We start from the raw sequence: 72,089 nt of genomic DNA, 5'->3' as shown, positions 1-72,089 counted from the left end.
GTTATATAAATATTTTTGAAAGTAGATGGGCTTATGCATTAATCATGTATTTTTCCAAAGTTGTTTTATTTGTTGATGGATAGAATCTTTAGTTCATGTATCCAGTGATGTGGGTCCTTAGTATTGATATAATAAGGTAGCTAAATAGGAGATAACTTTGTGTCTCCCTCACTATATGGAATAACTGTCAGCTGAGCCCTACCTTTTACTTTTATATACAGTAAGCTGATTTTCATTTCGGATTTCATTTTATTATTCACTTTTCTCCATACGCTCTAGGAAGAGGCATCTATGTCTCCAATTCCAGGAGAGGAGCCAATTGGCCTAAGGCAATTATCTTCAGAATACAATCATTGGTTCAGAGATGGGTATGTGACTAAATTGTGTGGGCAAATGAGGTGAAAACATTTGCTTGGAGCTTCTGGAAACGGAGAAAAAATAATGTCTCATTTTCATGCGCCATCTACCTAGACTAACATTCTCTTCCTTCTGGATGTGAACAAGGAAGAATACAGGCTCCAGAATCTGCAGAATGCTGTCTATCACCATGAGGAGATATAACAGTAAGATGAGGTTCAAGCCTAATACCAGCTTTCTATGAAGATTTTACTGTGTCACTGGATTTAGCCACACCTGGAGTCCATTCTCTCTATCTCTGTATTTTTCAGTTAATTCCATTGAGTGTTTAAGCCACTGCATTTTCCGTCACTTGTAATAAAACGTTTTGTGTTAGATTCCATACCAATCATAGTTGTTTGGAGATGGCATCAAATTGCACAATATTGAGAAGGTACTAAGAATTTGTTTTCTTCTCTTTTTTTTTTTTTTTTTCCTTTTTTGAGACGGAGTCTTGCTCTGTCACCCGGGCTCGTGTGCAGTGGTGTGATCTCGGCTTACTGCAACCTCCACCTCCTGGGTTCAAGCAATTCTCCTGCTTCAGCCTCCCAAGTAGTTGGGATTACAGGCACCTGCCACCACACCCGGCTAATTTTTTTTGTATTTTTAATAGAGACAGGGTTTCACTATGTTGGCCAGGCTGGTCTTGAATTCCTGACCTCATGATTGGCCCACTTCGGCCTTCCAAAGTGCTGGGATTACAGGCATGAGCCACCGCACCCAGCCACATTTGTTTTCTTATTCTTGATTTAACAGAAAAGGCAAGCCAAACGAAGAAATGATTGGTGAATTAAAATGTCTGTTGTTGGTTTATTTGGCGGGGAGGGGAAATTATTAGGATTATAGCATAATCCTATCTACTTCCCCAGAAGCAAATAAAGAAAAGTGTCAATCTGGTTAAAGCTTCCACCAGAGAAGCAAATTTTAGCTTTAAAGCAGATAATTATTGTAGAAAAGGAGTACACAAGAGTCAAGAATATCCCAGTTGTTAGTCTTCAATTAACCTACCAAAGGACTTAATAGCGCTTGCTTAGACACAGTGAAAATTCACATTGCTGGTTCTAAAATCTTAATGTGTAAAGGAGGTCACTGAGGAATTTTTTTAAATGGCTGTACTTGATCTTCACCCTCAAATATTTTTATTTAATTGTTTTGGGGCGGAGCCAAGGCATCTGAATTTTTAGCAGCTTTCCCAGATGACTCTGTTGCAGGTGTTCCAGGGACCACTGCTTTAGAGTAATGTAGATGTTAACTTCTTTCATTACACCTGAAGGATTCTAACAGCGTCCCTCAACAGATGCCTCCTTTCCTAGGGCTTGGCTGAACAAAAACATTCCAAGGAGAGCTGAGTTTGCTTCCCCAGGCTTCCTGAAGACTCTAGGCAATAATCAATCATCCAGAAATGGATATGCCAATAAAGAGAAAGAGCAAGGGAGCACATTCTTTTCTGTGGCAAACCTGAACCAGCACTGTTGGCTGTTACAGGAGAGCTTTGTAAGGAGCAAGTCCCCTTTCCCTAAAGCAGAGGGATGTGGCATTGTGTCTCACTGTGCTTGGTTTTCCATTTACTTGTCAAATTGAATTAATTTATGGGAGAAAATGGAGATTGCAAGTTCTGTTACTTAATTGGAGAAAGGAACTAAAATAAATGTGAAATGATGTGTATGCCTAGTACAAAGGTTATAGGAATTACAAAGTTTACTAATTCTAAAGTAGAAATTTGGAACACTAACCTCAAGATAATTTTACACTCTTGGAAAGTGGTCAGTTATACTTTTGCAAAACTGTTTTGATAAAAATATGATGGCAAATTGTGCACGGATCTTTTTCTGAAGAATGGGATTAGCTGTTTATCTTAAAGTGCCAAGATTTATATATTCCACGTTAAAGTAACATCCATGTATCTATATTTATATATTTTTGATTTAGATAATAAAAAAGTAGAATGAAAAGAAAATTACTCATGTTTTCATTATTCATATATACATGCTCATTGCTTTTTATATTTTCTCAGGATTATTTTTAGTATGTATAAGATATTTTCTAGCATAGCACATAGAAGCTATTTTATAGTCAATATTTTAAATAGATTTGTCTATTTCACTCATTTAACGGAATAGTTTTCATTGAAGTCTTTAATAATGACTATGCTTTAATCCTCCAAATGTATGTAATGTATGTCATTAGTCCATCTTCTACAGTTGGATACTGTGAATGTTTCCACTCTAAAATAGGAATAATAATAACAAAACAAAATGCCTATTAATTTTGAGTGCTTACTATTTCCCAAGCACTGTTCCTAAGGTCTTTTTATGCAATACCTGAGAAAAAAATTAATATTTTATATGAAAAAAAATGACGATTTTAAATCATGTTCTATTAGAAGATGAGCCCCAAACAATCATCAAATTTAATTTGGGGATATTTAGTCATGTAACAGAAATGAAACCATCCTACATAAAAGAAATCTGCTGCCAAGTAAAAATTTATTGCTTTGATATTGAACATTAGCATCCATTTGCAGAGGCAAAAAGAGATAATCTTCCAATTTCCCATCTTTACAAAATAAACAGATAATTTTAATAATTACATTTTTATGCAGGTAGGAGACATGGCCTGATTCCCATCTGCCGCCTTCTCTATCATCTAGCTAAGCTTTACATGAAAGATGAAACTAAAAGAGAAAAAATAAGTTTGTATTTCATGACTAGCCTCAAGGTTAGCACAGATAAAAAAGAGAAAAAAGTAGCTGATTTTCCTCTAACTTCTTATCTTCTTTTTTTTTGACTTTAAAGAGGATCAGAAAACAACTAGGGAGGTCTCATGCAAAGAAGATTCTATATGGCTAGTGGAAGCTGGAGACTGGCAGTGAGTAAGAAGGAGCCACGACAGGCCTTACATAGCAGCCCTAGGGATCTTTGAAGATGCAAGAAGATCATGAGAGCCTGCAGCTTACAATAGCTAACAGGGACATGCCTTTCATCTTTGAAGAGTTGTCCCTTACATTTTTCTTGTACCTGGTGCACCTTAGTAGAGTGGTGAGTCTATGGACTGACTCCTCTCTATAAATATGCGATCACAGATTACTATTAGCATCATTGAACAGATGAAACTTCTTCAATACATATTTTATATTGTGGCTAATCTTAGCTATTTTGTGGATAAAAACCCTTATAAAGCAACAAACTCCTGTTAGCAAAAGATCTCCTTTATAAAATCAAAAAATCAGAGAAAATGCTAAATGTAACCAAGAAACTGCTTCAATCTTTTACCTCCCTCTTTATGCAGTAACGTAGAGGCCTTTGGAGCAGAATGATCTTCCTTCTTAAGTGGAATAAACTATATTTGGAGTAGGTTAGGGTTTTATACACTTTTTTTTTTCCTTTTTACTCTTTCTCTAAAACCAGAAATTGCTTTTACATGGTGATTTCTACCTGCCCAAATAGTCCTAAAACCACTACTAAGAAAATACTTACATATATAAAATTGCTACCTTCAGTTTGATCAATTATGGAAGAAAAGCTATCATTTCCATAGCCTTAAAAATGACATTTTCAACTGCCTCACACAGAGTATGCCCCAGGGGGTTCTTGGAGACTCAGAAGCAAAAATTATCCATGTTCATTTTTCAAAATTTTAGAGGTATGAGCCAGATTTTCCTTAAGTCTCTTTACCCAAAATTGCAAAAATAATCTGCTATGACTTTGTACTCATGAAATAATGTTCAGTCACACTCTTGTTTTTTCTGTTCAGAAATACATTTATTTTTAATGTAACACCTATCTTTAGGCATCCCCAAGCATTCCTGTTATAGGGTAAAACTTTAAAAAGAAGGACTGCATATGATTTACTAAATACATGAATTCAGGTGAAATAGCAATACAGGGGAGGAAGAAATACAGGGAAAAATAAGAAATTGGATATAAACTGGATTATATATATATATATATATGTTATCTTTCACGACAGGATTTGATAAGAAGAAATTAGAAAGGGGATATATTACTAAAACATTAGTCAGTAGTGTTTTGCTTTTTTCAATGAATTCATGTATTAATTCTACAATTAAGAAAGAAAAGGCTGGGCGCGATGGCTCACGTCTGTAATCCCAGCACTTTGGGAGGCGGAGGCGGGTGGATACGAGGTCAGGAGGTCAAGACCATCCTGGCCAACATGGTGAAACCCCGCCTCTACTAAAAATGCAAAAATTAGCTGGGCATGGCGGCACATGCCTGTAGTCCCAGCTACTCAGGAAGCTGAGGCAGGAGAATTGCTCGAACGCGGGAGGCAGAGGCTGCAGTGAGCCAAGATCGTGCCACTGCACTCCAGCCTGGCGACAGAGCGAAACACCGTCTCAAAAAAAAAAAAAAAAAAAAAGAAAAAAAAGAAAGAAAAATAAGGATGTTACCACTGGAGTAGAGCTTAGATATCATGTGTTCCTTTGTGTTCCAAACCACTTTAGAAGAAAAACTAGTTCCACAATATGGTACAAGGTTATTAACAACAAACGAGAAAACAAAGCTAAAATTTGTCTTTTTAAATAGATTTGAGAATCAGGGAACTCTACCTACTTTAGGAGCATCAGATTATACTAAACTTCACTGTATTAAAGTATTCTGAGGAATGCTAAAGGAAATAAACAACAAGCATTTAACTTTATCCAAGTACTCGCCAAGCCTTTTTGATCATAGAATGTGGTTTTCATAGAACATCAAATAATATCTTGCGAAACTAATTTTGTGGTTCACAATTTTGTAAACACTGAATTAGAATCCTATCCAGATTAACAGATGTGGAAGTTGACACCCAGGATATTCTCCTTTCTACAACTACAGGAGTATTTAAACAAGTCAATAATATGGCAAAATACTGTAGGTTAAAACTTCAACGTCCCATTAATTAGATAAAATATTATTATATTAAATACTAATCTCACCACATGCCCTGGTTCCAAAGTTCTCTTTTTACTAATATCTCTATTATTTTCAATGTTACGTGGTTGCATATAAAACATCTTATATTAGAGATAAATTATATCTATCATATTTGAGAAGTCCATTTCACAATGCTGATAAAGACATACCCAAGTCTGGGAAGAAAAAGAGGTTTAATTGGGCCAGGCGTGGTGGCTTATGCCTGTAATCCCAGCACTTTAGGAGGCCAAGGTGGGTGGATCATGAGGTCAGGAGATTAAGACCATAGTGGCTAACATGGTGAAACCCCATCTCTACTAAAAATACAAAAAATTAGCCGGGCGTGGTGGTGAGCGCCTGTAGTCCCAGCTACTCGGGAGGCTGAGGCAGGAGAATGGCGAATGGCATGAACCCCGGAGGAGGAGCTTGCAGTGAGTGGAGATCACGCCACTGCACTTGCACTCCAGCCTGGGCGACAGAGAGAGACTCCATCTCTAAATAAATAAATAAATAAATAAATAAATAAATAAATAAAAATAAATAAATAAAAAGAGGTTTAATTTGGACTTACAGTTCTACATGGCTGGGGAGGCCTCGGAATCATGGTGGGAGGCAAAAGGCACTTCTTACATGGCAGCAGCAAGAGAAAATGAGGAAGATGCAAAAGCGGAAACCCCTGATAAACCCATCAGATCTCATGAGACTTATTCACTTCCAAGAGAACAGTATGGGGGAAACGTCCCCCATGATTAAAATTATTTCCCACTGGGTCCCTCCCACAACACGTGGGAATTATGGGAGTACAATTTAAGATGAGTTTTGGGTGGGGACACAGGGCCAAACCATATCTGTTAAGGCATTGGATTTATTTGGAAGAAGTAAAATGTATTAAGTCATTGAATTCTGGGACAACATGGCAGATAAGAACACGGAAAAAGACTAGCATGTGCCCACATCCTTTTAAACATGAGAATGAATGATTCCAGCATAGAGTTCCAAATCAACTAAATAGAGCAGGAAACTTAAATAAAAAAATTGCAATATGATACTTCTAGTTCCCTCAGTTACCAGGCTCATACTCTTCATGTTAATAATAGAATAAGTTAAAATGCTACATCAAACAAAATGAAGAAGTAAATTGAAAACATACCTAAGTGAACAGGTTAAAGTTTAAAAGAAGCTGTGAGATAAAGTTTGAAATTGGTTCACATAACAGAAAGGAGATGTTTCGGTTTATAAAAGAATTAATTGTAGAGAGTCTGTGAGCTTGCCAGCCTCCTGAGTATTGCGGACTTGTGTCTGCTAATGTGGCTGTCATCAGTGTAAATAAGTAAATATTTTAATAATTCCATGTTGTTTCACCTCCTGTCTAGAGGAAATCCCAGGACTGACCACTGCTGTGACTTTTGCAAATTGGCTTAAGTTACCAGATATTACAGCAGTTACTCTCTTCATTATTTTCTCTAGTCCTTGCTATTACCAAATAACTTTGGTCCTTATCAAATAAGCTAGAATCAACTCTCAGAATCATTTTGTCAATCTCCTATTAATAACTCCAATTTCGTTATACAATTATAAAATCTTTGAGACTGATATAATTCAGAATGAAAATCCATCGTTTTCTAGGCACAAGAAAATGAATAACTGTAAGACTTCAAAGATGGAAATTCCCTAACTATCCTTGCTACTGCAGAACATTATAATGTTAAATAAATAATAATAGTTAACATCTGTGTGTGACTTTTCTAGCCACTTTACAAGAATCATTCTCTTTAATGCTCACACAATTCTATGAAATGGATTCTTACTATTATATTATCATAATCATATAAAAAAACACCAAAATACCAAACAAATTATAATTTGCCCAATTTTCATAGTAACAAAAAGTAGTTAGTTTTCAAACTTAAAACAGTTTGGCTGCAGAGCCTACTACACTCATAAACATTATTCTATATGCATTAGCTCTCTGTAACTGCTGTAACAGATTACCACAAACTTGGTAGTTTAAAACAACAGATGCTTAAGCTTTCACAGTTCTGGAGACCAGAAGTTCAAAATAAGTTTCAGTGGACTGAAATCAAGGTGTCAGTAGGGCTACACTTTCTCTGGAGGCCCTAGGGAAGAATGTGTTCTTTGTTGTCTCTTGACAGTTACTCGCATTCCTTGGCTTGTGGCTTCTGGCATTCCTTGGCCTGTGGCAACATTACTGCTATTTCTGCCTGCATGATCACATTAACTTCTGTCCGTGAAACTCCCCTCTCCCTCCCTCCTGTAAGGACACTTGTGATTACATTTAGGATGCACCCAGATAATCTAGGATAATCTATCTATATGAAAATCATTAACCTAATCACAATTGCAAAGACCATTTTCCCATATAAAACAACATTCACAGATTCTAGACGTTAAGATCTTATACCATTGGGGGGGCATTATATGGACTGCCACATGAAACCTTCCCTCTTATATGCCTTCGGTCTATTCAACTTGAGACTTTACTTACGTAAATGGCCATCATATTTTTTCAGTTAGTTAGAAAGAAAGTCAGCATAGAGATTGGTGATGCTATTCTTATTCTGTGCTTGGTAGAAAGCGCACATTGAGTGATAGATTTAATAAAGAAGATTTCAACGAATTTTCCAAAAAGAATAAAAAATATGTGCCTAAATTTTCATCCTTGCAAGGTAAGCCTAGGGCTTCATACCCAAGTAAGTAAGCCTACAAAGCATGGGCTTTGGGCATATGTAAAAATAGCATCCGAACAGCTATGACTTCAGATATCTAGCCAGGCAATACTATATGGGTTTACCCCAAAAAGTAGAAACTAAGGTCACAAAATAAGAGCAAGAGATGCAAACTCTACTTAATTTTGGAAAAGGGATAGCTTTGAAAGGCCATATATATCGTATATATCTTTAAGACACTCGGAAGTGGCTTCTGGGGCCTTTTTTAGTATAAAGGCAGAGTTTGAGGGCAGGATAACAAATGTGGAAAGAAGTAGAACAAGTCGAAAAAACTAGTCTAGAAACTCAATTCATGGTTTCTTTGTTGAGGGTACCAATGTAGGCCCAACTGTTTGAAACAGAAACCTAGGAGTCATACTTGTCATCTTACCCTCTCACTCTCCATAATCTATTCACCCAGGACTGTTGGCCTTAGCTCTTAAACAGCTCTCATATCCATCTATCAGCTACACTACGTTTTCTATGCTATGAGTATCTATTGCCAGGACTATTTTAATAGCCACTTATAGGCATTCAAATTGAGGCATGGTCTATTCTTTATTGATATATTAAAAGTTCAATGTATGTAATGCAGCTTAATAAACTCAAGTGGTCATATTTTTCAGTTTAACAAGAACTCTCTAGTCATACCTTATACATAGAAAAATTTCCATGCTAGATATAAATTACTATCTTAAAAGTAAAATTCAGTAGGAGTTAGATGTGAACATCATGAGAGATGGTACCAACAATATGTGAAAACACATTTTTATGATATTAAGCTAATATTTTCTCTTAGAAAAATTTCCATAAAAAACAAGGATGAGGGAGCTTGTGTCCTTTGTAGAAATTTATTATACGACTTCCTAAATTATATTAAGCTCCTGCAAGAAATGACACATATGGGATGACTTTTTATTTGAAATTTTGTTTCTTATACTAGGGTTCATCAAGCTGTTTCATATTTATTTCTCTGATTAATGATATGTCAAAATTCTAATTCTAGTACAAATTTATGGTGTGTTGGCAATTGGAGAATGAAACAGCAATGTAGACAACAGGCAAAATTGATTTGTATCCATCTTTTTTGAATTCTAGTAAATGTTTTCCAAATGTGCTTTTCTGTTGCAACCAAATTAAATATTATAGTCTTTATTTCTCTCAACTATTAATTATGTTACTTCTGAGAGTTGAGAATTTTTTAGAGCACAATGGTATAGTTGGATGATGATTTAATGTGCCAGTTATTCAGAATTAGAGGTTCTTTTTTTAAGAGCTTCTACTATTATGTTTCCCATTCATCAAGATGCATCATATCTTTAAAAGGTTATGTAGTACAATTGGTTTTATTGAGGTTTTAAAAATGAACATGAATGTTGTGAATTGATAAGAAATGAAATATAACTGGGTAACTATATTGGACATGGATGCAATCAGAAAGGAAGAAAATAAATGAACTACTGGGAAAAAAAACAACAACAAAAAAGAATATGAGACTGGGTGTGGTGGCTCGTGCCTGTAATCTCAATGCTTTTGGAGGCTGAGATGTTAGGATCGCTTGAGGCCAGGAGTTTGAGACCACCCTGGGCAACAAGGTGAGAGTTGATCTCTTCAAAAATATAAAATAATTAGCTGGGCACGGTGGTGAGCACCTGTAGTCCCAACTACTTGGGAGGCTAAGGCAGGGGGATTGCTTGAGCCCAGGAGTTAAAGGTTACAGTGAGCCATGATTATGCTATGGCAGTCCAGCTGGGTGACAGAGTGAGACCCTGTCTAAAAAAAACAAAAAACAACCAAGCAAACAAAGAATATAAGAGAGAAAACGGGAATGAAGAAAGAAAGAAAATGCATGGAAAACACACAGCTCATATATTCAGGAGGCTGGACATTTATTCCACCTGTTTAACATGTAAAGTAATATCAAGAGAGTTCTAAATAAATAAGCACTCACTCACACAGGTAAACACAGCACCATCAAAATGGAGAATAGGACATTAAAATTGCTTGTGTTTTCAATGGTTCTTACCGATCCAGGACATGAATTATTGAGTCAGAAAAGAAAAATAACTATTGGCATTTGTGGTAAAATGCTAACAAAGCCAACTTCTTATTTTTTCATATATCAAATGTTACTAAGAAATAAACCTTAAACTTGTTTGTAAAGATTAATGAGCATATTCTTTCAGACACCACAATTTTTGCCAAAGTTCAAATAGTGCAACAATGTTTAAAAACACACTGTTCATACTTAGGAATCTTACCGCTTTATAAGTAATGAAAGATTGTTACTTCAACAGTATTTATCAAACTAAAATTTCTTGGAGACCTGATGATAATAGGATTTTGAATGTTGACTACAGGGAATGTTTCTTAGTCTATTGCAAATCACTATTGCAACAAGTTGTTCTACCAGGACTAGCTTATACCGTAGTTAATGGGTGACATTAACTGCCATTGGTCAAGAAGAAACTAGAGTCCTGCATGCACAATCAGTATATATCTAGGGATTAGGGCAGAATGAAACGGAATGTGACTCAAACTGAGATTCTTCACTTAAAAGTTTGAGATACCTAGTCTTTTAAACAGGATGAACTTCAGTTATAAATGCAAAGGAGAAAATACAAGTGTTCTTTGTAGCTCAGAAGTATTGCACATATACTTTTTACCATTTCATAATGAAATCATGGGGATTTCTTACTTGAAGTTACTCAGTTTCAATCTCTCTTTGTATACTCTCCATTTTCTTGTGGGGGAATTATCTCCTTATCCCCAGGCTTGGTAAGAAGGTTATTGCTGTTGGTATTTTCCTAGATTGGAATATAAAAATGGCTGAAGTTGGCCAGGCTTGGTGGCTCATGCCTGTAATCCCAGCACTTTGGGAGGCCGAGGTGGGCGGATCACGAGGTCAGGAGATCGAGACCATCCTGGTTAACATGGTGAAACCCCGTCTCCACTAAAAATACAAAAAATTAGCCGGATGTGGTGGTGGGTGCCTGTAGTCCAAGCTACTTGGGAGGCTGAGACAGGAGAATGGCATGAATCTGGGAAGTGAGCGGAGATCACACCACTGCACTCCAGCCTGGGCAACAGAGCAAGACTCCATCTCAAAACATAATAATAATAAAATAAAATAAAATAAAATAAAAATGGCTTAAGTTGTAATTCAAGAGACCATTTACTCATCTCCTGCCCTAAGAGATCTAGGGGGCCAGCTTGTAGCTTAAACACTTTTGATCACTGAGGCTCTGGTGAACCAAAGAGAAAGGAATATATGTAGGTCATTCAACCTTATATGTCATCCAACATCCTGATCACATTGTTTCAGTTACAAAATGATCACTGTGCATCTTTCTTCTTGGTTTCTGACAATTTCCATGTTTTGTCCTCCAGCCTCCTACTAATTGTTTGAGACTCCATAGTACCTCTGATAAATTCATTTTTACTTAGATGCAGATATCATCAGGGAATTCATATTGAAATAAGCAAAATAGAAAACCTCAGAAATGAACTAATTGCCATGTGAATAATTTTTAACATTAGTATATTGAGTTAGCTTTGAATCTTGTTCAGTTTATAAAATAAACAATTCCTCAATAGGATTATCACAGGCTTTTATAATTAAAAGCATGCTCAAAACTTTCTGTTCTAATCTCTCATTTTTTTCTTTCCTTGCCTCTGCAGGAGCAATGACAATGATGTAGGTGTAGAAATGTGAAGTATCTTTAAAAAAGAGTCACAAACTATGGGAAGAATAACACAAATTAGTTACATTTATTTCTGTGTCTTAAAAAAGATACATTAAAAACAATTTATATTATTCTTATTCTTCTGATAGTTTTGATGTATTTTACATAATTGTGGAAGTACAACAGTCCTTGGTACCTTAGGCTCCCAAATCATGAAATCATGTACACATAAACAATTCTAAGTATTGAAATTTTGGAAACAGTCTAAATTCATCTAACAATACTTTTTGAGTAATTAGCATGTAATTGACTCTTTTTTCTTTTAAGACAGATCTCAGTTGCCCAAGCTGGAGTGCAGTGGTGCAATTATGGCTCACTGCAGCCTTGACCTCCCAGCTCCAAGTGATACTCCCACCTCAGCCTCCCAAGTAGCTAGGACTATGGGCATTTTTAAAATTTTTTATTTTCTTGTAGAGACAGCGTTGCCTTTCATTATGTTGCCAGGGCTGTCTAAAACTTCTGGTTTCAAGGGATCCTACATCTTGGCCTCCCAAAGTGCTGTGATTACAGGTGTGAACCACTGCACCTGCAGAGATGGTTGACTCTTTTATACAAAAGGTAAGCAACAAAGAAATAGTCAGTGATTGATGCATCATGTTTCCTGGTGGAATACATTGGAAATTGAGATGCCTTATTAGAAAGTTCTGTATAATATCACTACTAATATATAAATGCTGAGGATAGAATGAACTATAGCAACAAACAATGAATTTTATGGGCCATGCAGAATCTCCTGTATGACACAGTGGAAATTAAAACACAATACTAGTTTACAGTACTCAGGGAAGAGTTGCAGTTTAAGAAAAGGGAAGTGTACAATAAGGAAAATCTTACAGAAGAAAAAGAGAAAGCAGTGGTAGCTATCTGATACCAAAAAGTCCTGCCAGTTCTGCTTCTTTCTTTTTGCAGTTGCCCTTGCCTCCTTGCCAGGTTAACTCTAGAGATCTGTCACCAGGGGTCTTGAAATCTATAGCTTTTTGGTAGGTGGACACATATTTCAAATCCAGATGAGTTGGCCTGAATCCTATTTAATGGGAATATTGAGTCTGCTCCCACTTTGATTTTGGAAAACACTTGGTGTTGACGATGCTGAAGACCATAACCTGGAGAGTAGCAGTGTGAGATCCAAAGATATCAGTGCCCAGAAGCTTGCGAGAGTGACAGCCATCTTCATAAAAACGGCTTGGAATCATATGTCCAACTGAGAAACATCTCTTTTGTTCATTTTCTCTCTCTTTATCTCTCACTCAGCAAGAAAAAAAGCTGCTCTACACTCTTGCCTAATTTAAACACTGGACAAAAAATACAACATCTATTTTGAAATGCACATAGAGATTCAGGATATATTGGAAGGAGAAAAGCTTCCACAAAGCTAAGAGGGTGCATCTGTGATTGGAGGAGTCAGACAGATGCACCTGATGCTAAACCAACTTCTGAGGAGGCTTGGAAAAAGCGACACACTTCCTTTGTCATTGGAAATGAATCATGACTATTCCCTGCTTATGGTGATGGAACACAGTTTCCTATTTTTATTACAGGAAGCATTATCTGGCAAGAAAAGTGAAACAATCCCCACACACTTAAAGAAAATAAGTGGAAAGGAAAAATCACTAATTTAATTTTCATAATGAGTTTTTCCAGACCTTCACTTTGATTATTTTCATCATCACGTCTTTTAAATGAGTTTTTTCTGTTTTTTTCTGAGTTATTGTTTACATTAATGATGTTCTTTTACTTTGATGAAAACAAATGAAAAGGAGGGCATGCACACAAAAGGTGTATTTTCCTTTGAATATTGGCATTAAGCTATTTTAAGTTATGATTTCCAGAATTAAACCAATGAAGATATATTCAAAAAAGTTTGTTCTAATGATTTGGAATGAGATACTACAGAAATAGAAATTCTATGTTATTCTGTCAGTGCCATTCATTAACAGACTGTACAAGTGTGAAGTGTGCATTGTAAAGTGCACAACTCCATGTCATAAAATTATTTTTAGTACCACTGACATCAACTCCATCACTGTCCTTAATGCTCTCTTAAATCTTGTATGTACTTGGTTCTTGATCTTGGCTTAAATTTCCTTGATTTTGGCTTCCCTATTTTTCTTCCTTGAATCATACTCTGACTCATCCTTAGTCTGAATGCTCCAGGAAGCAGCACATGCAATGGAAGCCCTGGCACCCACGACCCTTCCCCTGTGCCAGCCTACTTGATTGGTTCACGTCTCATCCTACCCAACACTTCCCAACCTGTCTAGCCAAACGTGTATGAACGAATAATAAGTCATTTAATATTTTAACATTTCTTCCATATTTGGAACAACAGAAAATTAAAGAAATTCAGTGAGGGCAATTAAAAAGAAATATATAAAATAAATTCTTGTTGGCATAATATTTGCTTTAATACTTTAGATTTCCATATAACTGAAGTGGTTACAAGTACAAAAGACTGTATTTAGATGAATAAAATGAAAGTAGAAATCAATCATCTAAGAAATTATAATTATTAGCATACTCTAGGTAGAATATATTTATTTAATTAACCATTTGATCAGTGTAGTTTTTTTCTAAGTAATCCTTACTATAAGAATAGTATTAGTTTGTCATACCAATTTCAAAATTCCTTTTGGTTCTTTTGCTTATGGTGGTGATAATGTTGCAAAGACTTGATTATTAACTACTTTCTGAATAAAGAGAGTAGAATTCTTTACTGTGACATATCTACAGTTCCGATCCTGCCTTTATTTCTAGACTCATCTACTTCCATGTCTTACATTCATTTTTTAAATTAAGTAAAATAGTTTAGAGTTCCCAAAAGCATGTGCCTTTGCACTTGCCATTTTATCAGCAAGAAAAGCCCCTTCTTTACCATCATGGCCCTGAAGAATTTTTTTTTTTTTTTTTTTGAGTCAGAGTCTCACTCTGTCACCCAGGCTGGAGTGCAGTCGCGTGATCTTGGCTCACTGCAACCTCTGCCTCCCAGGGTCAAGTGATTCTCGTGCCTCAGCCTTCCGAGTAGCTGGAATTACAGGCATATGCCACCACGCCCAGCTAATTTTTGTATTTTTAGTAGAGACAGGTATTTCGCTAGGTTGGCCAGGCTGGTCTCAAACTCCTGGCCTCAAGAGATCTGCCTGTTTTGGCCTTCCAAAGTGCTGGGATTACAGGCGTGAGCCACCACGTCCAGCCGGAAGAACTATTATTAAAATGACTTTCAAGACATAACGCCTTTCGAAGCTTTTCCTGACTAACCCCCAGCAAGCACCTCTGGCACATGATTATCTTCCTCTTTCTGTTCTTAAATTATGCCCCCATATATACCTTTTTCAGTCAAAGAGTATGTGGCACAAAAATGTAAGTGTGGATTTTGCCTCTATCATCTTGTTACTACAGCTAGCTTTTAATTTCTATAAAATCTTACGTGGTTACATGGTTATGACAGTTGTAACAAACTTAAAAAATAATTCATATGAAGCTTGAAAGGGTTCTGTGATGGTTTTTTAAATGTCTAGGAATTATTTGATAATATTCTTTTCAAGACGTGAAGCTTAATTCCTCTCCTGTTGAGTGTGAGCTGGACTTAACAACTTGCTTCTGATAAATAATGTATGGTGAAAATGATAGTGTGTGACTTCCAAGACTAGGTTATATAGATAGGCATTGCAGCCTCCTTCTTGGCTCTCTGTCTTAAATCCCTTGCTCTGAGAGCAGCTAAGTGCCATGCCATGAGAACACTCACAGTCTATAAAAAGACCCATGTGGCAAGGAATGAGGGTGCCTGCTGATAGCCATGTGAATGAGCATTTTGTAAGTGAATTCTCCAGTCCCAATCAAACCCTCAGATAACAACAGGTCCCACTGACATGCTGAATTCAACTTCTTGAGCTAGCCTGAGCTAGTACCACTGAGATGAGTCACTTCTGATTTTCTCAACTCGAGAAACTGTGAGGTAATAAATGTTTGTTGCTTTAGGGCACTAAATTTGGGGGTCAATTTGTTATGTAGTGATATGGTTTGGCTGTGTCTCCACCTAAATCTCATCTTGAATTGTATTTCCCAAATCCCCATGTGTCATGGGAAGGACTTGGTGGGAGGTAATTGACTTCTCACTGCTGCCACCATATGAAGAAGGATGTGTTTGCTTCCCCTTCTGCCATGATTGCAAGTTTCCTGAGGCCTCCCCAGGCCTGTGGAACTATGAGTCAATTAAACGTCTTTTCTTTATAAATTACACAATCTCGGGTATTTCTCCCTAGCAGCATGAGAATGGACGAATACAGTAAATTGGTACCACAGAGAGTGGGATGCTGCTATAAAGACACCCAAAAATGTGAAAGCAACTTTGGAACTGGGTAACAGGCAGAAATTGGGACAGTTTGGAGGGCTCAGAAGACAAGAAGATGTGGGAACGTCTGGAACTTCCTAGACACTTGTTGAATGGTTTTGATGAAAATGTTGATAATGATGTGGGCAATGAAGTCTAGGCTGAGGTGGTGTCTGATAGAGATGATGAAATTATTGGAAACTGGAGCAAAAGTCACCCTATGCATTAGCAAAGAGACTTGTGGCATTTTTCCCCTGCCCTAGAGATCTGGGGAACTTTAAGCTAGAGAGAGATGATTTAGGGTATCTGATGGAAGAAATTTGTCAGTGGCAAAGTGTTCAAGAGGAAGCAGAGCATAAAAGTTCAGAAAAGTTGTAACCTGACCATGATGTAGAAAAGCAAAACTCATTTCCTGAGAAGTCCAAGCCAGCTGCAGAAATTTGCATAAGTAACAAGGAGCCAAATATTAATCACCAAGACAATGGGGAAAATGTCTCTAGGGCATGTCAGAGGCCTTCACAGCAGCCCCTCCCATCACAGGACCAGAGACCTAGGTCTCTGGTTTCATGGGCCAGGTCCAGAGACCCCTTTGCCCTATGCAGCCTCAGGACATGGTGCCCTGTGTCTCAGTCACTTCAGCTCCAGCCATAGTTAAAAGGGCCAATGTACAGCTCAGGCTGTTGCTTCAGACGGTGAAAGTTCCAGGCCTTGGCAGCTTTCATGTAGTGTCGAGCCTGAGGGTGCACAAAAGTCAAGAATTGAGGTTTGGGAACCTCCGCCTAGATTTCAGAGGATGTATGGAAATGCCTGGATATCCAGGCAGAAGTTTGCTGCGGGGATGGAACCCTTATGGAGAACCTCTGCTAGGGAAGTGTGAAAGGGAAATGTGAGGTTGGAGGCCCCACACAGAGTCCCTACTGGGGCACTGCCTAGTGGAACTGTGAGAAGAGGGCCATGGTCCTCTAGACCTCAAAATGGTAATTCCACTGACAGCTTACACCAAGCACCTGGAAAAGCTGCAGACACGCAATGCCAGTCCATGAAAGCAGACAGGGAGGGGGCTGTACCTTGCAAAGCCACAGGGGCAGAGTTACCCAAGGCAATGAGAGCTCACCTCTTGCATCAGCGTGCCCTGGATGTGAGACATGGAGTCAAAGGAGATTATTTTGGAGCTTTAAGGTTTAATGACTGCCCTATTGTATTTTGGACTTGCATGGGGCCTGCAGCCCCTTTGTTTTGGCCAATTTCTCCCATTTGGAATAGAAGTATTTACCCAATGCCTGTATTCTTATTTTACCTAGGAAGTAACACACTTGCTTTTGATTTCACAGGCTCATAAGTGGAAGGGATTTGGCTTATTGCAGATGAAGCTTTGGACTTGGACTTTTGGGTTAATGCTGGAATAAATGAAGACTTTGGGGGACTGTTGGAAAGGCATGATTGTGTTTTGAAATGTGGGGACATGAGTTTTGGGAGGGGCCGAGGGCAGAGTGACATGGTTTGGTTGCGTTCCCACTCAAATCTCATCTTGAATTGTAGTTTTCATAATCCCCACGTGTTGTGGGAGGGACCCAGTGGGAAGTAATTGAATCATGGTGGCGGTTACCTTCAGCCTGCTGTCATGATAGTGAGTGAGTTCTCACGAGGTCTGATGGTCTTACGAGGGGCTTTCCCCACTTTTGCTCTGCACTTCTCCTTACTGCTGTCATATGAAGCAGGATGTGTTTGCTTCCCCTTCCACCATGATTGTACGTTTCCTGAGGCCTCCCCAGCCCTGCACAGTTTAATTAAGTGTGAGTCGACTAAACATCTTTGGTTTATAAATCACCCAGTCCTGAGTATTTCTTCATAGCAGCATGAGAACAGACTAACACATGCAACAATAGATAACTAATAGATGTCCTTTAAATAACACTTAAATAGTGTAGTAGATACCTGTATAGTCCTTTTAGTGATGGGTAAATATAATATTCAGAGCAAGAGAGTTATGAGGCTATACATTCAGAAGAAGGGAGGATTTTGATTATTTAAGGGAGAATATTACTAACAGTTGTATTAAACATTAGAGTAGGCTGACTGAAATATATTGCTGAATCTTCTAAATGCTTCTTAAAATAAAATAGCTATTTTTTTACCTGTATTTGATCTGCCAGTACAACTTTTTAGATCTTATTGCTATATAACATTGAAATTAAGTATTTCCATAACTTCCTGATACGTGAGTTGCAGTTCTGTCATGCTTGTCATATGGCAAATGATTAATGATTGTTTAATTTCACATCATTAAAACTCAGCAGATGAAATGGAAAATATATTTTTTAATGTATTAGGTAAAAATAGGTATGGTGGAATGAATGAAACTGCTAAACATCTACATGAATTTGGAATGTGGTTCTTAATTTTGGCTGCATATTAGAACCACTTGCAAAAATATATAAATATTAATATATGAATTAAACAAGAATGATGCACGGATCCTATTTGCAGAGGATCTACTTGAATATATTGGGTAGGAGTCTGGGCATTTGGATTTAAAATGTTTCAAGATGACTCAAATGTGCCACTACATTTGAAAACCACTGATTTATAACAGCATCATCAACATCTGATTATAACTCTGAAATGGCTCACCAAATTATACACCAGTAGGTCAAAAATATTAGGGTGCATGAGAATCACTTGTAGAACATGTTAAATATACTGTTCAGCATTCTGAGGCATTCCCCAAGAGATTCCCAATTCAGTATATCCAGAATTGGTCCTATGATACTGTAATTAAGAAGCAGCACAGAGGATTTTGATGCATGAGGAACATGTACTCTGAAACACTGACCTACACAGAAAAAGCCAGCAAGCTCATCAAAAAGAGCAATTAAAACCCAACTACAAATGAACGAACATCCCATCATAAAAATGGGCAAAAAGTCTATACAGACACCACACCAAGGAAGATATACAGATGGCAAATAAACATTGCTCAACACAGTGTCACTTGAGAAACACAAATTAAAACAATGAATACCACTATAAACGTATTAGAAATTGCTAAAATCCAAAAAAGGCCTGATAATAACAGGGTACACAGCCACTTTGGAATACAGTTTCATTGTTTTTATAAGCTACACGTAGACTTAACCTACAACACAACAATTACCATCCTATATATTTACCAAACTGATTTGAAAACTTATGTTCAAACAACAATCTTCCTGTGAATGTTGATCATAGCTTTGTTCACAATCACCACCAAAAACTGGAAGCAGCTGAGATGCCCTTCGAAAGTGAATTGATTAACGGTGGTACATTCATACTATTCAGCAACCAAAAGGAACAAACTATTAATCCACACAAAAGCATGAATGAATTTTAAATGCATATTGCTAAGTGAAGGAAGCCAGTGTGAGACAGCTTTGTACTATATGATTCCATTCATACAGTATTCTAAAAAAGGCAAACTAGAGAGGCTGAAAACAGATGGTTGTTTGACAGGGGTTTGGAGGAGTATTGAGAAGGTGAAGCACAGGGGATATTTTAGGGCTATGAAATTATTTTATATGGTACTGTAGTTGAGGATCCTTGACACTATCTATTTGTCATTAGCTATATAGCTATACAGCAGTAAGTTTAATGTATGCAAAAAAACCCCATAAATAATCAACTAGGAGAGCAGGAGACACCAGTATAAACTCTGATTTAGCTTAGTACAGACACTAGTGGATACTGATGAGCGTGTATTAGTGTGTGTATAGATAGGTAGATATTGGTATTCTGATGGATAATAATGATATATATTAATATATATATGAAGAAATATATATATATGTATACATGGGGTACTATACATACATATACTTCCTAGCTTTGTCCATTGAGAAGACCTAGAAACAATGAAATTCTAGTAGCTGCAAACAATTGCCCAGCTCTTTGCTTCTAATCTCATTCTCCAATAAAAGGAATCTGGGATCCTTAAAGAAACAGCTGATTCTAGACCTGAGGAAGAAATGTACAATATGGACCTGATGGATCTATTAGTGCCAGAAAGTAATTAAATGATAGAACAAAGAAATAAAAATTCACTATGAGGATATGTCAAAGGGACAGAGGAACCACTGAAATAGCTTCCAATGGCAAAGCTGCAACAAAATAGTAGCATAGTAGTAGATTATAATCCTAAATGTAAAGTAAATATTCACGAGTCTATACTGATACAAAAAACAATCACCGAATCAATTAATACACAGAGAAGAAAAGACACATCTCAGGTATAGAAGATTTTCAAACAATTTATGTAGATATTTCCCACTCACAAAATTTGAGTGTAACTGTCTGCCCCTTAAGTGTGGGCTACAGTTAGTGAGTTACTCTCAAGGAGTACAGTAAAGAAAAAAATTAAAAATGAAGTGTACTATGGAGAATACCTTTGCCAGGTGGGCAAGGTTAGCATCATCAGTGATTGAAAAGTCATGCTGATAGAATACATGCTACTCTGTATATATAATCTGTTGTATTGAGAAGGGCACTCTACCTCTGCGTTCTTGCTTCCAATAACCCATAATCCCAGTCCAGCCATGAGGGAAATACCAGCCAAGCTCAAATTAAGGAACAGTTTACATAATACCTGAGAAAGACTCTAAAACTATCAAGGTCCTCAAAACAAACAAACAAACAATAACAACAACAACAACAACAACAACAACAAACAGAAAGAAAAGTATGGAAAACTGTCACAGCCAAAAGCAGCCTAAGGAGACATGATGACTAAATGTGACCTGGATGCGATCCTGGAGTAGAAAAGGGACAGTAACTATTGTCCTAATAGTTACTAGGACAATAAAGTATGGAGTATAGTTAACATTCATATATTATTATTTGTCCGTTAATTGTAACAAATATACCACAGTGGTATATTAACAAAAGAAGAAATTATGCAGGGTATTTGAAAACTCTCTGGCTGTTTTTGCAAATTTTTTGTAACTCTATAATTTAAAAGAAATGTAGAAGGAAATAATAACTTTATTTTTTAAAATGAGCTCAATTCCCCTTGTTTATGGTATATAGTAAAATGTTGTCCCTGTAAATTACAGTAAAGGGTGTAGCCTTAATTAATCTCTCTCCCTAGACTTGAGGGCTTAGCTTGGCCTAACTTTTTATTGAAAAACAATGAATGAGTATGTTCACTCTGGCAGCAGTTTTTCAAGTTCACACAGCTCTAACAGAAATCTATTAGAGATAAAAAGAAGCTTAAACAGCCTATAGTACTACTTATTGCTTTTGTTTATACACGGTGAAGAGTATTCAGAATGGACCTCATCTCAGGCTTGCACTAATCCTTAAATAATTACAATTCATCTACTCGATGCTGGAAACACCTCATGGAATGTGACTTTGTTCTGCTGGCTTGTCTAATCCGATTCAATTACTTCAGTTCCCTCTCCCAGAGGCTTCACACTCAGAAACTGAGCTCTGTGTGGAAGGGAGGACTTGAGAGGGGTGATGTTCAGTTTCAGTGGAAATAACTGAACATTAGAAAAGAAAATCTTAGTCCTTTCCCAAATATCAATCCATCAATAAACATGAGAAACAGCTTGTAATTCACAAAGCTTCCGGCACCTCTGTTGTGATAAGGGCAGATTGGTCTGGCTGAAGAGATGGGAATAGTTCACTGGCTTGGACCAATTTGAATGGATAGAAATCATAAAAGTCCTTGAAGCTGGAGAAAATGAAGCTCTGAAGCTGGTGGAAGCTTGTCATCTGCATGCAGAAAGTGACAGAGATATTACAGATTTTCCGTACAAAGCAAACTCTTTCAATCACCTGTAAAGAGTTCCCTTGTCAATTAGAACTCTCAGAGAAAGGCCCCCACAACTAAGGCATACCTCCTTCCTCTCCTTGCCAAGAACAGCCAGCCACCTGACCAGAATGAAAACTTTGATTTAAAAAGAGAATAAAATATCAGAATTCAGTGATTGCTCAACAGAAATTCCATTAAAGAAATTGCAATCCAAAGGAACAGAGAGGCAAAGCACATGCTATAACACATGTAAGGGTAGGTTTGGGGTTGTATGATCTCAAGATGAAAAAGATCGAGGTCTTAATTAATCACCCAGCTTCTTGACAGAGGTAAATGCTATAATGAAATAAAAGGGTATTGCCATTCTGCTCTTATGCCCAGTTCCTGACCCTTTGTTATATTATTTTCAATGAATCATGTCTTTTGTCTCAAAATCATCTTCATCATTCCCCTAAACTGCCTACAATTTTACAATTGAAGAATGAATAATGAATCATGGGGATGCATGAGAGATGAATTTAGAGACAACATTCTTTAAATGAAAATGCATATCTTTTTCAGGTTCCTGCCTGTAGTGAAAATGGAAAACAAAATTACACCTTAGAATTAAAAGTATGTTTGCTCTTGATGTTGTTATCTTCCGGGTAGTTGGCAAACTTTCATGGATGCATTTAAAAGCAGTTTAACATTCCAAAATAAATGCTGCTATATGAAAAAATAAAAAACAAAAACCATGAACCTTTTTAATTCAGTAAGCTTCCTTCTCTTCCATGACATTGAGAAATGACAGTAAATAGATTATTGGGATTTAGGGAGTTAGTATAGCACAGATTAAATAGCTCTGTTTTAAAATGTAGAGAAACAAGCATACAAGGTATGACCCTGTTGATTTTCCACCACACTATATACTAAATACTTACCTTCCGTTAGCCTTTGCTATCTGCAAAATGCAAACAACAGTAGTATCCAGTACAGTGCTGTTGAGAACATTAAATGAGATAATATAAAAGTGCTCATTCTCAGAGCCTATCACATAGAAATTACCCACTCATTGTGGTTATGTGAAGGAAAACTATCCTTATGTTATTGGTGAAGGTCTCAGGTGAGTAACACTAAGCAATACAAAAACTCGAACTTAGAATCTAGTAGCTAACACAAATGAAAAGAATATAATTTATTATTTCACTTTGAAAACATATGTTTATTGAGGTACTCTTGTGTGCCAGCCACTGTTCTTGATATTGAGTATAATACTTCAACAAAAACAAGATAGACAAGGCCATGATGCCCAAGGAGCTCACATTCTGGAGTAATATACTGGGTGATATGGTCTGGCTCTGTGTCCCCACCCAAAGATCACCTTGAATTATAATCCAAATTGTAATCCCCAGGTATTGAGGGAGGAATCTGGTGAGAGGTGACTGGATCATGGGGGCAGTTTCCCTCATGCTGTTTTCATGACAGTGAGTGAATTCTCATGACATCTAATGGTTTTATAAATGGCAATTTCCTCTGCTCTCCTCCTCCTGCCTCCTTGTGAAGAAGACGGTTGCTTCCCCTTCACCTTCCGCCATGATGGTAAGTTTCCTGAGGCCTCCCCAGCCATGCGGACCTGTGAGTCAATTAAACCTCTTTTTTCCTTAATAAACTACCCGATTCTCAGGTATTCTTTATAGCAGTGTGAGAACAGACTAACACACTATGTTATTTAACAATTGTTTTTAATTAATTAACCAAAATCATCAAAAGATCCTTGCAAACAGACTATGTCATTATTGTTCTTTTGGTTTTCCCAGGATTTATCTGAGATAATGTTTACAGATATCAATAACCAATTTTACTGTATACTTCAATTAAGTTTGTTTTTATTATCCCAAAATCAGGGGTGGGTAGAAGTTTGATTAAGGGTTTTTAGAGATGGCAAATTGTTTCGATCAGTTGTTTCATTCAGATATCTTTCAACCGATATGTTTAAAGTCTCTTTACTCCAAGTGATTCTCAACAAAACCTGTCCTTTTATGACTACTGGCATGCGGCCTCTTAAAGGGATGAAAACAATAAGGAGTTAGAACACTGCCGAGAAGCTTTTCCCCCAAAATTCCCAGGTGTTCTATTCAAAGAAATAATTTGAATTGCAAACATTTCCACAAAGATTACATTTGACCTCTCTCCCAATATGGAAGCTACTCCAGGGCTAAAGTATTCTTCCGAGGAGTCCAACTTGAACCACAACAGAACTAAGATATTACAAAATAATTTATACGAGGAGGAAAAAGCCCTTCCTTTATGTTTGTGAATAACTTCTTTTAGGAGAGATAAAAAGTCTTCTTCATCCTGGGAGTATTGATACCTGTATTGATATTGATATTTGACCACTGGTTCTTCAAAGGGCTGGTTCTTCAAAGGAAATAAAATCCACAGTAAAATACACTGACTTAAATCTCAACTCTCTGTGACTTTATGTAGCACAGTTAAGGAGAATTAAAATTTTATGTTTTACTTATATTAAATTTGCTATGTTTTATTGCCTAAAATAGACAATCATATTGTTAATTAATAAATTTGTTATAAGCCTTAAAACTTCTTGGTCTATGAGTTTAGTTCAAATAAAACATTCAATTCCTGGCCAGTGTTTGCTAAACCTGGAATGTTGTATATCATGATTTAAGCCACTATAGGTATTTTTTCCTCATTTGCAGATTAGAGCTCAGAAATATAGAAGTGTTTCACATTATACTATCCTGTAGATATTAATAGATTTGCTCTGGAGAAAAACCTGATCATTAGTACCACGGACACTGAAAAAAATGATAAATTTTCATCATTTATGATTAACGCAATTTCTAGATAAAAGTTAGAAATAAAGCAAATATATTAAAATTTCTAAAGGATATCTACCAAAAAAACCTCAGCAAGTATCTTATATAATAATGAAAGGTTAATCCGTCATCTCGAAATCTAATAACAAGACAAGGATATCACTATCTCTTTTTGAATTTAACATTGGTCTGGACTAAAGCATGTAAAGCAAACATGTATAAAGATTGAAATGAATAAAGATTGAAATGAATAAATAAAATCATCACTATTCACAGAAAATAACTCATGACCATTTAATAGCTATCCAGGGGAAATTACACATAAAACAGTACAAATAACAAGAGTTTTCATTGAGGATTCTGGATACATAATCAATATATTTAAAAGCTAGTAGAATTCTTTCCCCCAGCACCAACAATTAGGAAATATTTTTATAATAATAAAGCTCCAAAATAATAATGTACTTATGAGTAAATGGAAGTAAAATGTGCAATTAGATAAATGGAAACACCATTTTCTTAAATGGTATGACTCAAAATCACACAGATGTCCAATTTTATACATCAACCTATAAAATTCACAGCAATTTTACTAAAACTCTCCTCAGATTTTCACAGAGGGTAACATATTTTTCTAAAACACTAGTTTAGAAAATTCCAAAGTAACAAAGACAACTTTGAGGAAGGATAAAGTGTGTAGTCCACATAACTAGATATAACAGCTTACTATATAAGGGGACCATTGTAATTCTAATATTAGGGTAAAATAAATGTACTCAAGCAGACCACATTATAAGTTTCTCATATATTTACATGCAGTGTATTAAACACTTAGTAGATGTTAGAAGTGAGTTTTATGAAGGAGAGAAGAGGGGAACAATGAATACATTAGACATTAATTTGTATTCTTCAACTCTAACCTGAATATCACATTGTTTGTTTGTTTGTTTGTTTGTTTTGAGACATAGTCTTGCTCTCTTGCCCAGGCTGGAGTGCAGTGGCACAATCTCGGCTCACTGCAGTCTTGGCCTCCTGGGTTCAAGCGACTCTCCTACTTCAGCCTCTAGAGCAACGGGTATTACAGGTGTGTACCACCACGTCCGGCTGATTTTTGTATTTTTAGTAGAGATGGAGTTTCACCATGTTGGCCAGGCCAGTCTCGAACTCCTGAACTCAAGTGATCTGTCTGCCTTGGCATCCTAAAGTGTTGAGATTACAGGTGTGAGCCACTGCACCTGACCATCACCTCCTCTTTAAAGCAGTTACATATTTCTCTTACTAGCTTTCAAAACTCTCTTATTTTTTGATACATTTTACCTCCTTCTATTATAGTTTATATACAGTATTTTAATTATCTTCTTGCCTACCTTTTCCCCTTTGTAGACTAAAAGTTTATTCAAGGCAACATCTATGGCATATTAATATTTATATCATCAAATTCCCCAAAATTATCTGTACTCATCAAAGTGACTGATGTAATTTTTTTAATAACAACAAATACAATTGTGTACATAGAGGTCATTCTTCAAGGGAATTAAGCATGATTTTCCCTGCGTTTCTAAGAATGAGAACAATAAAAACATTTCTAGACACAAATAGTTTCCTACATACATTTTTGAATATATAAAGAAATTACATATCTTTCATACATGTTACATACATGTATACACATATGTATTTATTTAATACATTACACCATCATCATGCACGTATATATGTATATTTCTCTACATTTACGTGGATGCGTCGGTAATCTCATGTGACCCAAACTGATGTAAACATTATTTAAAGTGGAGCTTTACTCTAGATTATTCCAAGCTTCATTCGTCCTCCTGTCAGTCAGGAAGCTTCTCCTCACATTTCTACAGTTCTGTCATCTTTGTTCCTCTGCTCTTATTCTCTGTCCTTCTGTCTGCCTTTTAAGCTAACACTCTTAAAAACCTTCTTTTAAATGTTTACTAAAGCTAGCATCAGACCATGTTTCTTCCCTGGTGTTAAATCAACACTTCCCACTACATCTAGTTTTTGACTGCTGAGTTTAACACTGGGAGGAGGTGAGGATTTCTGTGTCTGCCAATTGGCACTGCTTAGGAGGAAATCTGGCATTGGAACTACTGCACATTTAAAGTCGATGTCACCCGGCCACTTTTCACTGGGCATTTCCCCTGCTCTTTTCATGGACTTTTGTTCCTCTGAAAGTTCATATGGCTCTCACAAAGGATAGTAAAATGAATGGTAGGCTTTCCAGAAAATTACATTTTACACAAAATGGAATGTGTTATCTGGGCATGATATATAGCAGAGAATCTGGAGTGAATACCAAGAGAAAAGACTTATGCTTCTACATGTGTGAGTTCCAAACTGTATCGAGATATGCATAAGAACCAAACTATATCTAGACAAGAATAAGGTTTTTAAAAAATAAATTAAAATACTTTGTAAGTTGACAGTTGGAGATTAAGCAAAAGGAATAATGTACCTCCACAAAGTATTATTCTGGGATTTGTCTTTCCAGGTAGGTCAGTGCAGGCTAACACTCTTGTGGTAAGAACCAGGAAGAAAACTGGATAATTTGTAATCATAGGCTTAAATAGATCCGATTGCTGGGGGAAAACAAACAAACAAACAAACAACATGACAAAGACTTGATGCACTAAACATTTTAGAGAAGAAATAGCCCTTACTAGGAAATCTGAAAATTGCTCTTTGACCTTTGCAAATTCTAATTATAAGTTGAAGATAGGTTTGGGCTGGGCATAGCAACTAAACTGGGAGAAAGAAATCCCAGGTAAGTATTGATGATCTGGTGAACTGGCATGACAGGTTGAAATCTAGCAAAGCTCCAAAAGCATGAGTATTTCCTAATTGAACACTGCTGAGTCCTGAGGCAACATGGAAAGTTAGAGGGCTATCCAGAAACATCTGAAGGCAGAAGGAAACCACCACCACCACGATAGTCTTTAGGAGACAAAGTCCTACTAGAAAGAGGAAGTCCTCCTGAGGCTAGAACTCCCTCAAGATTTGCAAAAATATAATTGGTACTGGGTGGGGAGCTAAGGAGCTTGGTTCAAGACTTCTAAAAAAAAAAGAACTGATCACTTCCTATGTTTCAGAGCTGAAGAAACAAAGAACTGTTAATCTTGCAATCAAGAATCTAGGAGGAACATGCCCAAGAAATTGGCGACATACCAGTTGTGAATTAAGGCTTGCTAAAACTGCTACTTAGACCTGACCCACCTGACTGTATTGAGTAACTAGACCTTCACACTGCCTACCTAACAGATGAAAAAATAAACCCTCTTTGAGAGGGGATAAAAATCTTCAGCTTCTACGGTTTTTCCACACAATTTCCTGAATGCAAAAAAAATTACAAGGTATGCAAAGAGGAATGAAAATGTGACCAAAAAGTTTTAAAATGTTAACAAAAACAATAAAGACAGAGATAATTCAGATAGTACATTATACTCATGTGGACTTAAAACACCTATTATAAATATGTTAAACAACACAAGGAACATAATAACAAAATGAGGCCAGGTGTGGTGGCTCATGCCTATAATCCTAGCACGTTAGGAGGCCGAGCCAGGCAGGATCACTTGAGGTCAGGAGTTCGAGACCAGCCTTGCCAACATGGTTAAACCCTTTCTCTATTAAAATACAGAGATTCGCCGGCTGTGGTGGTGTGCACCTGTAATACCGGCTATTCGAGAGGCTGAGGCAAGAGAATCGCTTGAACCAGAGGTTGCAGTGAGCCAAGATTGCACCACTCCAGGCTGGGAGATAAGAGTAAGACTCCACCTCTGCCGGGCACGGTGGCTCACGCCTGTAATCCCAGCACTTTGGGAGGCCGAGGCGGGCGGATCACGAGGTCAGGAGATGGAGACCATCCTGGCTAACACGGTGAAACCCCGTCTCTACTAAAAATGCAAAAAAAATTAGCCAGGCGTGGTGGCGGGCGCCTGTAGTCCCAGCTACTTGGGAGGCTGAGGCAGGAGAATGGCGTGAACCCGGGAGGCGGAGCTTGCAGTGAGCAGAGATAGTGTCACTGCACTCCAGCCTGGGCAACAGAGGGAGACTCTGTCTCAAAAAAAAAAAAAAGAAAAGAAAGAAAAGAAAAGAAAAAAAAAAGACTCCATCTCAAATAAATAAATGAACAAAATTATTAAAAATATCGAGAGAACTGGAATCTATAAAAAAGAATAAAAATGACATTCCAGAATTGAAAACACACAAAAAAATCCCATAGTAAAGTATGACTAGTGACCTCAAGGAAATAAAAAAAAATGCAAACAGGAGCACAGAGAGGGTAAATAAAAGATTGGAAAGAAGAAAAGGGTGTAAAAAACATGTAGAACAAAATGAATTATGTTCAAGATAATGGCTGAGAAATATCTGATAAACTGATAAAAGATGTTAGCCCACACATTCAAGCACAGCAAACTCCGATTAGGACAAATAACTAGATGACCATATTTATGTGTGTCTTAGTAAAATTACTGAAAACCAAAGGCAAAGTGAAATACTAGCAGCTAGAGACAAACACATTTTTTGTTCAAAGAAGCAACAGTAAGACTCCAGGCAAGCTTTTCAACCATAACTGTAAAAGCCAAATGACAATAAATGATAGCAATAAAGAGACAAAAGAAACAAACAAAAGAGTGTGAGTCTAGAGTTCTGTATCATGTTAAATTATCCTTTAGAAGTAAAAGTCATAAAAATACTTTAATATGAAAATAATCTGAGAGAATTTGTCACCAATGAACCTATAAAAAAAATTAAGGGAAGTTCTCCAGATTAATGAAACATGATGTCACACAGATGCACAAAATTACAAGGAGAAAGGAATACCACTGAACCGAGTAAAATTGTAAAAACACTTAAATAATATTAATATTTAAATTAATAATGCTAGCAACCCACTGTGGGGCTAAATTATTCACACCAGTAAAATAACGTGCGAGCATGAACAACAGAAAAAGGGAAACAGGTTCACTTTTGTAAAATTCTTGCATTATGTAGAAATATTGAAAATGTTAATTTAGAATAGAGTATTATAAGTTGAAACTGCATGTGGTAATTTCTGGGGTGATCAGTAACAGAATAACAAAAAATATACAATTACAAGCTAATAGAACATATAAAATGAATATCACTTGATCGATTATAAAAGGAGGCAAGAAAGGAGATAGAAAGGAATGGGAACAAGCTATAAATATATAGGAAATAATTCCAACTATATCAGTCATGACAGTAAATATAAATTTATTCATTAATTATATCAAAAAGCATAAATCATAAGACTGAATTAAAAAAAGACATAATTATACCCTGTTGATAAGAAATATACATGAAATACAATTACACAAGTTCAAAATACTAAGATAGATAAAATTATATCTTGAAAACATTAACCAAAAGAAAGCTGGTATAGTGATACTAATACAGACAAGGTAGACTTTAAAGCAGGTAGAATTTTAAGTCATAAAGAGTGGTATTTTAATATGATAAAAGGTCAGCTGGAAAGGAAGACAAAATAATCTCAAATCTGTGTGTACCTGATAACAATTTTAAAAGAAAAAATGATCATAACTAACAATAAGATAAACAAACCTGTAATTCTATATTAAATTTTAGTGCATCTTTCTAAATAACAGAAAAAGTACTTAAAAATCAGTACTATTGTGAAGAAAATTGAGCATCACATTTTAACAACATGACAATTGGCATGCAGAACAATATACTCAATAACTGCAAAATATGTAAGATTTTCCAGTGTATTTGGGAAATCAAAATAGAGCCAATGCTTGGCCATGCAACACGTCTCAATGAATTCCAAATGTTTGAAATCATACAAGGTATGTTTTCTGACCAGAAAGGAATGATACTAAAATTCACCAAGAAAATGGTAACTAGAAATGTCACAAAAGTTTGGAAAAGATAACACAACACCACTCTAAATAACCATGAGTTAAATTAAAAATCAAATAAAAAGAAAAAGAAAATGTTTTTCTTTAATTTTTAGTTTATGTTCAGGGGTACATGTGCAGGTTTGTTATACAGATAAACTTGAGTCCTGCAGGTTTGTTGTACAGATTATTTCATCACCCAGGTATTAAGCCTAGTACTCCTCAGTTATTTTCACTGACCCTCTCCCTCCTCCCACCCGCTACCCTCCAATAGGCCCCAGTGTGTGTTGTTCCCCTCTATGTGTCACTGTGTTCTCATCATTGAGCTCTCACTTATAAGTGAGAATATGTGGTCTTTGATTTTCTGTTCCTGCATTTTTTTTTTACCAAGGATAATGGCCTCTAGCTCCATCTAGTTCCCTGCAAAAGATATGATCTTGTTCTACGTTATGGCTGCACAGTATTCCATGGTGTATATGTACCACATTTTCTTTATCCAGTCTATCATTGATAGGCATACAGGTTAATTCCATGTCTTTGCTATGTGAATAGTGCTGCAGCGAACATATGCATACATGTCTTTATAACAGAACAATTTATATTGGGTTAGGGTTAGTAATGGGATTACTGGGTCAAATGATATTTCTGTCTTTAGGACTTTGAGGAATTGCCACACTGTCTTCCACAATGGTTGAACTAATTTACACTCCCACCAACAGTGTAAAAGTGTTCTTTTTTCTCCACAACCTCACCAGCATCTGTTATTTTTTGGCTTTTTATTAATAGCCATTCTAACTGGTGTGAGATGGTATCTCATTATGGCTTTTGATTTGCATTTCTCTAATGATCAGTAATGATGAGGCTTTTTTTCATATGATTGTTGGCTGCATGTATGTCTTCTTCTGAAAAGTGTCTGTTCATGTTCTTTGTCAACTTTTTAATGGGATCGTTTGTTTTTTTGTTTCCTGTATATTTAAGTTCCTATAGATGCTGGATATCAGACCTTTGTCAGATGCATAGTTTGCAAAAAATTTCTCCCATTCTGTAGTTGTCTGGTTACTCTGAAATATAACTAAAAGTTTACTTTTATTTTATTATTATTTTTTTGAGATGGTGTCTTGCTCTTGTCACCCAGGCTAGAATGCAGTGGCGCAGTCTTGGCTCACTGCAACCTCCACCTCCCAGGTTCAAGTGATTCTCCTTCCTCGGCCTCCCTAGTAGTTGAGATTACAAGCGCATGCCACCACACTTGACTAGTTTGTGTGTGTGTGTGTGTGTGTGTGTGTGTGTGCGCGCACGCGCGCACGTGTCTTTTTTTGAGATAAGAGTCTCGCTCTGTCGCCCAGATTGGAGTGCAGTGGTGCAATCTCGGCTCACTGCAACCTCCACTTCCTGGGTTCAAGCAATTCTTCTGCCTCAGCCTCCCAAGTAGCTGGGATTACAGGCACCTGCCATAGTGCCAGTTAATTTTTGTATTTTTGTAGAGATGGGTTTTCACCATGTTGGCCAGGCTAGTCTTGAACTCCTGACCTCAGGTGATCCACCTGCCTCATCCTCCCAAAGTGTTGGGATTACACGCATAAGCCACCACACCCAGCCCTAATTTTAGTGTTTTTAGTAGAGACTGAGTTTCACCATGTTGATCATGCTGGTCTTGAACTCCTGACCATCCACCTCGGCCTCCCAAAGTGCTGGGATTACAGGTGTGAGCCACCGTGCCTGATCTAAAAGTTTACTTTTAATTATAACAAAGTTTACTCTGTTAATAGTTTCTTTTGCTGTGAAGCTCTTTAGTTTAATCTGAAGTTTTGCTTTCGTTGCAATTGCTTTTGGCATCTTCATCATGAAATCTTTGCCTGTGCCTGTGTCCTGAATGGTATTACCTAGGTTGTCTTGCAGAGTTTTTGTAGTTTGGGGTTTTACATTTGAGTCTTTAATCCATCTTGAGTTAATTGTTGCATATAGTGTAAGGAAGGGGTCTAGTTTCAAAAACTTCTGTATTTAAGAAAATATTTTTAATCGAAGAATAACGAAAGTACAGCATATCCAACCTGCAGGATGCAGCTAAAAGAGTACTCAGAGGAAAAAATATAACTATAAACACACATATTAGGAAAAGAAATACAGGTTTAAAAATCAATGATCCACGCTTGTAGCTTAGGAAGATGGGAAAAGAAAGGTAAATGAAACCCAAGGGAGGAAGGAAGGAAGGAGAAAGGTAGAAAGCAAAAAAGGAAGAATCAGTTTTTGTAGTATAGGCTACCTATCACTTCATGAAATTCACTCACTGTTTCTTTAGGCTCATGGTTGGAATAAATATTTCAGCCTCCCTAGCAGTTAGGGGTGAATAAATATGAGATTTCTGGCCAATAGAACTGACATGTTCCTCTTACAAGATAAATCGTTTAAAGCCACCAATGCAGAATCTTTAACCCAGCTTAATGTCAACACTCAGGGTTGTATTAGACATCACATGGTATAGATGGCATTACCTCTGCCAGCCTTGTTTTCTGAACTGTGGTTGGAGCAATTCACTCTCTCTATCTCCCACCATGTCCAAGCAGGAGTTTGTAAAAGAAAAAAAAAAATCTGTTGTGTTGATGCACTGAGATTTCAGGTTTATCTTGTTATAGATAGACTCTTACAAGATTAGGGTGCATATTTTTAGCCACAATTCCTGTATAACAGAAAAAATTCACTTAGCACAAAATAGAATTCTATTACATTACCAAATGTTTGAAAAGGGTTCCATGAAGTAAATTCCGAGAGGGATGCAATTATGACCTCTAAATTTGAGCATCTAAATTCATATAAATGTTTTCTGGAGAGAAATAAAATCTTTAGGTTAACAAGGTAATTGGTGAATGAATATTTTAAACTATAAATCCTGCTTGAGTGAAATGTGATTACTCATATCTTTCAGCCAAAAGATGGCTTTAAAATGTTTTATAGAGCCTCAGAGTGATGCCCACGTTAGGATCATTTCCTTGTGGTTGTTATTAAAGTATCACAGAAATCAGTGAAATGCAACATTGTGGCCTGCCAAAGTGAGCTCCTTCCAATCTGTTTCTGTCGGCCTTCAGAAGACAGAGAGGATACACTGGGGACAAAATGATGCAGGTTGGAATAACAAACAAAGTTGTGATATCTTTGTGATAAATACGGACAGCATATGAAACCTGAAGGAGCTGGCAATGTATTCTCTTGTACCAAATTAAACCCATCAGAAATGCTAGGCCTCTTTTAACCTTTTGTTATAACAACAGGTTCCTAAAGATTAAAAAGATGCAAAATGAAAGATGAGTTCATTCATCCAGATCTTAGGATAAGGAAACGAATATTACCTTTTTTTTTTTTTTTTACTTTTAACATGTACACACGTAAATGGCTATGTGCATGCACACACACATACCCACAACTCTAATGGACAAATTAATGATGAGAGAATTTTTCAATAATCTATAGTAAGACTGTATCATTTTGAAATGTTAAATATTATTAAAATCATGGAAAGTGCTATATCTTGCTTCTTTATATCCAATTTATCAACATGTACTGTTATTACTTCCTTCAAAAATACCTCTAGGTTTCATTCTTTTTCCTCTATGTCCAGCACTTCCAGTCCCTAAAATAATTCATGTCTGGACTTCAGCAGATTTCGGATTTCAGAGTCTCTCTGTTTCAATCTAGTCCATTGCCACTGGCAAAGATATCTTTCTAAAATAACTGCTTTCATTATAACATGTCCCTCTTGCAAGACTTATAATGTATAGCTCCTTTGGGGAAATCACTTGGGAAATTGTTCAGAAATGCATTGCTTTTTAATGTCATGTTCAAATCTATGATGATGTTTTACATGCTTGCCAGAGAAATGCCTTAAGACAAGGCTGTGTGATAAGGGGACTTCCATGAGCACAAGAGCCAAGAAGGATGGAGGATGGATGGATGGATGGATGTGTGGATATGTGAGTAGTTCTTTCTTAACTTCAGATTACAGTATTTCATGAGCTTTTAATGCAGATCAACTTTAAATTGAGATCATATGAGATCATGGAGTTAGGTAGAAGGACCCAATATGTCAAGCACCCTAAAAGGGAAGGATGTAAATTTGCAGAATCTTCGCTTTCCAGAAATGGAAATCATCATGGAAAAAAAAAAGAGGTCAGAAAGGCATACTTCTCTTTTTGACCATGAGAATTACCATGTGAACTCAGATAAGAACAGGCACAGAGACTGTCTCATTCCTTCAGCGTAACTGACAGAAACAAACACCCAATGTTACATTAAAAAAAAAAAAAACATTTGAAAGGATTTGATTCCAAAAATCTCATCAACTTTGCATGAAAATGTTTTATGAAAGATTTCAGGATAAAATACTGACTCAGTTCTTTCTCCAAAGATCTTAAAGAACAGAAGAGATATATTTAAATAATTACATAAAATATGTTTCATTTCGTTTAATTGTCCTCGTAGTGAGGGCTAGAGAGCAGAATTTCAGGGTGTGAAGAGAACAAGGGAAAATGCACTTGAAGTATAATTAGGACGTTCTTAGATGCATGATTTAAGCTGGGACATGAAGAATGAGTAGGAGGCTAAATAGGTTGAAATAAATATGTTTCTGTAGGGGAGTGTGTGGTGAGCAAAAATGGCACATGTTTTCCCAGCCCGAGAGAGTCCGTGGCAGGAGCTCAATTGCCCATGATTTGCAGTAGAGGTCATTGGACTCAAAAGAACTCCTTGGCTGTCACTTTGGTTTTGGTTATATCAGATAACAATAGTAATAATTTAAGTGGAATTTGGATGGCTTTCTGCAATTCTGGGGTTTCATCATAATTTGTTTTAGATAATGAGATTTTGACTCATATTAAATCACTGTCACCTCCGAGACCAAGTCAGGGCTAATTAATAAAAAGGCTATGATTTTCAAATCAAGTAATATTCAGAGTTAAATAGACTCTACTACTCTATTTGATAAACAACAGTCTGGCCAGAATGGACTATTGAGAGATTATTTTCTCTAGAACAATTATGAAATTGGCCTAGCATAAGTACACTCATTTAAATAGAGTATGTTTGGTTTATTGAAATGAATCTTTTCAGTAGCAGAAAAAACGCTCTTGAGAATGTTGTTAAGACAATATAACAAGTTAGATTAATATAGATTTGACCAACAAATGATTCTTCTTATTGGCCTTTGGATTTTAATAATATTTAGCCAGAAGCTGTTCTTCAAGTACTGTCATTTGAACTTTTTATAACAAAAGGCAGAAAGGAAGCTTTAATGAGCTCTACCCAAGTTCATAAACATTCAGACTGCAAACCCAGAAAACAAAACCAGCCACCTGTAAATGTTTGACCTATTTTTCAGAAGGGAATTCTTTGAAGAGAGGTAGAGATCTGCAGGGTATAGAAGTGAAGATGGGAAAATATCAAAAGATAAAACATTCCAACTTGCAAATTTAATAAAGTGAGCCTGATTCCAACCCTGTAGGTGGTGTTACTGAGGCGTATGTTCCCAGAACAGTCTGGAAAAAACAGCATTAAAAATCTGTGCTCAATGTGTTAATCTGTTACTTCCCAAATCATGGGCAATGTGTTAAATATTTTTTATTGGATAATCTTAAAGTTTGGAATTTTTAATAAAATTATTAAAAAGAGAGTAAATCAGGCTATATTTCATAGGATCTTGATTCTATCTCTGTTATTTGTGCAATGAGCACTGATACGTGTTAGCAAAGGGAGGAAAAGATCTTGTGATAATGCAAAATAAAATATTCCACTTATGAAGTGCCTGTTATGAACACCTGGCTCGATACTTTAAAATGGCTGCACTCTAAAGGAGGTAGTTCTATCTCCATTTTACAGGTAAGAAAATTGAAGCTCTGAGAAATACGTAACTTGCATAAGATTATATGGCTAGTAAGTTCCAAAGCTGAGATACAAACTAAGGGATTTCTGATCCCAAAGAATAAGCAATTCTCTGGCATGATCTTAATTTACTTTTCCCAAATGTGATTCCTACCTATGAAAATTCAAATTCATATCTGCCTGAATTATGTCATTTAGGAAAAGGGCTTTATGTTTAGTGTGTGCGTGTGTGTGTGTGTGTGTGTGTGTGTGTGTGTGCACGTGCTTCCCCTGTAGACCTAGAAAGCATCAAAAGAGCTGGCAACATCTCCACGATATTCTCAAATTCTTTAGGTTTTTATGTAAATGCATAAAGGAAAAGTGGGGCATGAAATGATGTCTTTGTGATTATTTTTACTGAGGCTCATTTTTAAGGTATTATTTAAAACTTCTCATTTGTTTGAATAGAGAATACTGACACAAGGTTTCAAATTGAAGCGGTGTGAAAGTGAGTATAATGACAGTCTCCCTCCAAACCTTGCCACCAGCCAACAAGTTGTGCTGGTGCAGGCGTCTAATGTTATCCATTACTCAAATACCATGCCAGATCTGTGATCTTTTATACTTATATATGTAAACATATATATACATAGACACATATATATCACATATGTATCAATCTCATATACATCTATTTCCCCTTTATTACCAAAAAGTAAGTCATTATACCTTTGGCCTCTTAGCATCTTGTTCTGTTTTCTCATAGCTTTATATCTAATGGATTATTTCATGTCAATACAAAAGAGCTTCCCTATCTTTTTTATGATTATATATTATCCTTTTATACTTTTATAGTGAACCTTTAAGTTGTTCCCAATTTTTTGCCAAAATAAACTTTAATAAATATATTTTCAGTCATAAGTGTTTTTCATAAGTTGAAGTGGAATTGACAGGTTTAAATATACATGTCTTAATAATTTTGAGATTCCTGGGCAAGATGGCAGAATGAGAACAGCTCCAGGCTGCAGCTCCCAGAGAGACCAAAGCAAAAGGCGGGTGATTTCTGCATTTCCAACTGACGTACCTGGCTCATCTCCTTGGTACTGGTTAGACAGTGGGTGCAGCCCACGCATGGCGAGCTGAAGCAGAGTGGCACATCGCCTCACCCGGAAAGCACAAGGGCTCGTAGCTAGAACCAGAAATACCATTTGACCCAGCAATCCCATTACTAGCTATATTCCCAAAGGATTATAAATCATCTTCTATAAAGATACATGCACATGTATGTTTATTGCAGCACTAATCACAATAGCAAAGAGTTGGAACTATCCCGAATGCCCATCAATGATAGACTGGATAAAGAAAATGTGGCACATATACACCATGGAATACTATGCAAGCATAAAAAGGAATGAGTTCATGTCCTTTTCAGGGACATGGATGAAGCTGGAAACCGTCATTCTCAGCAAACTAACACAGGAACAGAAAACCAAACACCACATGTTCTCACTCATAAGTGGGAGTCGAACAGTGAGAACATATGGGCACAGGGAGGGAAACATCACACACTGGGGCCTGTCAGGGGGTGGGGGGCAAGGGGAGGGATAGCATTAGGAGAAATACCTAATATAGATGACGGGTTGATGGGTGCAGCAACCAACCATGGCACACATACACCTATGTAACAAACCTGCATGTTCTCCACATGTATCCCAGAGCTTAAGTATAATAAAAATTTTTTTGATACATGATTGTCATCTATAGAAGATTTAGAGATTAATACTCTCATAACAATCCAAAAATTTCTGTTTCCTATACACACAACAATACTGAATGTCATCAATGATTTTCATCTTTGTCAATCTGATAGTGGAAAAAATTCTATCGTAATTTAGTCTTAATTTGCCATTGTCTTATAATAATGTTGAGAATGTTTTCACATGTTAAATGACCATTTGTATTTCCTTATCTGTGAATTGGCTTAGAATCGTGTCTTTTCTTTCTTTTTTTTTAATTTGGCTGTTGCCATTTTTAGAAAATATGAAAGTAACTGCTAAAGACTAAATGTTGTGTTCTCCCCCGAATTTATATTTTGTAACCTCATTCCCAGTGTGAGAGGATGAGGAGGTGGGGACCTTGGGAGGTGATTAGTCATGAGGGCAGAGACCTTATCAATGGGATTAGTGCCCATATAAAAGAGGTCAGAGAGAGAGTGAAAAGATGGCCATCTATGAACCAGGAAGTAGGCTCTCGCCAGACACTGAATCTTCTAGCCCTTTATTCTTGCACTTCTCAGCCTCTAAAGCCATGAGAAATAAGTTTCTGTTACTATAAGCCACCCAGTCTGTAATACTCTGTTACAGCAGCCTGCATCAACTAAGACCCTTTGTGATCTCAGTTACAAATGTATATTTCTCCCAGTTCATTTTTATCTTTCTATTTGTTTACAGTGGTTTTTTTGTTTTGTTTTGTTTTGGCCGTTCATACCAGCCAGCCCTTACCTATGCATAGTATCTTGAAGCCCAAAGTAGCTTAGACTGTAAAGTCTTCCAAATGGGATGGGGAGAGACAGTGGCCTAGCTGTGCAATTCTCCACCTTCCACTCCTGTTTCCAGTAATATCTCTATGCTATCCTCTGCAAGTATACATTCCTAAAGCTTCTTGTGTCTCATACTGATAAATCTGTGTACTTCTGAACTCCCTTCTTAAATTTTCTGTCCTAAGTTTTAGTTGTATGCTAAATTATGGACTACACATTCACTGCTTTTCATGATATCATCTGTATCCTAGAAAATATTAATAGACAAATGTATAGCAGAGTAATTAGGATAACATTTGAATATTCTCTGATGTCCAACGATCGAGGTTCAAACGTTGACTCTGACATTTATTAGTTTTTGTGACATTAGGAGAGTTTTTTAAACTTCTTAAGCATATATCTGATTACATTACTCTCTTGCTTAAAACCTTTAATGTATGGTTGCCAGAGTTAACAAATTAAAATGCAGGATAACCAATTAAATTTGAATTTAAGATAAACAATGAATACTTTCCTAGTGTAAGTGTGTTCCATGAAATAGTTGGGATATTCTTATACTAAGAATGTATTCATCGATTATCTGAAATTCAAATTTCACTGGTATTCTGTGTTCTATCTGGCAGCTCTACTTTAATGACTTTTTTTCCACTGTACCATGAATAAAAGACAAACTCTTTACTGTGAGCTATGTGCTTTGAAATACAGCACAACTCTGCTGGCCTCTGCCTATCTCTACCACTTCATCTCATGTCATTCTATCCAACTCATAGTATGTTACCGCCATGCTGACTTTCTCTTAATTCTTCCAAGACACTTTTTTTTTTCTTATCTCAAAGACTTTGCTCATCATTTCCCTGACTCTCCACAAGGCTGCCCCTTTTCATCCTTCAACTCTCCTCTTTGATGTCATCTTCTCAGAGAGGCCATCTTGTCCACTTACCTAAACACATCCCCTTTCCTCCACACCTCCCATATACAAAGTGTGTTTTTCCATATATTAGTATCTTTGTTTTCTGTATTTGCCATAATTCTAGTAGCTACTTAAGGGCACGCACCTTGTCTGGTTCACTCAGCAATACACACCAATCTTCTAGTACATAGGATATACTCCATAAATATTTTAAAATTCGTTAAAAGTAAATTCACAGATACAGAAATACAAATGGTCCTTTAACATGTGAAAACATTCTCAACCTCATGATAAGACAATTCCAAATTAAAGTTAAACTAACATAGATTTTTTTCCCACTATCGGATTGACAAAGATGAAAATAATTGATAACATTCAGTAGTCTTGAGGGTATAGGAAACAGAAATTTATAGACTGCTTTATAATTTGTGATTGAAAAAAATGGTACCTACTTCAAAGCATTATTGGGGATAGTAAATAAAATAAAATAGAATAGAATAGAATAGAATAAAATAAAATAAAATACTGCTCACGAAGTCCATAGTGATATACTTGACACAGAATAAGTGATCAATAAATGATAGTTTTTTTACAACTGTCTGATAATATTCTTGTGGAAGGATAATATATTTGTGGGATATATTCTTGTGATAATTTTTGGAAAACAAACAGATAAACAAAGGAAGGTGTCTCTAAAGAGCCCTTTGGAGGCTGCATACACCCATAAATACTAAAACCATCCCCTTCACAGACATTTTTATAATATACCCTCTGCATCCACATGGACAGCTCTAGATTTTGTGATTAATCTGTTTATATATTCTGCAAGTTTGTTGACCATTTTATTCTTAACAGGACATATACATTTGGCATTAGGAGGTAGCTCATCCTTGTCCATGACTCTTCTTCCTTTCCATTTTTTCTCCTCCATCTCTCTTTCTCTCTATCCCTATTTCTTTTAATCAGTATAATACAGAATCAAGTAACCTCATTGACTAAATATCAATAGTTCCTCAGCTTTTTATTTTTGAAGCTTCCATGTTCTCTCACCTTTCTGTTTCTCCCAAATTTTGCCCTGACAATTATCCTCCTAGATCACTATCGGCTTCAGAAGAGACTGAAATCTTTCACTAGTAAACAAAAATAAAATGAAACAGAGTATTAAAGAGAATGAAGATAGTCTAGCCACCCTGAATAATTTTTTTTCTTTATTGTCACAATCAGTAGAGTACCATTGGGATATTTTAAGTTGCTGAAAAATTTATATTACAATTTGCGATTATTAAGCACATAGAATGTAAGGATTCAGATCTCTTCATCCACAGCTTTAGTCAATAAATCTTTTGCACATTTACTTACTGAGCAATAATTGCAGGGCAAGCACCATGCTAAGCCTGAAGTGGGGCACAAGATCCTCACTTAGTGAGAGACATAAATAAAAAACAATGAAATAAACCTCTTAAGGACATTAGGGACACATACATGAAGTGTTTTCAATATTTGGAATAGGAAAAGATTACTCAGGAGAATCAATCATGTTTGGCAGAGACCACGGATTTTAAGTTATGATACGAAGGATGGCTGATATATGTCTATATGGAATAAAGAGAATAAAATGTTCTTACTACCTGTAGAACACATTTTGTTGTTTGGCATTTCATAACAGGTTTTTTTGTGTGTGTTTTTTTGTTTTGTTTTGTTTTTTGAGACTGAGCCTTGCTCTGTTGCTCAGGCTGGAGTGCAGTGGCACGATCTCAGCTCACTGGCCCGGCCACCTCCCAAGTTCAAGTGATTCTCCTGCCTCAGCCTTCTGAGTAGCTGGGATTACAGGCATGAACCACCATGCCAGGCTATTTTTTTGTGTTTTTAGTAGAGACAGGGTTTCACCATTTTGGCCAGGCAGGTCTTGAACTCCTGACCTCAAGTGATGCGCCCACCTTAGCTTCCCAAAGTGCTAGGATTACAGGCGTGAGCCACCACGCCCGGCCTCATAATAGGCTTTTATTTACTGACTTTAGGCCAGTCTCATCAGACAATCTTGAATTGACCAGCTCTATTTAAGTGATACTACAGTGGCAAATAGTTTCGAAATCTTCCTTGTTTATAATTACAAAAATGTGTTTCTCGTTTTTATTACATGTGCTTTGCAGAGTGGCTACAACTGCATCCCGCATCTTCTGCTCAGAAGTGGTGAGTCATCTCTGCTCACATTCACTGGCCAGAGCAAGTCACATGGTGAAGCTTAATGCTGATGTGATTACCAAGAAAAGCAACATATACTTCAAAACTCCACTATGTATGAGGAATACATTACAGGAAATATAAACAAATTAAATCTTAATTATATAGTCAAGTTTGCTAAACTTTTAGGTTATACTAATGATATTACAATGTATTTATACATCTTTATTTCCTTGGTCTAAATGTTTTAAAGCAACCTAATTAACATTCTCCTTAAATACCTGCATTTTGGAAATTCTCTTTTAAGAGACAGAGAGAATATCACTCTGTCACACAGGCTGGAGTGCAGCGGTGCAATCGTAACTCACTGCAGTCTCGAACTCTTGAGTTCAAGCAATCCTCCTGCCTCAGCCTCCCAAGCAGCTGGGACTACAGATACATGCCACCATGTGCAGCTATTTATTTTTATTATTTTAGAGACAAGGTCTTTCTATGTTGCCCAGACTGGTCTCCGATTCCTGGACTCAAGTGATCCCCCTACCGTGGGCTTCCAAAGTGCAGAGATTATAGGCATGTGGCACTGTGCCCAGCCTGGAAATATTTTTTTGACAGAACATTTTCAGAAACTCATTTTCTAAACTTGCGGAAGCCCAATAGCCCATCTCTAATCTTGCGCAGTATCCAGAAACAACAATGATGAGGAAGTATGAGAGAAGAAATGACAAAAGGATCGATGGGAAATAGGATTGAGTGAATGGGCAACTGGAAGGAAAGGATTTCAAAGATAAAGGCCACATGACATCAAAGTGTAATATAATGAATGGGAGAAACATCGCCTCCATTAGGCTGAGAGCCACATTCAGTTGATGATTTGCAGATTCTCTGCTAAAATTGTTCAAATTTACTAAAATCTCAGCCAACTGATTTGCAATTGAAAATGAGAAATTAGATAATTGAAAGAAATCTCAATTTTAATTTCCATATACAACTTGTGGCATCATAGAGTACCACTCTATTAAAGCAATATTTTACCCCTCTATATGATTTATCTTCATATTTAATTTGCTTTCATGATGCACAAAGCAAGCAAATCTCAACCTGTATGGTGGTGCTCTGTAGGACGATTTTGTCATAGTTGATGGGCTCTCAAGGACATCAGTGGGATTTCTACTGCCCACAGAAAATTCTAAATATTCAAGAGAAGAATCTTATATTCACACCGCACACAAATCAAAACCCCAAATAAAATGGTTTTTAACACAGTGTGAGCTTGACCCCATGGTTCATGAATCAGGTTATGAGTTAAGGAAAACAGTCAGTCAGTCAGTGTAGAAAGGAAGCCCCGATCAACAAGAAAAGAAAGGTCTGTTAGTCCCAGCATCTAAGAGTGCTAAAGTTTAATGTTAAAAGGAAATTCATAAACCACATGAATCATTAATTTTGTTTCATAGTGTGGCTTTCTATGTTATCCATCATCAAGTTATTAGATGCAACAAAAGCTATCCTTTAATGCGCACTTGTAAATGTTATACTTTTTCTACAAATTATCTCATTTAATCTTTACCACAACCCTGCAAGGTGGACATTCATAGTACTATTTTAAAAATAAAAGTAATAAGACTGAGAGATCAATTAAAAAGCGAAACTTCATGCAGAGAGTAATCAATGAAGCCTGGATTATAAGCCAAGATCCAGCTGATTTCAAATATCAAGACCACACAGTGCTGTCCCTTACAGGGAGTAAGACTGATAGATTTAAATTTTGACATTCATTTAAATTAAATTATTCTGCATTTAACATTGTCTGTTTATACCTTAAAAACAGAGATCCTGAAACTAGAAAGACACCAGCAAACCAATGCCCACAGTTTTAGCACCTGATTACATTTAGATATATGTAAATTGTAGATTCTTGCAATAAAAAAATTTTACAAGGAACTTCTTGACTTCATTTTAAAGAAAAGATCTCAAATTGTGCTAGATATTTTTGTTTTCTTTTGTTTCAATATATTTTTTAAAGTGTCAGTCTCCCAAGGGCCAAAGCATATTACAAAGAAGGCAGGGTACAATTTTCATGATGAATGCTGGTTAGCATCTAGAGAGTTTTTTTTTTTTTTTTCAGACATTTGTACATGGTAGATGAATGACAAGAAACGCCAAGTGTGATTTGTTTAAAATTATTATCATTATTGCAGTTGTTAATATCATTCATATTGTATTAAAATTGTTTTTACATTGTAAGGATTGCATTGCTCTGTGTCCTTTGCAAAACATTAATAATAGGGATTTGAGGAGATTATCATACAAAAAAGGGACTAAAAATAGGTGGTTTCTGAACAGTGTTTTTTGCTTTTTTCATGTGACATCAGTCAACTTAAAAGTGAAAATGCAACCTTCAACTATATCCCAATTACTAGCGTGGACTTAGCTTTTTGTTGTTGTTTTGTTGCAATTTTTTATAATGAACAATTTAGTATTATAAGACATAATTTTTAGGTTATTCACCTCTTTTTTAAATCAAAGGCAAAGAAAACAATTGGGCCTTTCTGAAAAGTCCACTGGCTTTTATATTGTAGTTATCTAATTGTATAAGAAAAATACAATGTTAGATAGTGTTATAGATTATTTTCACATACAATAAAAATTATAGGTACACAATTCTTTTAAGAACTAATAGAGGCCGGGCATGGTGGCTCATGCCTGTAATCACAGCACTTTGGGAGGCCAAGGAGGGTGGATCACGAGGTCAGGAGATGGAGACCATCCTGGCCAACATGGTGAAACCCCATCTCTACTGAAAAAAAATATATAGGCTGGGCGCGGTGGCTCACGCCCGTAATCCCAGCACTTTGGGAGGCCTAGGCGGGCGGATCATGAGGTCAGGAGATTGAGACCATTCTGGCTAATATGGTGAAACCCTATCTCTATTAAAAATACAAAAAGAATTAGGCGGGCGTGGTGGCGGTCGTCCGTAGTCCCAGCTACTTGGGAGGCTGAGGCAGGAGAATGGTGTGAACCCGGGAGGCGGAGCTTGCAGTGAGCCGAGAACGTGCCACTGCACTCCAGCCTAGGCGACAGAGAGAGACTCTGTCTCAAAATAAATAAATAAATAAATAAATAAATAAATAAATAAATAAATAAATAATATATATATATGTGTGTGTGTGTGTGTGTGTGTATATATATATACTAACTGGGTGTGGTGGCAGGTGCCTGTAATCCCAGCCACTCGGGAGGCTGAGTGAGGAGAATCAATTGAACCAGGGAATTGATAGTAATTCTGACCGGGTGCAGTGGCTCATGCCTGTAATCCCAGCACTTTGGGAGGCCAAGGCGGGTGGATCACCTGAGGTCAGGAGTTCGAGACCAGCCTGATCAATATGGTGAAACCTCGTCTCTACTAAAAATACAAAAACTACCCAAGTGTGGTAGTGGGTGCCTGTAATCCCAGCTACTCGGGAGGCTGAGGTGTGAGAATCGCTTGAACCTGGGAGGCAGAGGTTGCAGTGAGCCAAGATGGCACCATTGCACTCCAGCCTGGGCAACAAGAGCAAAACTCCATCTAAAAAAAAAAAAAAAAGGAACTAATAGTAATTGAAACAGAAAATGTTAAGCTTAATTAAAGTTCCACATTTAATATAATTAGTCCTATAGTTTATTCTGTTCGCTGTCACAATTTTCTAGTCTCATCAAAAGCTTCTTCTTGGCAACAACTTGCTATATATATATTTACAGTAAGACCTTGCCTAAGGATATTAGCATTCGGCTCCGCATTTATCATGCAGAAGGAAACAGACAAACACAGTCCAGATGATCTATAATGCAAGGAAACAGTAAAGATCTGCATGGTTTAAAACATCTAAAATTTCAGTAATGCCCTTGAACTTCAATCTTTGCACTTAAAATATAATTTTGAGGTAACATACGTGAAAAATGCAGAACAGGAATTAACATATTCAGTCAACATTATTTCAGATTATTTTAACTCTAAATCATAAAGTGCATGGATTATGTATAACAAATTAAAAAATAGACATGGATTTGAATCCTCTCCTCGTTACTAGCAGTGACCTAGGCATTTGCCTAATATGGACAAAAATAGCATTTATCCAGTGGTGTTGAGGGCATGAATCACTGCACTTGATGAGATTGGCCAATGAATGCTAATGCTTCTCCCTTATATCTGCATTTTCCCTCTCTCTGTTCCTAAAACTTGCGTTACCGTTGACTCCTTCCTTGTCCTTTGCTTTACATCCATACCATGCACACCCAAGCTCCCTTCAATGTGTTCACTCTTCTGCTATCCTATGGTCCTCACACCTCTCAAGGAAACCTCCGCACCAGCCTTCTAATCTAACCTGCTTCTTTGTACCAGCTTCTCAGTTAGGCTGTTCTAGACTTTCAAGGATTTCTGTTATCTCATCTCAACCAACTATTCTGACTGGGTTCTTCTAATCTCAGTCATATGCTATGCTCAGAAAAAATATACTAACCTATGCTCCTTGAAAATCTGTTCTATATTCTTTGTCTCAAATACTCTGCTGTTACATCCCTATAAATTTCACTTAAATCAAAGGCCAATGTTGGCTGGGCATGGTGGCTCACGCCTGTAATCCCAATACTTTGGGAGGCCAAGGTGGACAGATCACGAGGTCAGGAGTTTAAGACTACCCTGGCCAACATAATGAAACCCCGCCTCTACTAATAATACAAAAATTAGCCAGGTGTGGTGGAGCATGCCTGTAGTCCTAGCTACTTCGGAGGCTGAAGCAGGGGAATTGCTTGAACCCGGGAGGCGGAGGTTGCAATGCGCCGAGATTGTGCCATTGGCATTCCAGCCTGGGTGACAGAATGAGACTCCTTCTCAAAAAAAAAAAAAAAAAAAAAAGGCCAATGTCACCTCCCATGTAAACAATTTCCAAATCTCCTTAGTTTCAAGTAATCTAATCTTCCTCCAAATTGTCAAATTTCAAAATATTATTTTCCTATTGTAAAATGTGCTGTAGATAGTTTACAAAATATGTAAAAGCATATAATACATTACAATTACGAAAAATTCCACAACTAAAGGTGATTTCTTATGTTTAGACCCGTTACATTATGCCCATAGAGGAACAAAGTTGTACAATGTATGATATATTTTTATACATAGGTTTATCTGATTATTTTAGGATACATTTGTAGAATTAAACTGATACGTCAAAACATTTTAAGAATTCTAAAACTTTTGGTATATATTGTCAAATTGACCTTCAAAATATTATGTAAATTAATAATGCCTCATCCATGTATAGTAATAGCTATTAAAATGTTTCTGTATTTAAACTTTAATCTTTCCCAAATTATTGATTAAAATTGTTTTCCCCAAATTGTTTCAAATTTCATTAATTTTGTTCTCAGTAAGACTAAACAATTTACCCATTTGAATATGTCATGTGCTTTTCTTTACTTATAAATTGCCTTTTTTTGTCAATTTTTTCTTCTTCAATTTGATCTTTTTCTCTTCTTAAGCATCATGCAGTAGTAAAAAAAAAAAAAAACTCATAAAATACATTGCAAGTATTTTCACCGGTTTCACTTTGCTGTTTCATCACATATATGGTATTGGTTTCATGTCTAGAAATTTAAAATTTTCACTCATTTATATACTTAAATCTTTTCATTTATGTTTTCTGCCTTTGAACCTATATTTACAAACATTTCTGATACTTTAAGATTGAATAAATATTTACCTAAATTTTATTCCTTGTTACTTAACAGTTTTATATTCATTTTTTCACAGTTTATTTTATTCTATAATTTATCTTGAACATTTTTTGGCATAGTTTATGCTATGGGCTGAACCATGTCCTCTCAAAATTTGTATGTTGAAGTCCTAACACCCAGTACTTCATAATGTGACTGCATTTCGAGACAGAGCCTTCAAAATAGTAAAATATAATGATGTCATATGGGTAGGCCTTAATCCAGTATGGCTGGTGACCTTATAAAAAGAGATTAGGACACAGACATGTACAGAAGACCGTGTCAGGAACCAGAGAGACAGCATCCATCTGCAAGACAAGGAGACAGACCCTTGGAAGAAACCAACTCTGCCGTTATCTTGGTCTTGGACCTAGTCTCCAGAACTGTGAGGAAACATTTCTGCTGTTTAATCCACCCCGTCCCTGGTATTTCTTATGTTAACCTTGGCAAATTAATATAGTATAAGAGTAAAAACATCTAGTTTTTCTCCCTTACAAATAAATACACAACTGTCCCAACATCCTTAATATACAATCTGTTCTTCATTCGAGAATAAATTCGAGAATAATATTTGAATTTATTGGAGAATAATAAATTCTTTAAATAATGACATCTGTTTATTGATGTGTTAATTGTGGAATAATTTTACCATAGCTAAAAAATATTGCTTAATGCAGTCTCCCTTTTTTATACCTCCATTTTAAAAAGTATTGACTCTTCTGAAGCATTCATATCTGAAATAAATTTTTGAATTAGGCTACCAAGGTCTGAAACATTATACTAATGAGAATTTGTTCATAATTGTCACTATTTTTCAAATTAATTTGGGGAAAATATTGTCTTTATATTACAGACTATGTCAATAATATTGAATTATATGTAATGTTAAAGCCTATCTATCAATTAATAGCCAGGCTGGTCTCAAACTCCTGGGCTCAAGCGATCCTCCCACCTCAGCCTTCCAAAGTGCTGGGATTATAGGTGTGAGCCAACTCACCCAGCCTATCTTTTGAACGTTTTAATAATGTTTGGCATTTTCTTCATGTAAGGCTTGTATGTATTTCTCTGTATGTTTCCCAGTGTTTAATTAAGTTACTAATTTTTTAACCAGCCATCATACTGAAGAGTCCTATTAATTCTCATAATCTTTTCTAAATTTGTATAACAGAAAATTACAATTCTAGGGCTTCCATTACAGTAAAACTAATAATGTCAATAACACAAACACTCTTAGGAAAGTTCTTGGTCAAACATCAAAACAGATATCCACCTCCTTGGCTGCATTCAATTTACTACACAAGTTTCTTTAATAAGGCAGTGAGTACAAGTCTCAAAACTCCACAGGCCAGCCATCAGTCACTTTGTTTAACTAAAACTAAAACTTTAACTAAAACAATTTTATTTTCTTTTGAAGTTGATTTAAGAAAAGTCAGATATGACTCACATTTTTTTCTCCCTCAGTTACTGAGAGTTCTTTTCTTGGATTGTTTTGGTTATTAAAGTACGATTGAAGACCCCTTTTACCCCACCCTAACCCCTACACACACTCATACTCTGTTTTAGTGGGGGCAAACTTGAAAGAGATTCATCCATGGTCATAAATAACTAGATTACTGCTACTGCTTCCCTAGTAGCTGGGATTATAGGCGTGCTCTACAATACCTGGCTAATTTTTGTATTTTTAGTAGGGACAGGGTTTCACCATGTTGGCCAGGCTGAGCTCGAACTATTGACCTCAAGTGGTCAACCCCCCCTCAGCCTCCCAAAGTGCTGGAACGACAGGCTTGAGCCACTGTACCCAGTCTCTCCTCCCTTTTCAAAAGTAAACATTATTCATAATGTTTACCTTTACAAATTCCACAAAGCCGTAATGAATTGCATAGTAGCATGAATAACCATACTGTTTAATTTGGCCCTCTTTATATTAAGTTCACCATTTTCCTTTTTTCTCTCTCTGTGTGTGTGTGTGTGTGTGTGTGTGTGTGTGTGTGTGTGATGGAATTTCACTCTTGTTGCCCAGGCTGGAGTGCAATGGCACAATCTCGGCTCACTGCAGCCTCCGCCTCCTGGGTTCAAGTGTTTCTCCTGTCTCAGCCTCCTGAGTAGCTGGGATTACAGGCACCCACCACCACACCTGCCTAACTTTTAGTATTTTTAGTAGAGACAGGGTTTCGCCATATTGGCCAGGCTGGTCTTGAACTCCCGGCCTCAAGTTATCCTCCCGCCTCGGCCTCCCAAAATGCTGGGATTACAGGTGTGAGCCAACATGCCCGGCCCATTTTCCTTTTCAAGAACCATGTGTGTATGGATGTGGGTGTACAGGGATAGACATCTTATTTCCTCTACTAGACTGAAAGCTCCTCAGGAGCAGAATTGTTTCTGATTTATGTCCTGTTACCAACACCAATAACTTGTACACTCTGGAGACATTCATTGAATGCTTCATGATTGAGCAAAATTTATTATTGTTTTCTGACATTTTTATTTACTCAAAATTTTATTTCTAGTTACTAATTAATGTGTTTTTCACTGTCATTTGTATTTGAAGAAGTATATTTATAAAGTACTCTTGTACTTTATAAATGTCTTGTCATCTATCTTGAGGGAGAGTTGTGTCTTATTGTTAATTCCTCAAACATGAATGTAAAGAATATTATTAGATATTGGGGCAAGGATCTTAATTCCTGCCCCATAAGATTCACTGTTAGTCATCTCAGACATTAAGCAATATTTAAATATACTTTTCTGAGAGTAACACAAAGTTCAAATATTTCTCTTTTCTAATTTTTCTTTAAAATTGTTATATTTGTTTTATAAATTATAAATAACTTTAAATTTTTAATAAACTATATAATCTAAACACATTTGTATGAATAGAATTATAATTTTAAGTACACTACACTTACAACAATTGTATTAAACTGCATAAGACCAGTCCTCAAAAGATAAATCCACATTAAACTGAAGCATCATGAAAAATGCATGGAAAATGCAATAGAAAGAAACATAATTACTCTGGACTAAAATATTTGCATAGCATGAAGAAGAATAAAAATCTATCAAGTGCCTAGATTAGATTACTTTTATTGTGACTTAAATTCTAAGAAAATGATTGCAATTAAGGCCCATTAGCTTAAAATAAGATAAAGGTTAAAAAGGGGCTTGGGCCTTCCCTTTATTCTGTTGGTTAATGTTTGATATTTGACTTTTAAGTAAGTCCCTTGTCCAGATGCATATAAGAAACACAGAATTTTGTCTAGATACAGAGATTCAATCCAGGCTCCATCCCTGAGATTTTGATTCTACAAATTTTGGAAATAATGAATGAATATATATATGTATATATAAATAGATGGAGAATGAGTGAATGAATCAGATGTATGCATGTGTGTGTGTATGTATTATATATTATTCTCAAGTATAGTCAGTTTGGGGCCAATTATTAACAGAAAACAAAATTTTAAATATAGTATTTACAGTGATTTTGGCCATCATAAAAAATTTGAAAATATTTATATTTGTCCCTTCAGAGTTGATGATCATACTGACAAAATAATAACTATCATTTATTGAAAGCTATGTATTAATCATTTTACACCCATGATTCCACCTAATCCCCATACAACTTTACAATGTACTAACTTCTTCTTTTATTTAGTTTTGTATAGTTTGTGACTTTTTGTATTTTGCATGCACAACATAATGAAGCATGTATAACATAGAGAAAACAATAATTTTAAACATGCAGTAAAATGCTAAGGATCTTCTTATACAAGTCTTTTCTGTGGATATATGCATTTATTTCTCATAGGTATATTTCTAGGAATGAAATTGCTGGACCATAGTGAGAGGTGAAGCCAGCTGGGCTTCTGGGGCGGGTGGGGACTTGGAGAACTTTTCTGTCTAGCTAAAGGATTGTAAATGCACCAATCAGTGCTCTGTGTCTAGCTAAAGGTTTGTGAACACACCAATCAGCACTCTGTAAAAATGCACCAATCAGCGCTCTGTGTCTAGTTAATTGGGTGGGGACCTGGAGAACTTTTCTGTTTAGCTAAAGGATTGTAAATGCACCAATCAGCACTCTGTGTCTAGCCAAATGTTTGTAAACACACCAAATCAGCACTCTGTAAAAACGGACCAATCAGCACTCTGTAAAATGGACCAATCAGTGCTCTATAAAATGGACCCAGCAGCAGACATAGGTGGGGCCAAATAAGGGAATAAAACTGGCCACCTGGGCCAGCCATGGCAACCCGCTCGGGTCCCTTTCCAGGCTGTGGAAGCTTTATTCTTCCGCTCTTCACAATAAATTTTGCTTCTGCTTACTCTTTTGGTCCGCGCTACCTTTATGAGCTGTAATACTCACTGCGAAGGTCTGCAGCTTCACTCCTGAAGCCAGCTAGACCACGAACCCACCGGGAGGAACGAACAACTCCGGATGTGCCGGCTTTAAGAGCTGTAACACTGACTGCGAAGATCTGCAGCTTCACTCCTGAAGTCAGCAAGACCATGAACCCACCAGAAGGAAGAAACTCTGGACGTATCTGAACATATGAAGGAACAAACTCTGGACACACCATCTCTAAGAACTGTAACACCGCAAGGGTCTGCGGATTCATTCTTGAAGTCAGCGAGACCAAGAACCCACCAGAAGGAACCAATTCTGGACACAATAGGATTAATATATGCTTAACTTAAAAATAATAAACTTCCAGTTTTTTAAGTGGATTTTTTTTAAACAAATGAAGAAAACAGGAATCACAGAACTAAGTAGCTTGTTTGATGAGTTATGAAAAGGAAGTCTGAATTCACACCCATATCTGTCTGACACCCAAATCCATGTAGTTATACATTTTGTTATTCAAGACTACGTTCCAGGTATGTGGCAAATTTTTCATTAAAGACTAAGTCTGTTGCATCAAAGAGTTCACTGCTATGGTGGGGGAATAAAAGACAACAGCATATTCTTTCACTGATTGAGGTTTTATTAACAAAAATTAACCATGGTCTTTGAGTATCTCTACTTGGCAATCATTACGACATTTTATCCTCAAAACAGCCAAATTTAACATCTCTTGGTTCCTATGGACCCACTTTTTACTCCATCGTTTGTTACAACAACCAGTTTCCTTACGAGGGCCTGTCTGCCACAGTTGTGGGATAGTCTTGCAGCAAACCATTAAGCCATTCTGGTGCATAAGCAAATCTACAAACCTGGCAGTCAACGAGCTGTAGCGACCAGCTTGATAAGAAAGCCTTGGACTGGCTTTCCGTTCTGTTTCCCAGTTCAGCTCAGGTTCCTTAGGATTGCATCACAAAATAAACTATCTGCTTGAAATCTCCTTTCAGAATCTGCTTTTGGGAGGAAGCTAGCTTAGGTGCGACCCTTTGAAGACAGTATTACTGTTATCCTATATTTCTAAGGAAACTGAGGGTTAGAAGTTGAGTAATTACCTCAAGGTAAATAAAAGAACATGGCAGGACCAAATTTCAAGCAAAATCTGTTGACTTCAAAGGGCATATCTTAATCTAAAGCTATTCTACGTTCCGACATGCTTGAGGTCAGTTTAGGGTCTGGGTATGCAAACAAGAATTAATCATTGACCTGCCACCAATTTTTACAGTGTTATTAGGAGTAAATACATAAATCAATGGTTACAGCGTAATTGCAAGTCACAGAGAATAAAAATTGTAAATCTGAATCAGTCTGTCATTCAAATCCCATTGTCTATGGAAGACAATAAGGATCAGATGGAATGCAATGGGTGGTTCCTGGATACAAATCCTGTTTTAATAACATAATAAGGAAGAACTAACAAAAAACAAAAGTTGATTGATTTACTAAGTATGTATTTGCCACTACAAATAAGTGCTAGGTACTATTATAAAATATCGACCAATAAAAATTATTGTAATGAAAACACAACACAGTCGTCTCTCAGTATCCATGGGAAATTTGTTCCAGGACCCCCCCGCCCTTGGATACCAAAATCTATGGATGCTCCAATCCCTATGTAAAATGGTATAGTGTTTGCATATAACTTATGCACATCCCCTATGTAACTTAAATTATCTGTAGGTTACTTAGAACACCGACTACCATGTAAATGCCATATAAATAGTTGTTCTACTGTATTGTTTAGGGAATAATTACAAGGAAAAAGTAAGTCTGTATATGTTTAGTAAAGACACAAGCATCTTTTGTATTTTCTGAATATTTTGATCCAAGGTTGGTTGAATCCATGGATGCAGAATCCATAGATAGAAAGGGCTAACTGTGCCTCATTCTTGAAACCTACACCTTTTTTTCAACACACATCTTTCAGCACTTTGCTTTACGCCCTAATTTCTCAATTCTGCTTTAAACTGTTGGCTTTTGCTTTCCATATGATTTCGGTTTCTGTATTCGTTTTCCCCCAGGACTCTGCCTCTGAATCTCTGGTTGAATAAGTAAATTCCACTTGATCTTGGCCCTTGTACTATCTACATATAGTTCCTGGGATATTGTGCTTTAGTGCAAATCTAGAGTGTCTATAGATAATATGAAAGGAATTATAAGAAAATCAACAAGCTATTTTATATGTCTATTGCAAAATGGCTTACTACCTTTGCTTAGTCATCTCTGGATTTCAGAAAATTGATTCAAACCTATAAACTACAGACAGGAGCAAAAGCACCTCTGTAGCTTTATAGATGATACTGGAAATTGCCCTATTTAAACGAGCTTCGATCAGTCATATAAATTCTCTTAATATTTAGTTACTCTAGAGAGACGTCTCTATTCAGAATCCTTATAAATTTTCCCCTTTGCTTATACATCCATCCTTGAAGGTCAGTATATTTAATTTCCAGGGCTTCTGTAACAAGGTGCCATAGACTGAGTAACTTGAATAACAGAAATTTATTTTCTCACAGTTCTGGAGTGGAGAAGTGTAAGATCAAGGTGCTGGTAGTATTGGTTTCTCCTAAGGCCTGAATTGTTGATTTGTAGATGGATGTCTTCTCTCTGGCTCTTCACATGGTTGTCCCTCCATACATGACTGCATCCCAGTTTCCTCTTCTTCTAAGAATACCAGTCTTTTAGATTAGAGCTCACGCCAATGACCTTATTTTAATTAATTACCTCTTTAAAGTCCCTATCTTTAAATAAAGTTACATTTTGAAGTACTGCGAACTAAGACTTCAACATATGAATTGGTGTGGGGGGAGGCACAATTCAGCTCATAATAGTCACATCCTTGACAAAATCTTCTCCAAAGCCCCCAGTACTGCCTTGTGCCCCCAGACACTGATTCTTGCCTCCAAAAATTGCTATTTTGTAACAGACTCTCAATGGATATTATTCTCTGTTTTTTAAATGCAATCTGCCTTATATTTGGATTAAAAAATATTCTAGAGGGGAATGACCACTTTTTCCTCTTTGTTGTTTTCCCTCTGGGGATTTGCAAAAAGAAGGTGTCCAGAAATTGGAGGATTTCACTGGTCATTTGTAGCATAAAATATATCACAGGATGCTTTACCTCTAATGGAACATATACAGATGCACCCAGGCACACTTACACACAGACACACACACACACACACACACAACACACACAAACAGATAATACCCTTGAACAGCCTGTATAATGATTAAATAATCTATCTTTCCCTTAATTGGCATGTATTTAAGAAAAGCTTTTGGCTCTTTTTTTTTTAAACCTGTTTTCTCACATTTAAATAGGAATATTTCATAGGATTGTGGTGACTCTGTCATATAAGATAATATGATAAGATAATATAGTATTGTGCCTAACACATAATTGGCACTCATAACTCAATAAATGATCATTATACCTCACCACGCCCTCTTCCTTATCCTCTCTGTCTCTCACAAATACACACACACACACTGTAGGGCATACAAACAATTTTAAATGTCTACATTTAATAAGTGGTTAGAATCTGCTCGAAATGAACATGTACTTTTTGTGTGTGTTGATTTAACATTTTTGTGTTGTTTTCCTCCAGGGAAGCCAGAATATGTTCCATAAGAAAAACAGATAATATCTTAAAATTCCACCAGTTTTTTGGTCTTTTCTATGAATGGTACCAATATCCATATTGACAGAATCATTTTTAATATTAATTTATCTTTTTCCTAAATAATTTTAATAAATAACAATACCTTCCATTTCCTGAGCATATCTACGTTCTTAGCTGTGTTCCAGGTACTTCATATACATAATTTGATTTGATATGACAGTAATAATATAATGCAAGCATGATTGTTTATATTTCACAGAGTAAAGAGTAAAAAATATATACTAAGAGTGATTCATAAAAGGTTACACTGCTAGACATTGGCAGTATTGGAATTTTAGCCCAGGATTCTCTGTGTCCAAACTCTGTGCTCTTTTTACTGTTTGTTCTATTCTTTGTCTAAAACTAAACAAAAATCACCACAAAAATGACAAAAGATTGTAGTAGACTGAATAGCATTCCCCGCCTCCCAAATTCATGTCTTCCGGTAACATGTAAATGTAATCTGTGGAAACAGAGTCTTTGCAGCTATAATCAAACAAAATTTACATTTTTCCCCAAAAAACAGAAGAAAAAAGAAAACTTTCATAGGAAACTCTGTCTCTTAATCAGCTTGGAGTTCTCAAAATGGTATTAACCTTTTAACCAAGAACTTCTTTTTAAAACATTTGAAAGCAACCTGGAAGGACATAATACACTTTTAAAAATAGGTATAAATTTTAGTCTCTGCGTTTGCTAACAATGTATTCATTTGTGTAGGAAAGGAGCATGAAACAGGGTCCCCTTAAAAGCTCTCAAAAGCTGCCATAGCTGATGGCTTAAAACATTAGAACTTTCCCTCCACAAATGCATTTTGTAAACTTCTGAAAAGAGCACAGAGAAATAGTGAGCAGAAGTCCTACCTCTTTGAGGAGACCAGTAAGTTCCTGGGTGATGGGGCAACCAGCACATAGTCTGCTGTCATACTTCTTGGGTCACCTGGTTAGAAACTTTATCAGCTGATAAATGTTTTAGGCACTTATACATTATCTCATTTAATTCTCGCAAAAACTTCGTTAAAAGGTTATCAGCATTTTACAGAAGATTAACTGAAGTTCGGGAAAGATAAGTAACTTGCCCAAGGTTGCATACCTCTAAGTTCGTGTTCAAATTAATTCTGTCCCACACTTTCGAGTATTATATCAACAGTCCACAATACTATCTCTCAATTTTAGTGGGGAAATTATTATAAAAATGAGTTGAACAACTTTGAATTTCCACAGCACCAAACCCTGAGAAAGGATTCTAATTCAAGTGGTTTACGTGGAAGGTGAAGAAGCCACAGTTAGATGAATTGGAAAGTAAAATAAGGATCGGAAGTCAAGGATAAATATGTTATCAAGTCAGCTATCACTGAGAGTGAAGAAGGCTCTGTTCTGCTGCGGAGAATCTGGGAGCCCACGTAACATCCACATATCAGCCTTTTCCTATCAAAGAGGTGAGGATCTGGGGTCACTAACCTCAATTCCCCACATTATTGGTTGAGGGCTACTCCTGGAATGGTGATAATTCTCAGTCATTTTTGGCTTGCTACATAAGCTGTGAAGCACCCAGAGAAAATCGTCTATCAAAGATATTTGGGTGCTGACTGTAAGCAGGCTGGCCAGTTTGCTCTTAAATGCTATGAGTTGGTGATATGGAGGGGCACCACAAATGCCAGCTACAGATATTTTTGCTCACCATTGCAACTCAGAGCTGATGACTTTAAAAGGATGGAGGTAACCACAATTATTTTTGCACAAACCTAATAGCAGCAGTAGCATGGAACTGAATAGGGAGACCAGGAAGGGAAATAAAGGAAGCCTGAAATCGTAGTACTATCTTAGGACTATTTATAATTCCTTAGAAATATGGCTTGTATTAGTTTGTTCTCATGCTGTTAATAAAGACATACCCAAGACTGGGTAATTTATAAAGGAAAGAGGTTTAATTGACTCACAGTTCTGCAGGGCTGGGGAGGCCTTAGAAAACTTAACAATCATGGCGGAAGAAGTAGAAAACACGTCCTTCTTCATATGGCAGCAGCAAGGAGAAGTCTCGAGCAAAAGAGGGAAATGCCCCTAATAAGACCATTGGATCCCATGAGAACTCATGCACTATCATGAGAACAGCATGAGGGCAACCACCCCTTTGAGTAAATTACCTGCCACCGGATCCCTCCAACAACACATAGGGACTACGGGAACTACAATTCAAGATGAGATTTGGGTGGGGACACAGCCAAATCTTATCATTCTGCCCTTGGCCCCTCCCAAATCTCATGTCCTCACACTTCAAAACAGACTCATGCTCTTCCAACAGTCCCCCAAAGTCTTAACTCATTCCAACATTAACTCACAGTCCAAGTCCAAAGTCTCATCTGAGACAAGGCAAGTCCCTTCCACCTATGAGCCTGTGATATCAAAAGCAATTTAGTTACTTCGTAGATACAATGGGGATACAGGCATTGGGTAAATACACCTGTTGGAAATGGAAGAAATTGGCCATAATGAAGAGGCTACAGGCCCCATGGAAGTCTGAAATTCAGTGATGTAGTTAAAGCCTCCTTTGACTCCGTATCTCACATCTGGGTCATGTTGATACAAGAGGTGGGCTCCCAGAACCTTGGGAATTTTTGCTTCTGTGGCTTTGCAGGGAACAATCCCCTCCTGGCTGCTTTCATGGCTGGCGTTGAGTGTCTGTGGCTTTTCTAGGTGCACAGTGCAAGCTCTTAGTGGATCTACCATTGTGGTGTCTGGAGGACCATGGCCCTCTTCTCACTGATCCACTAGGCAGTGCCCCAGTGAGGACTCTTTGTGGGGCCTCCAACCCCCATTTCCCTTCTCCACTGCCCTAGCAGAGGTTCTCCGTGAAGGCTCCACTCCTGCAGCAAACCTTTGCCTGGACATCCAGGCATTTCCATACATCCTCTGAAATCTATGCAGAGGTTCCCAAACTGAAATTCTTGACTTCTGTGCACCCACAGGCCCAAAACCACATGTAAGCTGCCAAGGCTTGGAGCTTGCACCCTCTGAAGCAACAGCTTGAGCTGTATATTGGCCTCTTTTAGCCACGGCTGGAGCTGAAGCAGCTGGGAGGCAAGGCACCATGTCCTCAGGCTGCATAGAGCAGTGAGCCCTGGGCCCATTCCAGGAAACTATTTTTCCCTCCTAGGCCTGTGATGGGAGGATCTGCTGTGAAGTTCTCTGACATACCTAGAGACATTTTCCCCATTGCCTTAGTGATTAACATTTGGCTCCTTGTTACGTAGACAAATTTCTGCAGCTAGCTTGAATTTCTCCCCAGAAAATGAGATTTTGTTTTCTATCACATTGTCAGGCTGTCAATTTTCCAAACTTTTATGCTCTGCTTCCTCTTGAATGATTTCCTGCTTAGAAATTTCTTCTGCCAGATATGCTAAATTATCTCTGTAAAGTTCAAAGTTCCACAGATCTCTAGGGCAAAGGCAAAATGCCATCAGTTTCTTTGCATAGCAAAAGTGACCTTTACTCTAGTTCCTAACAAGTTCCTCGTCTCTATCTAAGACCACCTCAACCTGGACTTTACTGTCTACATCACTATTGGCATTTTGGTTAAAGCATTTCAACAAGTCTCTAGGAAGTTCCAAACGTTCCCACATCTTCCTGTCTTCTGAGCCCTCCAAGCATCTAGGAAGTTCCAAACTTTCCCACATTTTCCTATATTCCTTGAAACCCTCCAAACTGTTCCAAACTCTGCCTATTACCCAGGTCCAAAGTTGCCTCCACATTTTCAGGTATCTTTACAGCAGCACCCCACTCCTGGAACCAATTTACTGTATTAGTCTGTTTTCATGCTGCTGAAAAAGACATACCTGTAACTGGGTAATTTATAAAGGAAAGAGGTTTAATTGACTCAAAGTTCTACGCCTCTCAAGTGGAAAAAACAGAAGCAAAAAACTGATTGCATCAAACTGTGCCAAAACAGACAAAAGAAAAAATAAAGAAAAAAATCTATTTGAATTACAATCATGGTAGAAGAAGTAGAAATCATGTCCTTCTTCACATGGCAGCAGCCAGGAGAAGTGCCGAGCAAAAGCGGGAAAAGCCCCTTATGAGACCCTAAGATCTCATGAGAACTCACACACTATCACAAGAACAGCATGAGGGTAACCGATTCCTTGATTAAATTACCTTCCACTGGGTCCCTCCAACAACACATGAGGACTATGAAGACTACAATTCAAGATGAGATTTGGATGGGGACAAAGCCAAACCATATTATGTCTTATTTGTCTTTGTAAATAACAATGCTTTCATTATATTCTATGAATAAACCTGGCCATCTCTGGTGGAAAATATGAACTTGGCCATTTCTCTTTATTATTCTGTTTTTGTGTGTGCGTTGATCTGACTTATGAGTTTCTTTCTTTTTTTTTTTTTTGAGATGGAGTCTCGCTCTATCACCCAGGCTGGAGTGCTTTGGCACAATCTCAGCTCACTGCAACCTCCACCTCCTGGGTTCCAGCGATTCTTTTGCCTCAGTCTCCCGAGTAGCTGGGATTATATGCACACGCCACCACGCCCAGACAATTCTTGTATTTTTAGTAGAGACGGGGTTTCACCATATTGGCCAGGCTGGTCTCGAACTCCTGACCTCATGACCCACCCATCTCAGCCTCCCAAAGTGTTGGGATTACAGGTGTGAGCCACCATGCCCAGCCTATGAGTTTCTTAAAGTACCTGGTTTCTAATTCCTTCCATTTTTTATTTTCTAATTCCCTCCATTATTTCCATTCGATTATTCAATCACACAGTGGTTTAACCGGCATTAAAAGTCAAGCCAAAAAAAAATTAGTCTTCAATCATACAGTGGCAAGTAACTTCTGGTAGGGTAATTACTACAAGCAGATTCCAGAGTATCTCCCGTTTTTGATAATTTTTGGTGACACTTTTCTGTGACAGTCAAAGTGTTTTCCAACACATAAATATTTTCACCAGGAAAAAATAATGCACTCGTCATCACAAAGTTTCTTTTTTATAAGACCCAGGACATCAAAGGTGTTCGTCACCAAAGGAGAAAATGTTTTCCTGTGTCTTTCCAGCACAGTAATCTGCCAAACCAAGAATGGGATTACCATGTAAGAAAACGTCATCTCTGCTAATAAGTCCTATGCCTTTCAAGTGGAAAAAGTAGAAGGTAAAAACTGATTGCATCAAATTGTGCCAAGACAGACAAAAGAAAAAAATCTATTTGAATTTCCTTTTGAAGTAGAAGTAACAAGAGATTCCTGTCTTTCAACAATTTCAGTTTTTCATGAATGTGCCAGCTCAGCACACACCTAAGGACAGCAACCTAAGGTTGCAGAGCCTCTATTTTTCCATTTAAACTGTTACCGTAATACCTTGGAAGCTGGAGTGTGGGAGTAGAGAAAGATAACAGAGAATGTTACTATGACCTTCTATAAGAAAAGAAAAAGACCAGTTAGAGCTATTATAAATTCCCAGCTAATTAAAGGTTAAACACAAGTTGCCAATTAGTATGGAAGATAATTGTTCTTCTTTGACAACCTGATTATGTGTACCATTTGGGAAGGAAGAACGAGTGTTTTCATGTTACTGGTGAATACGATCACTAGTTTATGCTACTGAAGTTGTAACTTTCAAGAAACTTATCCTTGGAGGCCAAGGTTGTGTGAAATTAAACACCCCTGTTTTGTTAGAGAAAAACAAATGCGTACAATTTGCAACCCTGTATGTTTGTAATGATTCTTATTACAGCTCAAGACACTTTATGATCTATAGGGATAAGCTAAGTATTAGAGAGAACAAAGAAAATTCTATATTAGAGAGCAAGAGGCTTTGTCCAATCCATATTCTTTGCTAAAATTATGCAGCATATCATAAGCCATGGCGTGGGCATTAAGCATGGGTGTGCAAGTAGACAATGTGAGATATATAATGAGAGAGATATATAGAGGATTTGTGTCAGCAGTGGGTGTATGCATATTAGCATTTAGAAGAAGAAGTGACAAATTATGCAAGAATTGCATAGCATGGAGAGCACGCCCAGTGATATCATCACCACATGCCACAGAAGGAAAGAATCTGACGATAAGAACTCAGGAATGCATAGTTTCATCACATAGCAAACCTCAAGCACCATGCAAGTGCTTACCAGAGATGGTTTTGTTAATGTTGCTGTGAATTGTTACTCCAAAAACTTAGGCACTATAGCAATTTAGGCTGAAAGGTTAATTTTACTCCTTTTTGATCTTTGTAGAAGCACGTGAAAAGGTATTTTCCAATTATTATTACTACTTTTTTACATTTCCAAAATTTTTGTAAACCTAGATAAGTATTTGTCTAGGTATATCATGATCTAATCATTATTCCCCTTCATTAGAAGTTTAGGTTAGCTTAGTTACCATTTAATGAGTAATTTCTACATTCCAAACATTGCTTTAAATGTTGCAGTAGAGCTAATTCGCTGGTCCTGTTGTCAGCTGTGGACTGAATATGCAGCTTATCCCTTTCAGCCTCCCTCTCTACTGTGTTCTACCATCCACACGAACTGGAGTGAAAGTACCTAGCACTGGGTTGCTATGAAGAATATAAGAAGTAAAATACATAAATATATTTGACAAAAAAAATGAGAAGGACCATTAAATACTTGCTTGTGTTCTGCCCACATCCTAATTTTCCATGTGCTCTAGGGAAATAGAAACAATACTGTGGTTCAAGGACCTGAAAATTAGAACATGACCATCAATTGATACTTTTTAGACATATTATGAGAATACACTCAGAATACTGGCACTGTGTATTTCTCTTTATGCTTGAGAGGGGAGGATAATCTATACCTTTCAACCATTTACATCATAAAAGTTTAACAATATCTGTTACAAAAATATTACTGAAATAGATTTGAGGTAGAGACAGATTTTCTTAACCTTTCAGAGTTTAAGGAATGCTTAAACACTATTGCTAATCATAATACCTAACAATTCCTGAATATTCAGGATGTGCCAGGAACTGGGCCAACAGACTTACAAGGATTAACTCATTGACTCTTCATAATAGTTCCATTAAGTTAAGTGACTTGCCCAATAGCCATATAAACAGCACTTTAGTAAAACCTCGGCCGGGCGCGGTGGCTCACGCCGGCAATCCCAGTACTTTGGGAGGCCGAGGCGGGCGGATCGCGAGGTCAGGAGATCTAGACCATCCTGGCTAACACAGTGAAACGCCCGTCTCTACTGAAAATACAAAAAAAATTAGCCAGCATGTTGGTGGGCGCCTGTAGTCCCAGCTACTCGGGAGGCTGAGGCAGGAGAATGGAGTGAACCCGGGAGGCGGAGCTTGCAGTGAGCCAAGATCGTGCCACTGCACTCCAGCCTGGGCAGCAGAGCGAGACCCCGTCTCAAAAAAAAAAAAAAAGAAAAAAAAAGAAAAACTTCTGAAGAAATGGCCCTAAAGTCTTCGGTTACTGCGTGTGTTCTTAGTAACTACGCTATATTATGGAAAAATCCCCCAGAAAACATTCAAGGGAAATGAAACTGAGGACAATAGCACCAAAAAGACATCCCAAGTATTTTTCTACAAAGTATTTCTTCATATTGTCAGCTTGTTAAATGACCTGAAGTTCCAGGGTATACACCAAACCACAGACTTTCTTCTGAAGCCAAAACTCAAAGGGCAGTTATTATCATGCATACTGACGTTACAATTTTTATGATCTGATTCTCATATTAAATAGATGGTGCTACCTAAATACAGTCCTGATTTATAATTACCAGTCTAGAGAATATTAATTACAATATAAGTATTTGAATAATCACATTTTTCTATTTTCTGAAAATAGTAGTCCAATCATGAAAGATTAATCCTTTCATTCATGTACATTAATTTTAGTTATTTAAACATTATACTGAGTCTTCTTTTTCTCATAATAGAAAAGTAAAATTTCATAATACTGTTTCTAAGATTTTTATCAGACTCGGTGCCATAGCTTGCACCTGTAATCTCAGCACTTTGGGAGACTGAGGCAGAAGGCTTGCTTGAGCCAGTTTAGGACCAGCCAGGGCAATATGGTGAGACCCCATATCTACAAAAAAAAGTGGGCCTGGTAGCTCACACCTGTACTCCCAATTACTGGGAAGGTCCAGGTGGTGGGAGGAACACTAGAGCCCAGGAGTTTGAGGCTGCAATGAGCTATGATCACACCATTGCACTCCAGACTGGGCAACAGAGCGAGACTCTGTCAAAAAAAAAAAAAAAAGATTTTTATCATGAAATACTGAAATACTTAGTTGAAATAATATCTAAATGACTATTTCAATTACATTTCAGGAAATAATAAATATGAGACTATAAAATGTTAGAAATACCTTTTATTTAAAATTTATTTATTTGATTTTACTTTCCCAAGGGCTTGATTTTATTTTATTGCTTATTTTTCATCAACAATAAAAAACACTATCAGAAATGTATATTTTTAAGATGACAATATTAAAATCATAAGTCAATGAAAATTAATTTTGATATTTGTCTCACAGTTCTTCATGTGCATTTATATGGACAAATTGAGTTTATTATCAAACAGCTGCCTGATAACTTTAAGCCATAGTGACTTCATTCAGTGAAACAGATAAAAAAAAATTCACCTATTATTCTGAAAAGAAGGTGAATCCACATAGTAATTTGATGTTTTAAATGGACCCAGAAGTAAATAATATAGGATCAATTCCAAATTTTGAAATCTATTAGCTATATGATTTTGGAAAATGTCCTTAAACTAGTTTTCATAGAAATAAGGGCAATAACTGTTCCTGCCTCCTATGATTTTTCTGAGGAATCAGTGAGCTTAAATTCATGAAAATACTGCAGGGTGCCTAGCAGAGCAAGCACTTTGTACACTTTATTTTTTACGTGTTTTAACTTTGTAGCAAGAAACCAAAACCAAAACAACAACAAAAACACTCTATGCATGACCAAATAAGTAAGCTGTAGCAGTACACAAACGATTGGGTGTCCTTATAAGCCAGGATGCATTTGGTTCCAAACACAGTAATTGGAGTGTGAGAAATGAAACATTTGGCACTTACTTTGCCTTAACCTGAATAGTTACAACCAATTCCAACGCAGCTTTCTAAAATCTACTCTGGAGCAAACTGAAAGGAATTTCTTAGCTTTCTTTTTCTTTTTCTTTTTTTTCCTTTTCTTTTCTTTTTTCCCTGACACAGTTTTCTATTTTATAGCATCAAAGGTCTAAACATAAAATAAGAGAAAGTTTTCCAAGAGTAGGTGGATATTTTGGAAATCTTTTTCACTTGGACTTCAGCTCAGAAGTATATTTAGAAGAAATATAAATCCTTTCTAACCTCATTCAGTCAGTTGCTTACATTTTAGGTTGCAAGATTTCAAACTGCACTCCATATTTATTGAGCTCAGTGAGGCAAATGTCTATTAAAACCTCAGCAAGCAACTTCGAAACTATTAAAATCCCTCCAAAGGGACGTCACTGTTAAAGTCAGTCAATAAATTAACCACTGGGTTAGGCAGGATGGAGACTCATCTGTCTTTCTGAACGCTGTTAATGAAGCCTACATTTTTGTATGTTAGTTGCTGCGAAACTGCCTGTGACACGTTTCTTAGCAGCTTTGTCTCGTGTCCAGGCATTAAGTGTCTTGTAGTTCATTAGAACTTTGATGATGTGTAATTATCTCACAAAGGTTGTCACCAAATGGAAATTTAGGGAACAATTATAACAGTCAGAAATTTTCATTAGAGATTCCCATTATCCAGGCATGCTACATGGCTGCTCATCTTCAGATTGAAGAGGCTTCAATGATAAATCTACGGACTGACTACTTGTAGCATTAATTGTTCATACATTCCAAGTGAGGATATTTTAAAATAACACATACACACACAGGCACACTCTTAAAAATCATCTTAGGTTTTTCATAATATAAAATTCTAAAGCCATTTTCATCAATGACCTCTGATTTTCTTGCGTCTCTGACGGCAATTTTGAATTGTTATAATATCATGTGCCACATCATAAGGCAAGAGAAGCTTTGAAACAAAGACCTGTTTTCAATGAAATAAATTGAGTTATTGTGCTTAATATTGATTTTTTTTCCTTATTGGTTTCAAATACAGAAATCAGCAAATTACATAGAAAAGTAGTTGGTCTATGGACCACCCAGTTAACGCTGATGCTGTTTAAAGTTGAAAAAAAGTTTTAATTTTTTTCTTTAATTAGACAGTAGGATGTTTTAAGGATTATGACAAGAACATCATGATGCCATCAAATGATATTTCAAAAATGAACTGTGACCTGGGGTATAACCTACTGATTCAATGACAATGATATGCCTATGTATCATATGGCAGCATTCCTCATTACAGAGAGTTTTTAAATAAAGTCTGTTTTCAGTGTTAGTAGTATAATACTCTTAGAACACAATAATTACGGCCGGGCGCAGTGGCTCGCACCTGTAATCCCAGCACTTTGGGAGGCCGAGGCAGGCGGATCACCTGAGGTCGGGAGTTCGAGACCAGACTGACCAACATGGAGAAACACCGTCTCTACTAAAAATACAAAATTAGCTGGGCTGCTGGCACATGCCTGTAATCCCAGCTACTCAGGAGGCTGAGGCAGGAGAATAGCTTGAATCCAGGAGGCAGAGCTTGCGGTGGGCCGAGATCGCGCCGTTGCACTCCAGCCTGGGCAACAAGAGCGCAACTCTGTCCCAAAAAAACAAAACAAACAAACAAACAAAAAACGATAATTACATAGGACAGAAAAATTGTATGAAAGAGGGCAGCAATTTTTTAAAAACCCTACAATTTTTCCAAAATATTGGTGCTTTACCAATATTTCAGCTCATAGTGCTTTAACCACACAGTTTAAAAATTAACATTTTGCAAAACTGCTCATATGCTTTTCTGTAGGATAAGGCATAATGATTGGTTGATAGGAATAGGGAGGATTTTTAATTTTTCTGTGGTCCTATTCCATGGAGACTGCAATCATTTTTAGACTGGAGACTTTTGTGTAAGATCCATATTCTGACATATTCTTATGAGGAAAAGAAGTCATCAGTCACCATGAAGATGCAAAGGCCAAGGAATCATGTAACTGCAAGTCTCATATAAGAAGAAGAAATAATAGTCTTTTAAAATAACTATGTCCCCAGACTCTGGCACAGTACCTGGGACACTGTAAGTGTTTAATTAATCTTTCAAAATAAACAAACAAGTGAATAACAAATAGAATATATGAAGGTGGTGTCAGGGTAGAATTAGACTTAGATTCATTCCTTAAATTGCTTCATCAATTAATCAATAATTAATTGGGAATATATAGGTAAATCAATTGAAAAAAGAATACTATTCAAATAATTTTATAAGATTAACATTATCCTGATACCAAAACCAAAAAAAGAGAAAAAAAACCTATAAACCTTTATCTCACATAAACAGGGTGCAGACTTTCTAAGCAAAATGTTAGCAAATTTAAGAATGTACAAAAAGGTAACATTTCAGGACCAAATGTAGTCTCTCAGAAATGAAAGGATTGTTTAACATCTGAATATCAGCAATGAAATTTACCATATTAAAAATAATGAGAAAAACAGCACAGTTGCCTCAATAGATACGCGTAAAGCATGTTACAAAATTCAACATCCATCCTTTGTAAAAAAACTCTTAGCAAACTGTAAATATAAGAGAACATCTTCAACTTGGTACGAGTTATTTAAGAAAAACCTACAGCTCACTATTATATTTAATGATGAATTGTTAAATGTTTTATCTTTAACATCATGACAAGAGAAGGATATGTGGTCTCACCACTTTTATTCAACATTGTACTGCCGGCCACGCATGGTGGCTCACGCCTGTAATCCCAGCACTTTGGGAGGCCGAGGTGGGCGGATCACGAGGTCAGGAGATCCAGACCATCCTGGCTAACACGGTGAAACCCTGTCTCTACTAAAAATACAAACAAAATTAGCCAGGCATGGTGGCGGGCACCTGTAGTCCCAGCTACTCGGGAAACTGAGGCAGAATGGCGTGAAACTGGGAAGTGGAGCTTGCAGCGAGCGGAGATCGCACCACTGCACTCCAGCCTGGGCGACAGACCGAGACATTGTCTCAAAAAAAAAAAAAACAAATTGAACTGCCAGTTCTAGTCACTGCAATAAAGAAATAAAAATAAATAAAAGGTAATCATGTTGGAAGAAAACAACAAAAATTATTGTTATTCTCAAGTAGCATGGTTGTACATGAAGAAATTCCCATGGAGTCTACCAAAAAACTGTAAGCTTGAATAAATGCATCAAGGTTGCAAAATTTAAGAAAATATGTAAAAAACAGTTGCTTCATACTACCAATGAGCAATCAAAAACTGAAATTTAAAAAAAGTCATAATCATGAAATACCTCGGCACAAATATGACATAAGATATGCAAGATTTATAAACTGAAAACTACGAAACACATTGCAGAGACAAATTAATATAGATCTAAGTTGAGGGATATACTATGTTCATGGGTTAGAATACTTAATATTAAGCCATTAATTCCCTCTAAATGGTCCTTCTGATCTAATAAATCATGATAAATATCTCAGCAGCATTTTTGTTTTAGAAATTAAAATCTGATTTTATAATCCATGTAAAATAGCATAAGACTCTGAATACTCAAAACAACTCTGAAAAACATCAAAAAAATTAAAGGACTGTTACTACCTAATTTCGAGAGTTATTTTAAAGCTATAGCAACCAAGGCCTTGTGGTATTGGTGTCAAGAAATACAAACTGATCAATGAAACAGAGTCCAGAAATAAACCACATATCCATCTATCTGTCTATCTACCTATATCGATATCTAATATATCTTCATTCCCATCAAAGATGAAAGAGAGAAAAAGTATGGTCTATTCAAAAAATCATGCTACGGCAACTGGATATCTATTTGCAAAACTTTGAACTTTAATTTGTATTTTGCACCAAATACAAAAATTAGCTTAAGATGAAACGTAGTAAAATTGATGATATGATATAAAACCTGAAACTATAAAACTTATAGAATATAATGTTATATGTTTATGATATTATATGTAACATATAATATAAATAGAGAAAACTTGGGAAAAAAACTTTGCGACTTTTTTAGGTAAATGTAACCCAAATAAGACACCAAGCACAATTCAAAAAAAAAAAAGAAATTGATTAATTCAATTTTATCAAAATTACCAAAACACCCACAAAGACCCATCAGCAACAACTTTTGCAACTTTTGTTTTCAGAGAGAAACAGGATTAGAAGGAAATATTTGCATCGTGTATCTGATAAAGGAATTACATTCAGATTAAATAAGGAACTCTCAAACCTCAATAATACGAAAACAACCAACCAATAAAATATGGATAACAAACAGTTGAATGGATACTTAACCAAGTAATATTAAAAAAATTAAAAAATACATGTAGTTTACTGAAATTGAGTTATACCTCACTAAAGCTATTAAAAAAATTCATAGAGAGTATATCTTAAGTTCAAAATAGAATTAAATTAGAAGCAAAAAATAAATATATTTAGAAATTAATTTCTAAACCAATTTCTAAATAATACGAAAGTTATAGAGTAATTTTCAAGGGACCTGAGCAACATTTTTAATTGAATAATAATGGAAATATAGAATATCAAAAAGTTGGAGAATTACTTAAAATAGTGCTGGGAAAAATATCTTTAAATGCTTTTATTAGAAATGAGAGGTCTAGAAAAAATTACCAGAGGCTCTACCTTAAGAAGCTAGAAAGAGAACAGCAAAATAAATGTACAGTATGGAGAAAGCTAAAAGTAGAAATCAATGAGACATAAAACACACAACTATAAACATTAAGAAAGCCAAAATTTGTTTATTTAAAAAGATAACACCATTTATAAACCTCCAAAATGATAGAGAAAAAGATAGAACACCGATTATGATTATCAGGGCTGAAAAAGGTGCTCTTATTCCAAATCCTTCAGATACTAAGGAGGGTAGTATGAAATTTTATGCCAATAATTTGACAAGAAATATTATAGAAACAAAATTCTCAAAAGGTACAACTAGAAAAATTACATGAAGAAAATTACAGGACCATTTGATTTAACTGGTAAATTTTCTTAAGTATTTAAGAAGAAATATGACCAAAAAGCCATTTAAAAATTTTATCCTCGAATGTATCTCATAAATGTAGAAGGGTACTTACAGTTAAGGTCATACAGTTTTCTCTTTAAGATCAGAAACAAGGTAAGAATTTCCGCCCTGATTATTTTGATTTATCATTTAAAAAAATGATAGCCAGTGAATTAAAACAAGATAAATAAATAAAAGGCATCAGTTTAGGAAGGAAGATGTAACAATGTTTCTATTTGTCTATGATTTCATTGTTTATGTAGCGAATCCTAGGGAATCTATTAATATAAAATAACTATGGGAATTAGCTAGCACATGCTTTTAGGAAGATTTCAGGATCCAACTTTAAAATACAAGATCAAATGCATTTTTTATGTACAAGTAGCAACAGTTTGAAAATAAAAATTTAAATATGCAGTTTACAATACCAATAAATAAATTAGGAAGAAAATTCACAAAAAGCATGCAAGATCTTTGCAATGGAAGCAGCAAAACCTTCCTGAGACACACTAAAGAATATCTAAATTAAAAGATGTAGTACTTTTACAGATTGGAGAACTCAATATTGTGAAGATGTGAAAGTTTACATGCAAATGCAAAATACCTAGACTATTTGAAGTAATCTTAAAAAGAAAAACAAAGATTTGCACTATCAGACTTTGGGACTTCCTAAACAGCTAAGTAATCAACACTATGTAATACTGGTTATGAGGTTCGGCTCTGTGTCCCCACCCAAATCTCATGTCAAACTGTAATGCCCATGTGTCAGGGGAGGGGCCTGATGGGAGGTGATTGAATCATGGGGGCCGACTTCCCTCTTGCTCTTCTCATGATACAGTTCTCATGAGATCTGGTTGAAAGTGTGTAACACTTCCCCCTTCACTCTCTCTCTCTCCTGCTCTGACATATGAAGCCATACTTGCTTCCCCTTCACCTTTCACCATGATTGTAACTTTCCTGAGGCCTCCTAATCATGCTTCCTGTATAGCCCACAGAACTGTAAGCCAATGAAGCCTATTTTCTTCATAAATTACCCGGTCTCAGGTAGTTCTTTATAGCAATATGAGAAAGCACTAATACACTGGTATAAAGTTTAACAAATATACCAATGATACAGAAGAGAAAATTCAAAAATAGAATCTCTCTGTAATTTGACTTTTTGACAAAAATGCCAAAGTATTAGAATGGAGAAAAACGCCTATTCAACAATTGTCCTAGAGCAACTGTATCTGTAAGAAAATAAACCTCAATTCTCACTTCATATTATACAAAAGCTAATTAGTTAGACATGAACTTATAGACGTAAACATAAAAACTGAAACCATAACGCTATTAGAAGAATCCATTCTAGAATGTCTGCATGATTTGGGAGTAGTCGTTTTTTTAGACAGGACACAGAAAGCAAACCCTTACATTAGATCTTACCAAATTTTGAAACTTTTCTCATCAAATTATTCCATTTAAAAATTAAATAGGCATATCAATAGAAATTAATGATATTGACTATATATAGACAGAGACTGAGATCAACAGAGAGACAGAAGTAATTTTTTCCCCCCTCTGTCAACTGAAAGAGCCCAGAAACAATGACACATCAGTTTCAACAAGCACCTCTAGTGCCCAGATCTTGCTTCCTACATATCATACATGATGAAAAGAAACTAGGGCTTCTTGGAGAAATGCCTTAGTCCAGTTTGAAGTTAGGGAAAGTGAGATTAGGAAACATTGTAGTACATGAACTAAATAAAAGTCCTTTAGCTCATGGTGGTGAAGAGAAAAAAGAACAGAGGGGAAAAAATGATAAATTCATTTGCCACATTGGAGATAACTATTACATAAAGAAAGTTAACTGTGAATGAATTTTTCTTACCTTACTAACAAAATTAATGGACAAAAATAAGACTTCACCTGCTGTCTTTTGAAGAAATTTGATAGTTTATTATCCTTGAAACTATAGAAGCTGGAGCTAGAAGATCAGCTTTTACAACTCCCAGTGAAGTTTTTGCTTAGCCTAAGGGTCATTAACGGAT

The sequence above is a fragment of the Gorilla gorilla genome, chromosome 4 (assembly GCF_029281585.2).
Source record: "Gorilla gorilla gorilla isolate KB3781 chromosome 4, NHGRI_mGorGor1-v2.1_pri, whole genome shotgun sequence".
NCBI classification, from domain to species: Eukaryota; Metazoa; Chordata; class Mammalia; order Primates; family Hominidae; genus Gorilla; species Gorilla gorilla.
Note: the sequence above shows the minus strand (reverse complement) of the source record.